Raw genomic sequence first — 55,248 nt, forward strand, 5'->3', positions numbered from 1 at the left:
ACCTTTAAAGGGGATCTTCAAAGTTGAAGATGAAGATTATAAATAAAAAGGAAATCAACTCCCTGCAGACTCAATCAGGGCTGTCAATTCACAAGAGGTTCTTAGTCCTCCTTCATGATACATTTGATATATTTATAGCACAGCGTGGGCATATACTGATACATAGCTACATCATTAAAAGTTGTACGTGCAGGTTTCTATTCGTTTCCCCTTTCGCAGAGGAGTTGCCAGCAGAAGTCAGTTACTTCCCATAAAATTTCTTATTCAGAAGAAAGATCAGAAGATTGACATTCACTTTTGCTCTGTCGAACAACTTCATGACAGCAACACCTTCATACTGCAGCTGCAAAAGATCCTGCCAAAGGGAATATCTTAATGAGTGAGGAATCCTCAAGAGCTTGTAGAGAATACAAAAGACCCTGTAATACTGTAGGATCTTGAGGAGGATCTATCAAAAAGTACATGGCATAAGATAGAAAAACAAGAGATTCATTAAAGATCCCACTCTTAGTGGGTGAAAAATAAAGTCATTCTAAGGCATTTAAGATCTTCATTTTTTTAAGCTGTGTTTGTTAAAAAAAAAAATTATGAAAGACAGTAGAAATAGAAGACCATTCTAAGAAAGCCAAACTTCACATATAGCCATCTCCAGCCTTTTCATTTGCACAGTAGCCATAAAGTTGTTGTAATATTTGGAAAGGGTTTTCCATGTGCCTAGTTGTATCATGTACCCATGAAACATTATGACATTCCACAGCATCACTTTCTAAAAGTTTTAGTCGTCAGACATCTCAGGGAGGTGGCTTAGAGCACTTCAGTCTAGGGCAGCAAAAGAAATGGCATCTCTGTCACTACGTATACAATGCCGATTCAATCTCTCGAGTGTTTATGTAGGCAGTATTTCCAGTCATACTTTGCTTTGTCAGCAATGCACCTGCACTGATTTATCTCAGCAATTAATTTCTTTCAGCAATCCCAATCTTGCAGGGAAACATGGTGGGTAGGATGCGGATATGTGTGTGATGTCAAATCTCTCATTGCTGTCCTCTCGGAACATCTAATTCATCTGCAAAGCAGTGCTACAAAAGCATAGTGGTATAGTAAACCATGTGCCCCAAAGGCGAGTGACCTTAGGTAGGTAGTCCCATGAACCAAGAAGTTCACGACCAGCTCTGACAAATTAGGAACTGGAATGAACCAGGGGAATCCTCAAAGCACACAACAGGTGAGAGGCAGCTCTCTGTCCCAGCAGCCAGTTAGGTGACACGAACTAACTGCAATGCAAGGTGTTTCTGCACACAATCTGTTTCGAGACACCTGAGGCATCCACAATTAATAAACCTAATGACAACCCAGATGGGTAGGGGATGGGTGAAGACAGAAATGCAAGAAGGGGACAAAGACACCAGGCATAACATACTGGCATGAGAGAAAGAATGAGGAACCATTCGGGAAAAGGTCAGTTGGCATACCTGTTCTAGTAGCCTGGCCTAAGTAATGGTTGAGGACACCTAAGAACTGTAAAGTATCTGATATGTGTAGGGTAGCCAGAAAGAATACCAATACACGATGACTGGCTGAAGCCATCACACCCAAGCCCAGCTGACCGCTGCCACAGACTCCCAATCTTTCTGCTGTAGCAGGAAAAAGTTGAAAATGAAAGTGTTTGTTTTGTGTGTGTACATGTAAATGCAACTAAGAATACAGTCTGACATCAGGCTTTCATTAGTGAAAGAAACAAAAAACAGCTTGAGTCCCCCATATGTGCTGCATCTGTTTCACCTGCAACAAATGGGTTATTCTTGGAAGCATCTTTCAGACTGTTCAGATAGAAACATGTCATTGCTATTTTCATGAAGAGTCTGGCAAGGGGAACTTACATGCTAGTATTAAATAGGACAGTTCTTACCTGATAATGTAACATAAAGGTTTCCATTTGTACCCCCATGAATTTTGCTTTTACCTCAAAATCTCCTACTTCTTCTGTTGGGCTTATTTCAAAGATCACATTTTTAAACCTATAAAATTTGAGAAATGAAAAATCACAGGGAGAGACTATATGAGATGAAATCTGAAGATAAATTTCTAACAATTCTACTCTTAACTCTTTATTCTATATTCCCATTTGGAATGAGACTGTAAAAGCCAACCAGACTCAATACAACAATGAATGGAAGCCTAACAGATTCTATGTCTGCTAGATCACAGCTTCACACAAGCGTAGCAGGATTTAGTATTTAGCTTGTGTAGTCTAAACAGTCTACTTTAGTGCTGCATATATCCATGCCTCATTTAGTACACAGAGTACATTATAAAAAAATTGAAAAATTTTTCAATTTGGGTGGAAAAAATTCTAGTAACAGGCAGCTTCTCTATTTTCCATAGAAGGTATACCAACTTCCAAAGGCCAGCAAAACACAGCTGGAGAAACTCAAGCTCGCATTTAAGCTGATTTTTGAACAGTGAAAGCTAGTAGCGATAGTAGCAATTCCCCCAAGAAGGTAACCTTCCATGACCGTGGGGGTGACTGAGAAGGGGTGGGTGGGAAGAGGATGTCATGTTTAAATCCCATTATACTTCTCAATCAACGAACTGCTTTGCTTCAGCCAGAAAAAGAAAACTGAAAAGTGATCATTATGCAAGGTTTCTTGGCCCTAGGGATGCCAGCCTAGATCATCAGAACAATTTCTTCAGCAACAATGCTAAAATTCCAACAACAAAACTGCAAGACAATCTGACACAATCTCAAACAGATCCCCGAATTTCTGTTTCTCAGCTATCGGCACCTACACTAGTTCTAAGAAATAGGTAAGAATTCAACATACCTATTTTCCTCTTCCTCCAAGAAAGGTTATTTAGCTCTAAAGAGTCTTAAAAAGATACTCACTGGTTACCTTGCAGGTCCTCAATCTCTAAAAGCACTCCCTTCTCATGAAGTCTAGCTGCTGTATATTTTAGAGAAATCTTTTTACTGTTTTTGCCTTTCATCTCACGAGGTTTCTTGGAGACTCTGGGGGAAAAAGAAAAAAATAAAACAACCAAATAAGAAGGTCAAACAAGTAAAGAGATTTTGAACAACAAACATCTAATCCTATTTGAAGGAGGAGACAGAATCAGTATAGCTAATGAACTGTGACTAATGCAGATGATAGATGATTATGTATTTATACTAGTGAGTTTATTTACAAAGCACTTGTAGCACAGATCAGACCTTTGATTTTCCACCATTAACCAATAATATGCTACAGGAGACAAAAAATAATATTAAAAAAACCAAAATCCTTCAAAAACATAACCACATGGTAATTCATAAAAAGCAGTACCACCTATCATTAGGCAAAAGGGGATCTAGTGACAACTGACATGGAGAAAGCTGAGATTACTCAACAACTATCTTGCCTCAGTTGTCACTGGCAATTACTCTTTTCACATTCCCGCATTTCACAGCACTTTCCTTTTTTTCCCCCAGAAAATCTGAATTGTCTAGCACTATAACAACTGATTGACTGCATTTGGCATAAAAGAGAGGACAATCTGTAATCAATGGTTTATTTGTATGTAACTACATTATTTTCATTCCCTGTTCCTAAAAACGACAGGCTGGCTGAGCAGCATGTGCATTATCTGGGCAACCTGCTTCATAGCCACTGGACTCTCTACACTCTCTTCTCCCTGACGGACCAAAAAGTCTTTCAAGTTTGTCTTTTTGATGCCATTCATGGCACTGACCTCTCCCTGTATTTTCCTACTGCTGCTGAGACCCTTTCCCTAAAACTATCACTGTGGCAAAAGAGCTTGGCCGACGACCTTTGAGCAGATGGCATTACAATTCTTCTTAGCAACACGTGCTTTCTGAAAGAAGCACTTCTAGGGCCATGGAACCACCCACTATAAATCATCGGGTTCGAGACCATCTAAGGAACCTGAAGGTGCACAAGTCCATGGGCCCTGATGAGATGCACCCTTGAGTCCTGAGGGAACTGGTAGAGGAAGTGGATAAGCCACTGTGCATCATATTTGAGAAAACGTGGCAGTCCAGTGAAGTTCCCACTGGCTGGAAAAGGCAAATAAGGAACACCTAGTGCACTACAGGCCAGTCTGCCTCACCTCTGTGACTGGTAGATTCTCCTGGAAACTATGCTAAGACACATGGAAAACAAGGAGGTGACTGATGACAGCCACTATGCCTTCACTCAGGTGCTTGGCAAATTTGGTGGCCTTCTATGACAGGTTACAGCATTTGTGGATGAGAGAAGAGTGGCTGACACCATCTGTCTGGATTTGTGAAAAGCATTTGACACTGCTGCACGACATCCTTGTCTCTAGATTGGAGAGACCGGATCTGATGGATGGACCGCTTGATGGATAAGGACTCGACTGGATAGTCGCACTCAAAGAATTGCAGTCAACAACTTCCCTGTGAGGGTGGCGAGGCCTTGGCACAGGCTGCCCAGAGAAGCTGTGGCTGCCCCATCCTTGGAAGTGTTCAAGACCAGGTTGGACAGGGCTTGGGGCAACCTGGTCTAGTGGAAGTTGTCCCTGCCCATGGCAGGGGGGTTAGAATGAGGTGGTCTTTAAGATCCCTTCCAACCCAAACCATCCCGTGATTATATGGTTCCCAGATACTTACTTGCCCTTGCTGGCCAGGTTATCCAAGCAGGTTTTTATGTAACTTTTGTAATAATCTACTTGTTCCCCATAAAATGTAGCTTTGGAGTTCAAGGCACTGTATGTCTGCTGCAGCTTCACCAGCTCTGCCTTTCTTCTCTGACGGTATCTACGCTGATTTCTGATATCCTACACCACAGAGAAAGACAGGCAGAGACTTTAACAGTCATTTGAGCTCTCCAGTTGCTCAGGCCCAGAGCACAGAGTATTTGAAACACATCGTTTGATTTTGCTTAGTCTTGCTTCATGCTACAAGCATCATTTTAGGAGTCACAGTTGCTTCTCTGTGATGACTATTTGTGGAACTAACCAACTAGTACAACACAGCAGTACATTTGAACCTTTTGTTGCTTTCTCAAACTTCAATGCTGTCCTAGTTGCAATGACTAGAGTGGGCACCGACAGCACATGATATAAAGGAAAGCAGTATTTTTGTCACCACTGGGTAGGGAAACTATCTTACAAATCATGACTATAACCATAGCAGCACACAGACTTGGTTATTTTCTTTTGTTAGTCAGCCACTAAGCATCAGCTGCCTTAATACCCGAACAAAAAATACCATGTATTTGTCGACTCCTATTTTAATTTTTGATATATATTATCCATAGTATGATTAATTCTAATCAGATCCCGAAAGGCAATTATTTAGTTGGTTTACTTACGTAACATTTCCCAAATAGTTTTCTAGTAAACATGTGATATAAAATACATTGTCACTGTAGCAATGTACAACAGTATTGGATTTTTCCTTAGCTCCCCCCTACTTAGCATTCAGGTATTCCCGAATGGGTACATTTAAATAAAAATAACAGATAGGATGTCTTAAAGTTATGGGCAAAACTTCCTTAGGTGAACAAGTTTGTAAAGGTACTACTTCAAATAGCGAAAAGGAGCAGAGAAAAAGACCATTCATCAGGACTTCCCCTCCAGGCTATTAAGCTTTTCCTTACAGTACCCGAGAACCTGGCAAGACAGTCATTTGAGAGAACAGAAACGTCCTATAAAGGACTTCCCAGATGCCAAAGAGGTGGAAATGCTGCAACAAAAGGTAGGTTTGAACTAGCTACTACAAACTTTACTCCTCCTGAAAACTCAGGCCAGTTTCACAACACTGCAAACTGTGGGGAAATTCCATTATGATTACTAGGAAACCACCAAATGGTATACTACCTTTGCAATGTCATTGATTAGTTCCTGGTATTTATTTTTGGCATTCACTGTCCCCAGTTCTGTCAACTTCTTCAGGCCTGCCTTGATTTTATCTTTTTTTTCTTGAAGATTCAAGTTGCCATCTTCCTTTACAGAGACAGATTTTTTCATCTTATCAGGAGTCTTAGCATCACGAATGGCCCGTTTCTGCATAGCTCTATGATGGTCCGCTTCCTAGAAGAAAAACCCAGAAAATTACAAAGTTCATAAGCAGATCGGCTTTAAAGTAACAAAGAAGCAGAAACAGATTGTCTGACCTCAAGCATAACACAGGACAAAGAGTTTTGCTCTGTGACTCCTGTACTGACTCCAATGAATGCATTTTGATGAACATATTCCACACATGGGAACCAGCAGAAGCCTACCTGCCTTCTAAAACGGTCTTCTAGATAAACACATTCTAGTAACTATCGGAGGAGTAAGATTCACACATACAGTTTACTTCCATTATATACCCTCCTTACTGTTATTACACCCTGCTCCACCATCAGTGGAGACAGCTTCACTGCAACACATAAATGGAGATTCCTATGTATACCCACATATATCTAGATAGATGGCAATTTTCTAGTCTAAAACTAATGCAGATAAACAACTTCATACTTGCTCTGAGGTAGCTGAAGTTTCCAAGATTTCGGTCAGCGTCTCCCCTGGTTGGAAGCGGATTACATCAACAATTAAACGTTTTGTGCTGCAAAGAAATCAAGAATAGGAGAAAAAACTTTAAACTGAAAGACAGTCAATACTGTTCTATTCTGCAACAATACCAATGTTATTGATTTACCTAAAGTCAGATTAACACTGGATGAGCACTCAGGTAGTCTTAGGCTAGATCAGACTTTTTTGACTTCACTTTTTTGACAGTGAATCACTGGAAACCAGTTCCCTGAAAGGTTCCTCTATGTAATACATAAAGTTTGCTCTTAGGTACTCCCTTGAACAGAAAGGACGTTACCCCACATATTCCAAGGTAACCCCAGTACTGCCACGTGGACTGCAGAAGCTGCATCAAGGTGAAAGATAAAGGAGGTAGCAGCCACGGCGAATTTGTGCAACCAGAAAAGGTCTATACTATTATCCGGGCAGAAGTGCACTTCAGTGCTTTATAACAGGTGTCAAAAAACACAAAAGGGTTATTTTCTTATATGCACGGTAACAGAGACAAAGCAGATCCCTGACTCCAATCTGGCGATAGACAGGGTCATTCCTTGATCTCAGCTGGTATATAATCACAGTCAGTGGATACTCTGAGGCACTTCTGTCCTTGAGCCACACAATGAAATCAAATAGCTTCTTCAGTACTTTGCCATCAGGCTGGAATTATTTCTGACATCACACAAAGTGCCTCCCACACACACCTTTCTCATCATCCACAACTTAGATGACTACCAGTGCATCTGGTAAATCTTCACTTTTGAAATCAATGTCACCTTCTTCCAGTGGGTAGGAAAATACTGATGCATCTTTTAAGAAGCCCAGTTAAAGTTATTTTTGGAGACAAAATTTTCTTCTGGGAGATCATTATTCTGTCTAGGTCAAGGGCAAGCTGACCTGAAGAATTTTCAATTAAACTATCTAGCATCTGAGCAGGAATGCATCAGAGTGGGTAAATATGCATCTGAATGTCAGGTCACTGCTCTATACATCTCAGGGATTTGTTTAAAATTTGCCAAGAGTCAATATTAGTACAAAGTTCTCCAGAATAAAGAGTCTGGCAATTATTAAATCCCTGACAGTCCATTGCTCTCTTTCCATTAGACTAGTAACATCTATATTTCTCAAAAAGGCCATTAGTCTTCATCTATTAAGTGGTGCCACAGCATTGAAAAGGATATGGCTACAAGCTCGGTGTATTTGGAGTAACAGTCCCACTTTTGTTTAAATTATGCCTCATTTATCTTCTTTTCACCTGCAGATTAACTGTGAAAGTTCTGGTTCCTCCTTCTTTTGAGAAACATAGTTAACCCTTACTTACTTCAACAGAATTGTCCTTGCATCCACCTCTGCATTCTCATCACCAGGAACATCAAATTTGTTAGTGAGTGTGAGAGAAACCTCAGTCTTTGCTAGCATTTCCCTGCTGGGGTCATTAACATTGCCAGACCCTTCCCCTGTCAAGCACAAAGAGTTTATAGATTAAATCACATTCTTTACGTTCTTGACTGCTAGAGCTTTGTAATTTTTCCCTATATTACAGATTAGAGAAAAACTAGACTGCTTCCTGTACTATCAAAAGGACACTATAAAAGCCAAAACTAACTTTTTAAGACATCATCTTGAACACGTTACAGACTTTTTCTTAACAAATCTGAAAGAAGGTTACTGAGGAGAGTAGCTGAACTGCCAAGAATCCTTTTGAAATAAAAATATGGTGACATGCCTATGTCCACGTTCTCATTAGAATGAATCTTCCAAGCTAAGAGCAAAGCTGTTGTTGGTAACTAAGATTGTAATCTTCTACTAAGCAAAGTAAGCTATCTTGTCAAAAAGAAATTTTCCTGCTCTAACTTGCACCAGAACAGTTATTAGGAAGTTTCCCCCTGTTTCTTAAAAGGCTGCAGAAAGATTAAACTCTGACATATTAACCACAGCGATAGAATACACACAGGAGAAATTAAATGGGGGAGGAGGGCAAGTTCTAGCTAAACCCAAGGTCTAGGTTTGCTCAGATAACACTTTGTTATGTTCTGTTCTTTGCCAGTGCCTGGAAGAAAATGTGCTAGCAATCACTCCTTTAAAAGGTTCCAACCTTTTTCATCAAGTGACTTCAAGGTAAGCGTTTGCTGTCAAAGCATCCTCTCCAAAAACTATGCCTGTTTGCCTCCCTCCTCCCTACTAGATTTCAAACTTCAAATAGCTGCAACGTAGTCATCAAGGTGAGGTGAGGGGGGTGGGGAGAAGAGAAAGAACCCCTGTTTTTTTCAGGGCAATAAATTCTGCCGAGATAATATGCTGCAACAAATCTGCTGTTGATTTTTAGAGCGCGTCCTCCCAAACGACCTGTGATGATTGCTTATACAGTTTCTTTACTGCGCTTTAAGTCATTTAAGGTAATAACATGTATTTCTTAAGCAAAATAAACTAGACCACCTATTAAGGACTCAATTGTAGGAACCTCTCCGAGATCGTCCAGCAGCTCGTGAATCGGATCATTGTGCTCAGGAGCAATTGCATCTTGATGGTCTAAGAGCAACTAAATGAACAGAAAAAACAATTATGTTGTTAACAGTACATCCTTTTCTAGACAGTAAAATTTCATTACTCTAAGTTAATATCTTTTAGAAAAAAAATCTTATTTCACTAAACTCCAAAGCATCAACATTAACATTCAAAGCTGTGCCAATATCACACACTTAAATGATTTCAAAAGAAACTTAGTGAAGCCATAATAAATTACTTGATTCTATAAATCAACAAGCTCTCACCACTACAAATCGAGACAACTTTCAGCCTTGTATTCGGTAACTTTGTGCTTCAGCCAGAAGCAGTATTTTCTTTGTAAGCACTGCTTATAAAGAGCAACTTGTGACTAATGTATACTTACAGTGTGTGTATTGATGATTTCACCAATAGAAATATAAATAACCGGTTTAGTGAGAGTCACCAGGTCAGAATATTCATCAATATTAAACTTATCCTGCAATTCAGGAACCTCACAGGCAGCCTGAAAAAGACGTCTTCAAAACAAAGAAGAGAAGAACAGCATGACACTAAGCGTGATGTGATGTATCAAGAGCATTAACTCCCCATGACCATCTCAAGTATAGTCTCTCCTCTTTAAACTATGGCACATTAGGACACACTACAGTTTGTCACCTTTAGTTTAACACATTAGAACCAACCTAGCAAATTTAATTATTGACACTGGCCATGCTGACATATGCGCATTTTCCGTATTGACAGGGCTGGTCTATAGCTTCAGTCACCTTGTTCACACATCCTCGTGCTCCCACCGCATTATCACCCCTTGCCCCTAGCAAACTCTGGCTACTTTTCTTCCAAAACATGAGACGTATAAGATGACAACTCTTGAACAAAAGATCACTTCAACTCCATGAACAGATAAGTGCACCACTAGATTTCAATGTGGAACTAGGGTTCGCATGGGACATAAGAATGTATGTCCATGCTGGTTGCCCATGTCCAAAGTACCACAATAAGTAAGTGCAAAACCAACCTTTATTCTGGAAGCTCTTAAATCGAAACACTGGACTTTGCAATCCCATTAACATACAATGTATTGCTCATAAATTCCAGGTACATGTTTTATCATTGTCAATGACGCTTATTATGGCAGTGAAATCTCTTACTTTCAACAGACATTTGACAGAGATAGAATCTATTATATTCAAAATTCATAATTTTCCTTTAATACTTCCAATGTTACCCTCTGCCAAACTTCCCAACTTAATTAGCTAAGGTCTAATACCTGAATTTCTGGTATGACTGCAACAGGTATTCATTAATGATGCTTAGATGAGCATTGTCTCCCATGAACATCTTATTGGATGCAGCATGCTGCAACATCTTTGCAATGGAACCAAGGTTTCTACGTTGATCTGTGGTCAGCTGACCTCCAGCTGAAAGGTCAATGATGTCAAATGCATCTGGTGCGACAATGGCTGGATTCATGTAGCGGTAATAGAGTAAGTTGCCAACAATCTGGGAAAAGTTGAGTAGAGAAGAAACGCATCAATAAACAATAGTACAGGACGCAACTGGATTTTAGTGAAACTAATCTGTGCTTTGACAAAATTATTTTCTCATAAGCCAGAAGACCCTTCCCATACAAAGGTTCTGCTGTGCTGCTGTACAGAAACACATACCATCCCAAAGAATCTACAGTGTAAAAAAAAAATATCATTAAGATGCAATAGGACGGTCAACACAAAAAGGAAAGACTGAGCACTGCTAGTCGCAGGACAATACAGCAGCAGATATTCCTACGCATAAAGGTTTAGAACTTAAAACTTATAAAAACGTATGGATAGGAGATATTAAAAGTTACCAATGGACTACTGATAAGAGCATGAGACAGTCTGTCAGGAGAATTAAATGTAATTGAGTTAGTCAAACAGAGGGCAGAACGATCACAGTATAGAGGAATCTGATAATGCAGTTTCAATATGGAGCAAGAGCTAATACTTAGAGGAGCGTGCAGCATTGGCTGCCATCTCTGACAAAGAAAAAAGGCTGAGGAAGAACGGCAGACCAAGAAGTTAAACTGAGGAAATTACTTTCCATTTATTCTCCAAAGCCCTTTTCTCTTTCAGAATAATTCTTCTATAAGCCGCAACATATTCAGGGACAGACCTCCAGTTAGTGAGTAACCGAGAAAACATTTTATCCAGAGATAAGGAACTCAGAAGTACAGAAGATGAATGGCATTTGACACTTCAAAAATCCAATTTACCTAGTCAAATGTGAGCAGCAATAAATTTCAAGGAACTGCAGATAAAGATTATCACATTATCCATATGCTCACAAAGATAATTCTAACCTGTATTTGATATTTAGCCAAAAGTAATTCCAGCAATGAAACAGGAATTAACCCAACATGCTGATTTACAGCGATAGTTCTCACATCACATGCTCATTTGCAGAAGAAGGTCACTGAGTCTTGGCTTCACCTGCTTGCCATGTGACTTAAATGCACAGAAGAGACTGGGGTCTGAACAAACAGCTGAAAACACAGAGAAAAAAAATCCAGCTGTTGCTAAGCAGTCCCAGAAATTAACAACTGCTTTCAGCGAGGTCATGTTTTTCACAACTGTTTCATGCAAGCCTCCGCTGTACTCTCACAGATTATGCCATGGGATGGTAACAGTCAAAGCTGTTTACTACTAGTAATAACAAAATACATCTGTGAAAGAAACTGAATTAATAACTTTCAAACTTGCAGGGCAAAAAGAACAGTATATCACATGGGTATCTTTGGTTGCCAAAAAAAAATCTAAAAGAAGTTATTGCACAAAACTGCAGTTTTGACTTTCATATGGACAGTTACATTGTTTCCACGAGGATTAACAAAAACCGCAGTTTTCCACCTAAATTTACAGATGGAAGAAATTAATTCACCTGCATAGAAAGAATCGATGTCTCAAAATGGGAAAGCACAGAACTAGAAGAGAGAAGAAAACAGCATTCAGATTGGTAATTATTTTGTAATGAAGTAGAGGCAGAGAAGTTTAAAGAGACGTTTCAAGTATTCTAAGAACCAAACTTTGTTTTATTAAAAAGTAAAGCATTCATGTGCACAAAGGCCTTCACAACTACTAAAAGTCATAAAACCAAAGAAATTTCAATGAAAATCCCAAAGCTATACTCATCTGAGAGCACCTTCTATTAGGATCCTTTTAGTTCTCAAAATTAACTGAAATACAAAATACAAAACTGACTAGATATCACGGGAAGTGACTCTCTACATATTGCTGTCGAACTATCCTAGAACGTTACAGAGAGGGGAATTAGGAATATCAGAATTTTGCATATAGACTTTTTGACTTGTCTCATTAAGGAAGGAGCAGCTGGCTATGATCATACTAGTAAAGCCAAGGTTTGCAACAGTAACCCAAGTCAAGAAACCAAAAGGATCAAATGCCCAAGATGTTTAAAGCAAAGCAAAAGCAACAGGATACCGCCTTCTAAACAATGTACTATATCTCGAGTGATGTATATGAAGCTAACACCAATATCCTGATGTGAAATATTTTCTATCTGCAGAGGTAAATAAATGAGCTTTATACAGGTTTACATGCACTCCTCTCCACACATATAGCCAAGAAGAGAAAAGAATGGGATGCGCTTGCCACAGCCAATTTGGATGACAATTATTCACAAGGGTGTTCAGATCCTCACCTTCAGAAGCTCATCCTCGCCAGCATCAGGAAACTTCTCGTGCAGGGAGTCTTTCAGGACCTTAGCGATGAAACGCATTCCATAACTTTGAGAGAAAGAAAAGGTCAAGTCAGACTGCTGCAAGCAGGAACCTGCCAACAACTCAAGGATAATACTGTGGGTACATCAGACTCACGGGATTTTGTCCACTGAACTAACTATGGCAGACAGGAACTTGTCTGTCACTGTCCTCATATTTCTGATTGAGGCATCCAGGCGCGTCTTCACCTCTTCGTGACTTAGTGCTTGTTCAGACGTAACATCGTACGGCAGTTTGCTATTTGAAAAAGTCAAACATATAAAGGTGAATATTACTCAGGCTAGCATGTTTCAAGAATTTATAGCTTGACATAGAAACAAGTTTATATTCACTGACAAGAGCTGTGCATTGCCTTTAATTAACCTCTCAGGCACTGTGAGAAATGAAATTTTTTCCTTTTACTTCCTTTACTTTCCCTTGCAATGGTCACTGCGAGAAAAGACCCAGCTAACTCAAAAGCAAATCTTTCTTACAGCGTGCACATTAGGCAAAAAAAGCACCAACCGTAACACACAGTGGTACTTCAGACTGCAAAGAGGTGAAAAAGAAAGCTACACCTTTGAGTATTAAGATGATAAAAACTTGGACACAAGCAGAACTTAGAACAGCATCCATAAAATCAATATAACATGCGATTGGTGGGAAACTGTACCAAATTAATCGTTACATTTTTTTCAATCAGTTGAAACTACTGCATAGAATTCCAGTGAACACAGATGGACAAAGCTGATAATTCATAAAAGCATATCCTAAATCTCATGTACAGAGAAGAATATGAACACACATCTTCGCCTGCACAAAGTGTACAAAGATATATGACTGCAGATATGCTTCAAGTGGAGAAACTCACTCATCTGTATGGCTTTTACTTTTTTTTTTTTTTAAGAATGCTAAAAAAACCCCAATAACACAATAGAAACCTCCAGTTCTAGCAAATCACAAGCATTGGAAGAAGAAGAAAACAAAATGACACAAAATCATGTAGCGCAATGCAATTGTCATCAATGGCCAATATTAACTAGAAAGATTTCAGGACTAAGAGAATTGCAATGTCATGCTTTTTGCCAGCAAAAGAGGTTTTGTTGGTTTGAAAATAGTACCTGTTTGCAAAGGCTATATATATGACATGAACACAGACTGACGTGAAGAGATTCTCAAATACCTTTTCTTACCATGAATTCTTTTAGGTTAGAGGGCATCTCATAGCTAACTATCAAGTCAACATAGGAGAACACCAAAGAGCATTTCTTCTTCCATCTCCTAATGACATTCCCTTTCAATACTGTCACAGCACCATCACCGCAGTATGATCTTTAGAATCCTTGGATGAAAGCCGTCTTGAGGAGACTAAAAGCCAGTATCAGTTGGATAGATGCATGCAACGGAGCGAAGGATGGTTTTGAATGATTAACCAAGCAATGCAAAGCAGCTAAGCGATATTTAGAAAAATACAGTATTAGCAGGTCCCATACCTGGCCTCTCCAGTTTGAGACTCCATCTGGTTAACCCACGACTTGTAAATATCCACCGGATCAGTTTTGATATTAAGTGATTTGTCATCAATTATTTCCTTCACAACCGGTCCCAGGATCTGCCTCAAGGCATTCTGACCGCGAGCACCACGGTTGAAACTTACCACCATCTTAATAACAGTAGGATTCCCAGTCACAATTTCATGTATCTGGTCTACTTTTGATCTGAAAAAGAAAGAATCTACGTGAAATATGAGGTATGCATAACTCTGTCAGTGCCTACATCTCCCTGGACTACTATTCCAAGTATGAATTTAAGGGCAAAAAAAAAAAATCTTCTTTAGAAGTTGTTACTTGTTTCAGGGTATATACCATCTTCATGCTTTAAAAGCATTCCCAAAAATACTTAAAGAGTAGTTCCTCAAAAATTTCATTGAGCATTCTTCCTCACAGCAAGTTATGCTGCTCTGCATTGTAAAGAACTGAAGTCATATAACACCGAGCTCCTAAGGCCTAACCAATCTAACAAAACATGTCTGAAGAGAGCCTGAGTTTCTAACAATGACAGGAAATAGAAATGACAAATAATAAAGCCTCTTGTTTTCAGACTCCTCATCAGCTTCTGGGAACCCAAAAAGCTTGGATTTAGCTCTCTCCCTAGCTTGTAAAGCCTGAGTTTGCAGTTTGTTGGAGGTGTTTATAATCAGACACCGGAGAATTGAGATTAGACTGAATTTTACTATGACTGCATCAGATCAAAAGTAGCTGCCATGTTGAGCAGCGAAGTCTTGACTGAAGTAAAAAGCCCTCATCCTCAATGGACATACTCGATTCTTCTGATATAGACTACACTAAGAGATATGAAATGGGGAGAGGACAGTGAAGGGACAGATTAGCATTTCTGCATATTAGCACGAGACTTAACATGAAAACTGCCTCAATTTGAGAAATTGCCAAAACTGATTCAACAGCAAGAATGCGCTATATTGCTACCACATACTTGATCTCTTCCTGCAGTGCTGTTTGGAAAAGTCGCAACAACAGGTATTCCTCTCTTTGATTGGATGCATAGTTATACAGTGTGAAGATGACAGAATCCATGAACTTTGTGGATTTGTTTTGAGGCATCTGAAAAATCAGCTTGGCCAAGTAGGTTGGGTTAGTCTACAACAACAAGAAAAATTACTTAGTGTGCATCTCCCCATCAGTGTTGCCGAAAACTAAGGTAGTTCAAAACAGTTGCCAGTTGGACTTCATGACCTTAAAGGTATTTTCCAACCTTAACGGTTCTATGAAAATGACAGCGCATAAGCAAAGACTGTGCTAAGACACATAAGCCTCCATGACAAGAGGTTACTGAGCAGTGTACAAAGTTTCTTACCTGAAGTAGGTAGAACAGATGCTGATAGGCTTCCAGCTTTTCTCTCTTCTCTTTGCTCAATGCTTTCAAACCTCCTCTTTGTTTGTTCAGCATCATCATGTCAGAGAGCTGTTCCTTGTTCTTCTTGGTAAGTTTTTTGCTGTGAGAAACAACATCCTGGAAAGAAAGAATAGGTATAGATTCCACTCTAAGAAGTTTCTAACAGGCAATATTGGAAAACAGTTGCATCTGAGAGTCCACTTCTCTTGGATGTAGAAAGGCAGGGTCAAGGTATGCCTGGGGTTATTAAAGTGAAGCATTATTTGCTAAGACAGCAGTTTCTCTGGGCTTACAACTTAAAACCCCTGTTCCATACTTAGTTGGTTCACTGCCTCTACATACTCAGATGGCAATGGCATTTTTCACTGCAAGCATCAGTCAAGCACTGCAGCTTCCTTCCAAGATAAATTTTGGTACACCAATGGAGATTTTGCATAGGGAGAAGCCTACAGTACCGAAATCCAGGACCACACAAAAAGCTGACCAGAACTTCAGCTTGAAGAAGAGGTAATGTTGTATCAGCAAGAGTCTTTTTTGGTTTTTTGGTGTCAAGTGATAGAGGGGGGTTTTCTTTAACCAACAACCAACCAAATGGCACAAGTATGTCTCCTGCCTCCAAAGTCACCCCCCTTGCTGCAAGCTTGTGGTATGTGACTTGTTTAACCACAAAGGAGCAACAAAACAGAGTTATCAAAGCATTCAAACACAAAATCTGTTGCATTTATTAGATCAAGAAAGTCTGGTGTTTGCCTTTTTTAGCTTCAGGTCTTGTTTCTTCTCCTCCTACAGTTTTTTTCCTAGGGATGCATACTAAATTAGTGGAATGGACTAAGAATGTATTGGGAGTAAAAACTGCAAGTCTGGGGTAATGTTTTCTACTGGGTTTGAGCAACTGACATCTGCAGCCAGAAGCTCTCCATGCTAACTACCACTGGGCTCAATTCAATCTGTAGCTGGTCTCCCATAAGCACATTTCTTACCTGCAGCGTAATTTTGTTTTTCACTAGCAGCCCAATTTTGATGTCCATGAGATTGAGGTCATTTTCCAATTGCTGATTGGATCGGATCAAGGTTACAACTTCCTCACGCAGTTTCATTAGCTCAAGCTCCTCCTGAAAATCTTGGTCACTCTGATCGAGCAAATGGACAAATTTCCGAACCACAGTCATAGGTGGGTTTTCAGCATTAACTAAAAACAGGCAAGAAAAAAGAAACATCAAGGGATGGTAAACAGAAGTAAATATATGCCTTATCTACGTTTAAACAGCACATCAAGGAGCATCCAGAACTAAATTAGTACCAGTAAGTCTAAACAGCTTCTGACATTTTTTCATTTCTTGTTTAAGAAAATCATAAGAGAAGCAAAGAAGAACAAAGTCAGTATCAGCACAGGCTAAGTCCACACTGTCAAAGCTAACTGCAAACCTATACTTCTAGATATCAGCAGAAAAAGCAACAGCTAGAATCAAGTTTTCCTTCAGCCTCAAGAACTACCTACTTTCTGCACTGCCCTACCAAAGGTTCATCCCAATCACTCCTCAAAACTGTCTTGATGTTATAGATCACACAACCAACATCATGTTAGTTGACGAGAAGTTTGACGCGACCCAGCAACGTGCACTTGCAGCCTAGAAAGCCAACTGCATCCTGGGCTGCATCAAAAGCAGCATGGCCAGCAAGTCAAGGCAGGTGATTCTCTCCCTCTACTCCGCTCTCGCGAGACCCCACCTGGAACACTGTGTTCAGCTCTGAGGCCCTCAACGTAAGAAGGATGTGGAGCTGCTGGAGCGAGTCCAGAGGAGGGCTACAAAGATGATCAGAGAGCTAGAGCATCTCTCCTATGGAGACAGGCTGAGAAAGCTGAGGAATCTCTTTTATGATTCTATGATCCTTCGCAAACAGAGATTCGAGGCACATCAGTTTTATCCTCTTGGCAATACTTACTGAGGGTTTTGTAGTCTTCTCGTGCTTTGTTCGCTCGGATGAAGGCCTGGATTTTTACAACATCATTTATCTAGGATTTAAAAAACAAAAAAACACTTGACATCATTCTGGAAAGAGTACAAAAGTCAGGTGCAGAATACATTTAACAAGATAGCCTCTTACATGGTTTCTGAAATACTGCAGACGATCTCTGTAACGTCTTCTGGCTTGATACATCCTGGTCATTGATTGAATCTATTAAAGGGTAACCAAAACACTCAGATAGAAACTTTTCTTACAAAGTTCACTACCCAAAAGGTTTATCAAAAAAGTCAGCAGGGTCCCAGCACTACCTTTACTACTTGGTCCTTTTGTGCTCGCAGGTAATCCAAACGGCTTTGATATGCCTTCCTTTGCTTGTAGCCGCGCCACTGAGACTGAAAACAAAACAGGCACGCTCACTTTACTTTTCTAATTAAGGAGAAGTAGTTACAAATCTGAGTTTCTTTCTGTTCCTCAGCTTCTGACTTCCCTTTTGGTTAAATAAAACATGAGGGAGACATGCTTGTCTTATCAAGACATACATTCTGTGAGGCATTTAACTGTTTTCCCAACTGCAGTCATGAGAGACTTGAGATTACCCCATGAAGATTCTGGGCCTTCTGAAACACAGTTAGGGATCAAGGATATAGCAAAACAGTCAATTTGACAGAAACTGTTCTACAAGAGGATCACGTGTTACATGCTGCTGCCGGTGAGAACAGGGATGTAACATTTTAAGCCTTCAGAGCAGATCACTGCTATCGACACTTGGAAGAGAAGTTAGGCAAAGGGCTGGACTACACTTAAAGGGACAGAGTGTTATTTTAATGAGCTAGGAGTCGGTTTGGAGGTTTTGTTAAACATACAGGTAGAGGATGTGTTACTTAAGCAGAAACAAACATACACTGCTCAAATAATAAAATGGTAATAGGGTGCAAAGCAACTATTTCATTTGCATGCGTTTCAGTTACAACACCACAGAAAGGGTGTTTTTGTTGCTGTCCTGCAAATTTCCAAAACACTGAAACTTGTTAAAAAAATAATAGGTAAAGTTTCCTCAAATAAGTTTTTCTCTCTCCAATCCTGTGTGAGAAGATTTTACTGACTATACATGACACGTAAAAGCAAATAATATACCAAAGCTCACTGGCAAAGGAAATGCCTTTAGATAATTTACAAAATGAGGCAAAGACAATTGTGTGCAGAGAACAAGTTTCAAACATAATTAAAGGATATCATTACCTGAATGCAAGTGATTGCTGGGACTTGTTTCTTCAAAAAATTCATTCTTGAGTTGAATTCCTGGCGAACAAGATACCCTCGACAGCAAGCCTGAAGTTTCATAATCAGGTTCTCATTGGCCAGCCACAACTGCTCTCGGTTGTATGCTGCAGTGACTCCAGATATGGTGCTCTGAATTCATGTTATGATAGGAAGAAGAGTTAGAAAAAGAAAACAGAGATACAAAAAGAAAGATGTTACATGAGCTTTCCACTTTGTGCTTACAAGAAAATTCAAAGCTGTCTTTCAAAAAAAACAGTGACACTGTACTCTTTTAGTGACAGGATAAATTTTTCTGAAATGGGACAAGAAGTTCTGAACACGCAATCTGACGATGCCCAGCAAATCAAATGAGTTACTAAGCTTGTTAACGTGACTATGGTATTGAAACATTCTATCTCAGAGCTGCATTAAGGGTGGGAAAGATAAGAATGTCAACTTTTCAGAGAAAGGGCATTTGTTATCTACCCTACCTGTATTTCCTCCCGTGACAGTTGTATGTCATTTTGCACAAATTCTGCTGGTTCATCCCATCCTCCCTCTTTGGTCCGCAGGTTATGATAATAATGATAGCCTCCTCTCACCCAGTGTTTCACCCATTCACTGCCATTGCCTCCTAAGAGCAGAAACTGCAGTGTCAGTCTCAAAACTAGACAAGTGTCTTACCTCTCACGCATATAAATGTTACCATTAGGAAATCCACATTACAGATGCTTCTTTCTCCAAGCAAAAGAAGTGATGTTTCCAAGTCCCTAATGACCTCATATGAGAGCTACCTAAACACAACACATTCTACAAGTGGAGAACATTATACTGCCTATTCACACACTTGTTTGGAAAAAAAAAAATTAGTTCACAAAGCATCCACAATTGCCACCTATAACACAAGACTTCTTCCCAGGGGCTTTTTTACCTCCAGTTCCAATTCTGCATACAATAATCTTGAATTTATTTCACTAACAGTAGGCTACTGAAGGTGTACCTGCTGCCATTTTTCTTCTCTTGACTTCTGACAGCTCTCGCTGGTACGTCTGAGCACATTCCGGAGTGACTCCATATAGTCCCACATCAGGTGAACGCAAGGTACTCAGGGTCTGGCTAACATCACCATGATCTACTGCTTCATTAATGGCCAGAATTCCTAAGGAAACTTGGATAACACCAGGAAGCAGGTTAGCTTGGCATTCATGGGCTCAGTGACTCACAGCAAACACACACTGGCAGAACAGAGTAAGGCAATGTGAACACACTCTTATAGTTGAGGTGTTTGTGTGCTACACAAATAAGTCTATATAAATACAAAATATAAATAAAAAACAATCAGACAACTTGCAGTATAGAGACCTCTTCAATACAGAGTGTCCAACCATATGTGGTACTGCACTTGAAAGCATGTAATTTGTGTGCCCCAAATCCCAGTATGGTGCTGATTTACCATCAGAATTTCTCAACACACAAAGTAACAATAGTGTGTGATAATACTTACATCTCTCGGACTCCTCTGTGTCCTTGTTAGCCTTATGAATCCCATCCTGAATTTCATCTAGCCAAAGTACAGCTGTTTCATCCTGTGTGTCCTGAAGAGAATAGAACAAGAAAAATATACACAGTGTGGGGAGAGAAGTATCACTATTTTTGCAAAGTAAAATACTCCATGCTCAACAATAGCCAATAGAGTAGTTACCCATATCAGAGGGAATAAGAAGTATTTCAGTCTTCCAATACAAGGATATCATGCACACTTCGTATCGTAGGACTACCAGACTACTATGGCACTACCAAACTCAATACTTGCTCCCAGTCAAAAACTCTTTTCAGGAAATAGAAGGAAGAAGAAATTCTATCAATGGAATCACTCTGATAAGCAGAGAGAACACAAGGTCAGGGACTCGGTACTGGTCAGTCCTAAAGCCATACTAGCTAGGAGGACATGACTTCCCAAGAAGTTAGTCCTTCAACAGAACACGACTACACAGAGCTGCCAATGCGCATCTGTGTGCAGAAACTAAAAACTTTTTGGGTAAGTAATGTCATATCAGGCTGCTCTTGTCCCTGCCCACAAAAGTTCACAAGCTTGTACAAACTAGCAGAGCAAAAAAGCATTGCATGTATCGTAGGTGGGTGGACACACACAGCAGTCAAAGCCATGTTTTAAGTCTTTATTTTAACAGATTGCTTGTCAAGGAGCAGTGATCACACAGTATCCTGTATTTTGGTTGGGAAATCCAATGAGCTCATGTTACATGAAGAAATCTGAGAAGAGGAAAGAGACAAGTGTTTAGCAAGTCTCAAAATATATATAAAGAACAATGACCTAGCAGTTGCCAAGCATAAGCTTTTCTCCACCCACTGGTGTTTCCTGTAGGTAACTACTGAAAGAAATGCTAAGATGCAACTGCCACCCCTCTGATAGCTCTCCTCGTACAACAGAACACAGGAAACGTTTAGTTCTGGTGCGGAATAATAATCACTCTGCACAAAAGAACCACTACTTACAATGTTCAAGAGCTTTAAGGCCGGACTGAAAATGAACATTCCCTTACATGCCCTCCATATTTTTCCCACTGTTCTGGCAAGTTTGAAACTAACTTGTTTAAATGATACTTCATTCAAGAGTTTAACATGACTTTCACAGACAGATTTCATCTGAAAGCCAGATAGTCCCACAAGAGTATCAGCAATAGCAAAAGTCCTGTCCAGGGAGTGGGGGAGAATAATCACTGTAACTGTACTGTACTGTGTACCAGCAGAAGTCAACCCAAACACTACCAAAACCATCCAGTGCTCGTCTACAGTTTTACTGTTGCAGGCTTTCTGCAAGGTACACAGAGTGTAACATACCACAAGGTCTACTGTTTTTTTTCTCTTTCTCCTCATCACAAAAGAAACATGTATCATACAGCTCTCCCCATTCACGTAAACAACTGAACAATGTCTTGAGGTGAAGTACAATCCCTCTCAGCCCCAAGGTATAGAAATCACTAGTTCATAACAGTTGACTTCAGATGATAATTATTTTCCCCACATTGTTACTTTATAACATGATCTTTCTATTTCGGAAATTTCTGCCATGCTGCTGGGACAAGCTCTTTACTTGTTTTATGTCTAAATAAGGTAATTTCATGCCAGCTGAGAAGTTACCAGCACACCCTGGCACAAGTTTAAGCACACACTAAAAAGAGTTCATTATTTTATTCTGACTCAGCGGGAGGAAATGCTTCAGTACAAAATGGGTTCCTGAGAAACATTAACCCTGTCAGGGTCCTTGGGAAAGCTGCTTAATGATTTTCATTAGAAATGCATAGAGTTTTCAGCTATTGCCATCATGTGGGTTTACCTGTAGTCAAAAACAAACAAACAAAAAGTGTTCAGGACAATCCAGATCTTAGTCTCTATACAAAATCGTGCATTGCTACTAGAGCAAAGAGGTCCACAGCAGAAAAAAGAAAACTAAACACTCTCAAGCCACTGAAACCACAGACGTCTGCTACTTCTTTGTAAATAGAGGAGAAAAAAAACTCAGTGTCCTATCCCTACTACTCAAAAATTAGTTGAGTACACACAGGCACACTCCTCATCACCTTTCTTAAATCTGTAAGATGAAACTTGCTCTTCCTCTCTCCATCTTCACCTTTCATTTAGTAAAAGCTGCAACTACGTACAAGCAGGTAGAAGTCCTTGGTTAATGACAAAAACTGCTCAAAAAAATCATAAGCTATTAAAGTGCCACAGGCATCAGCATACATTTTGCTAGTAGTACGTATGTTGCTTCACGTGTTTTTTCTAATTTATCACTTAACAGATTTTTCCACTTTCAGAAACTTTCTTTTTGCCATATATAACTATGCCTATGACATTTAATAAAGAACATTAGAAAAAAATACTTCAGCTTGCCGGAAACTTGCATTCAGAAGTTCAGTACTCCTGCAATGAACATGGTCTCCTTTCAGAAACAGATGATACTATTTTTCTGCAAACAAAACACATATCTCACTGAGGACCCAGGATTAGCTGTAATAAGCCACCACATGCACTTAATATCCTTACACCTATCTCCAGAGTTCATGAAGATTCATACTGTTAGCTGCAAATCTCTTTCTTTAATACAGAAAGATCCAAACTGACCAGGTAAGATCAGCTGAAGGTATGCAGAATGCCCATCTCTCCACTGCCAGTTTTGATTCCTGATTTTCAAGACCAGTAAGAATTTCATTACACATATGTAAAGGTCTTTCAAGAGGTCCATTTAACTACACTCACCTGTGCTTTCTCTCGCTTGGCTCGAAGTAGCGTATCCTGATAATGTTGTGCTACCTTTGGGGCTACACCCTCCAATTTTGCTGCAGGAATCTGTAAGGCTTGAATAGTCTTCTTGCTGTCCCCTTCATCCAGAGCTTCATTGATAAGACCAATTGCCAAAATCCCTAGGGAGGAAGGCATAGGGAGAGAAAGACAAAGTTCCATTTTTGGTCAACAATAATTGCTTCAGAAGAAAAGTGCAGTTAGTCCTTCCTAAACCAAGTATCAGCCAAGAACCGCAATATTTTTAACAGAAGACATTATTTACTAGTAAAGAAAGCAAGACTATTTCTCCACCTTAAAGTAGTCATAATTCCTGGGCATGGTAATTAAAAAAATAAAGTTAAAAAGAAAAAAATCACTCAGGGAGACCACAGGTAGGGACAAAATTTGAGTCCTCAGACACACAGTTCCGAGCCACTAGAAGAGAATTATCAAAGCCCGAATGGCCAGAGTTTACAATATTCCAAGGCTCTGGTTTATCCAGAAAGAAATTTTCACAGAAAGCTAAAGATTTGCATGGAATATAATTTAAAAATACGATAACTTCATATTTTAGAAAACTCTTTTATTAAGGATGTATGTAGTATTAGCTGTATCATCAGAGATGTGGATGCACCTTACAGTTAGCTAAATGCAAACAGTACATCATACATGTCCTATTTACAGCAACAATCTCCTGCAAACCACAAAATAACTCAGGTTGAGATGGATCCTAGATTTATCTAGTTCAATTCCCTGCTTAAAGAAGGATCCAATCATGGTTTGATCTCAGAACAGAGAGATCTTTTAGGAAAAAGAAAGGACTCAGTGTGAGGATTTCCAGCTTCGGTTATTGTATTCAAAGATTTGTGATTCTTCTGTGAAAGAAAGACTCACAAAACAGAAGATTATGCAAAAACTAGAACATCTGAGGAAAGTGGTTACATTTGGACAGAGTAGCAATCAGAGAAAAATACATGTTGAGGACATTGCAAGAACCGTATCGCTAAAATGATAGCATGGTTCCTACCAAAAACCAGATACGATAACTCAGGAAAGGGCATAGAACCTCAGCAGTAAATCTCTTTGATTAGTATGCTAGTGTGGACATGGCATATTCCATGGAAGAGCAATATGTTACAGCTCTTCACTGGAAAGCATTTTTTAATTTGACACTATTTACAAGCATAGTGGAAATGAAAAATATATATGGTCATATATCTTGAGGACCTTCTCAGACTAATTTAACGTATTCATAGAGAGGGGATAAAAAGTATCTTTGCATAAGGGCATATATGAAACAGGCCAAGGAATTAAGAAATTCCCCAGAAGAAAAATTTATCTCATTACAGGATTTTCTGCACTTTCTTTACAGCATAAGGAGTGTTAAAAGGAACAGGATGTTGGGACTGCATAAACTATTAGAACTGCACTGTGATCTCTTACATACTACGAACATAGCACCGGTGTGTGCATTCACAGCGTGGGTCCCTGTTTGTGTGGTTTTAACAAATCTGCTCATGTGACCAAAACAGGAAACCTAGTGTCTATTTGGAGAAGCAGGAAACAAGTTAACCAAGACAGGAGGCTTTTAATTTAAAACTTAACCCTCTCTAGAGTATAACCTTTCCAAGGTGAAACACAAGTCACCAAGCATACAACAAGGAGTGGCAGAAGACACCTGCTTGTCTCAGTGCAAAACATAAACTTTAGCATCACCTCCACACTTGTGACAAATCTCTCCTGCCTTACGATGCAAGGCTTTTGAGCTAAATATTACACAGATGGCTTGAAAACAAGTGATACCCAGGAGGTTTTCAGTACTGGTCATCAACAAAAGTTAAGATCCCTTAATGAAACTGAGAAAAAAAATAGAAAATTAAAACCATCTGAAACAGAACCTCAGAAGGATCTACCTAAGAATTGTTTAATTCTGCTATTTTCAAGGACTCCTTTATCTCTGCTCTGGATTTTAAATCAACTAATACTGCAGTAGAAAAAGAAGAATTACTCATATTTTCTGTTTTGCTGAAATGTTCATAATTACGCTAAGTTCCAGTCTTTTATCACTGCTAAAAGACACTTATTAACATAAATACTACTGAAAAATAGAAATTTAAAAAATGTAGGGCTAGAGGCATAGAAGTTAGGTTAACATTCACAATTTTCAGCTTGCATCAGTAATTTCTTTCCTTCATGAGTACTTAAGTTTTGCTACTTGCACTTGCTGCACAGAACAGACATTAGAGATCATCTAGTTCCAAGCTCTTCTGCCATGGGCAGGGACACGTTCTGCTAGGTTGCTCCAAGCCCCATCCAGCCTGGCACTGTACATGTATGTATACACTACACCTCTTCCTGTTCTCTTCAATATAGGGCTACTGACCAAATGTCTGTGAGTGCAATGCATTAGTGGTGACTCCTGGATCACACCTTTTACATAAATACAAAGAAACAAGTGTCCATGCTCCAGGTCAATAAGCCCTGCAATGGAGTACTGGGCAGTGTGAATTGCAGTGCACGACACACACGGTACATCTGAAAGATTAACTCTGGCATCATGCTCCTGGTGAGAGCTCAAATGCTCCCCACACCCAGAGAGCTAGAGTCCCACCAGTGAGCTGTGTTGGACGCTTGTAACTTCTGAGGGATTTTGCACATCTTCCAGTAGGGGATTTTCTTTTGCACTTTATCAATATTTCATATCAAAAGGCAACAACCGTGCAAGCATACTCTTCTCTTACCAGTCAGAATGTCAGCTAGCAGTCATTTCAGCTTTTATAATACTGGTTTTAACAGCAAGAAGGCATACATAGTGTTAAAACCAGTATTATAACAGCTTCTAATGTTCTGATGGAACTAACAGTAAACAAAGTAACGAACCTATTAGAAGATCAGCATTCCCCATTACAGCCCTAACTTGAGATTTAGGTCCCAGTATCTGAAACTTAGAATTTGAATGGCACCAAACTGATAATATGTTCTTTGAAAAAGCTGTATCAAATGTTTTAAGCAAAAACAATAAGTAGCTGTGGAACTGCTACTGAAAGCATTTCAGAATAAACTCTCTTGGGTATCTGTTGATTTATCACTGAATATAAGTAACTGAAAAAGCTTGTTTATTTGGTGCAGTATTTGTAATACTGATGTTCAAAGAAGCTGTAATTTGGAAGTAGTGTTAATACAGCCAGGAGTTAAAGGACTGAGAATAAGACCTGGAAATAAACTCATCTTTCTGTTGTTCATTCAAGCTCCTCATCCACTATAGAAATGCATCTAGTATCATTACAGACCTGAAAGTCATCGACAAAAGGTGAATAGCTTATCTTGCATATGCAGGTCAAATTACCCACAGATAAAGAGTAGAGGATCTTGGACTGAGGCTGTGGAACTTCCACTAAATACTGCAAAGGTAAAAAGGCCAAAGCACATTCAAAAGAAGGAATAAAAGGAAGAAGAGGAAAATCTGAACAGGGCAAAGTTGCAGTCAAAGAGAGAATAAGACTTCAAGAAAAATATCTTCTACTGAACGCAGCAAATTAGGAAGGAGGATTGAGCACTCCGAGTTGTAGCATGGGCTACAATTAACTGAGAGATTTTGGTAACACTAGCTTTCACTAAATTTGGGGGACTGTAGTGGTTTGGACTTCGTTTTCCCCCAGAGGATAAGAAAAGTGGTAGACCCCAAGGGGTGGAAACCCCTGGAAGTTTTGAATTTCTGTCCAATGAGCGCTCCTGCAAAAAATGTAAACATATCACAACCAGACCGGAAGAGAAGAGTTGTAGTTTGAGGTTAGAAGAAGGTGGCCATGTTGTGAGCCACGAGGAAGGGGCTCTGAGCCCCACAGGGGGGCTTCGGCCCCCAGCCCCAGCTGGGGCCTGTGGGGACCTGGAACAGCATAATGCTGGGCTAGGTGCCTATAGTTATGCTGGGAGATGTTTTCTCCATCGTGGGCAGTGGCCGTGGCAGTGGCCGGAGAAAGCAGCAGCCAGAACTGAACCGAAGAAGCAACAAAGACATGCAGCACCAGAGAAGGGACTCCTGGAAGGAGACCTGAGGGAAGGAGAGTCAGCAGCTGAGTTCTACAGAGTTCTTGGGGGTAAGAACTGATACCAGACCCCCCAAAACTCCTTTGAGACCTCCTGGAAGGAGGAAGTTGATAGACTCTTACTTGAAAGAGCCTTGAAGTGCAACATGCACTGCAGAGAGGAGCTGAGAGGCTCGGACGTCCTGAGAGCTCAGCCAGGACGGTGTGGGAGGTTGGCCTTGAGGGCCCTCCCTTGCTGCAAGCTACAAAGAAGCTCGCAGCCTGAGACAGGGCACAGAGGCCCTGCAAGGAGCTTAAATCTCCTGGAGATACCAGACCGTCACGAAGACCCCCTGTGCTTCGTGATATGACGTGGTGATACGACCTTGTCTGGGGTGACGAAGCCCACGGAAGACCACTCGTTTGGAGAGACGAGTGGCCGAGGGGGATACCCCCCTCGTGTGTGCTGGCAGAGATCCAGCTATCAGCTGCTGCAAGAGACAGAAGAGAGAGAGAACCTGCTGCCTTAGAAGATGCTGCTGCTTAGTGACTGCTACTCTGAAGAAGCTGCTGCCCTGAGAGACTGGAAGGGATCTGTCCTTCTTTCCCTCCTGGACTTTTATTTGGAGGGGAGAAGAGATCTGATCCATTGTAAATACTTATGTCATGGTAGAGATAGTTGTAGTCGTGTGTATAATGTATTGTAGTATTTATTTGTATAGTCATTGTAATATATTCCCTTTCCCCATTCTGAGTCTGGTTGTGTTTTGTCTGGAAAAAAACCCATCTCACATTGGGTTGAGATGTGGGAGGGGGGATGGAGCTAGGGAATTGGAATTTGGGCTATCTCAAACCATGACAGGGACTGAAACAAAATTAGAAGATTCTAGACAAATCCTAGACACTGACATCAGAAAACGCATTTTCAATCCAAAAAAGGGTTGAAATTTACACTGGAAGGATTAATAAACAGTTTTGAGATACTGACTTCAATACCACAAACACTCCTGACTGCCTGCAGTCCTGCAATCAAGACTTTTGTATTACAGACCACTAAGTCTTGTTCAGAAATAAGACCTTTCTAGACATCTAACATACGACACAACTGTAAGTCAATCAATAACTTTTTGTATTGACATGCACCTAATTTCAGCACTCCTTATAAGCTAGGATCGGTCTAGCATGAATTGAGCAGAAAAACTTACTTTCATGTTCTTCATGCACAACTTTGTTCACATGATCAACACATGACTGGATATCATTCCACGTGATAAATTCATTTCCTTTTCCATTTGTTTGAGCCTTCAGCTTCATCAAATCATCGATGTATCTGTCAAAAAACAAAACCCAAACCCAATAAACATCACATCACAACAAGCTGGCCAGGGAACACACAACACAGCATGAGAATTGGTACACAAAGTGGGAGAGGTAACATGAGGGTTGAAACTAGAACAAATACGAAAAGGGGGAGAAAGAGGAAAGGCTGTGTGCAGGATGCTCAGCCCAAATGTGAAGTAGGTTCAAACAAACAAAATTGCCAAATAGAGAAAAGCACTAAAACACTGAATAACAGTCCAGGGCAAAGAAAACAGTGAGTGAGCTGGCGTAAGAATTAGTGACAACCTAACGGTATCACAATGGGGCTTTCATGTGAAATCCATGAGAAAGCATTGAGTGACAGCACAGAACTCAGACCAGTAAGAAACAGTAATTGCAAAAACAAGATGCAGGAGACAAGAGATTAAATCAATACTGTAATAAATAATGTAGAAACAACGTAAAATGTAAGAGAAAAAAAATTCATGAAGTCACAGAATATAAGCAACATCAAGAACAGATATGATTGCTTGAAATATCCACCTCTGTGAGTTCTCATCCTCAATGTTTGTAAGCCCTGTGACAGGACTGCTCAGTTGTTTCCACACTGTATTCACATCCCTTGAATCCAAAGCCCTATTAATCAGGGCCACAGAAGACAGCATCTCAACAGCAACAGACAGTTCTGGATGGGTGAGGTTACCCTGCATACAAAGAGGACAGCAAATTAATTCTCTGTGCCCTATACAAACTATTGCCGCAAACAGAAAACAACAGAGCAGCTGTCAAAACAGACATGTTACAAAGCAAAGGGACAACCTTTATGACAATGAAGCAGAAAGGTGAGTATTGTAAACAAAGCTAGAACACCAAGTAAGAGATTAAAGCAGAACCTTACAGGGTCAAGTAGCTCAAGATTTAGGGATTAAGCCACATCAGAACAGACTGAACACCAAAGCAGTTCCATGAAGACTCAAGACAAGTTTGTTCCAGAGAATGCATTTAACAGAACAGACAAGGTACACCCGGTGACCCATGCCAACTTCCAGAAATAAAGAGAAGGTGATACTTACTTCAGGGCTCTGTTGCTGTAAGGTAGCCAGCTCCCTTTGGTAAAGATCTGCAGCAAATGCATAAACCTCTGGTAACTGGGCCTCTGGATTCATCATTTCTGCCACAGTCTTCTCAGCATCACCCATTCGAATTGCTGAATTAATTCTGGCTACTGCTGCTAGTTCTAGAAGTTCAAAGAGCATACAGAATAAGGCAGGGAGACAGTTCAGACCCCCATAGTAACAGCATTTTCATCCTACTCAGATACTTAACTAGAAAAAGAATAATACCCCTAACTGTGGAGAAAGAGTCAAGCCTTCTGATCCATTAATCCCCGGTTAGTCTTCTGTTACTGAAGACAATTAAAAACACAACGCTCACGTTTAACACTTGTTCACCTTTTCGTCTGGTTATCAAAGGACTGTTTTACCATTTCAGTACTGCGATAGTAAGAAGCCCCATTGCAAATTTTTCAGTGGGTGAATAGTACCAACTTTCTCTTCCTGTTCACATCTACCCTGATCAAGGCAGTAAGAGGCACTCCATCGTGGGTACACCCTGTCTAACTTCAAATGGCACAGTAGGTAAACAAACACAGACCTTCATGCTGAACAAGTAAGGTACTTCAAAGGCAGCCAGCTACTTAATTCAGCATTCACTATTTTCCCCTTGTATTCTAAACCCTCTCTCCTCAAATCTCTAGTAGAGTCCTTTCTACCTATCACAGACTGAATTGCTCCTGCACAGCAAGAGTGCTGCATGGTCCCAGAAGCATCAATCAAAAGTAAGTCAGCCATCATGATCTGCATTTTCTTTGCATCCTGATATTCAGAAACAAGTTGAAGGTTCTGCAGCTCAAATCAAGGAAGATTTATGTGAGTGGTCAGTACATAATCTAGCTTTCACACCTCTTGGAACGATCCAGATTTTCTTCACTGATCCGCAGCACAAAAATTCATGCAAGCATTCTCTAAAAAGCGGTTATTTAAGGTGGAAGCAAAAATTCCATGTTTCTTATATTTCAAATTATATGCTGTTATCTCCAGCCACATTGTAACAGCTGGATAAAAGATACTACAAATATTTAGGGTAACCATCTCTCTAATGTTCTTAGCAGCTGTAAAGTACTTAAAGAACATTTGTATTGACCACTCATAATAGACCCAAATACTGTGCTGTCTCATTCTTTTGATCACACCCATGGTCACTTTGCTGCAATAATTCCTGCTGATCCTCACTTTGCTGGTACTGTTGTGCTGCCCTGTTAGCAGCATCCACTCCCAACTGCAACTCTTCCTTCTGCAGAGGACCTGTAAGGCCAGCCTAAAGAAAAAAGAAATATAAACCATGAGGTTGAAATGATGTCACCTTATTCACTTCAAATACCTCAATAAAAGTACTCTGCTTTAACTTAAAATATTCTAATGCAATATAGCTTCTGCAAACAAAGAATGCCACATATGTAAGGAAGCCAGAAATTACTCTCCAGATTCTCAATTAAGATGCTAAAAGACCATATGTGTACAACCTGACCCCTCTTATATTAGAAGTGCAGTCTCATGAACATAATTAAAAGCAAGACCCAGCTTCCAAAATTACAAAATATTTAAAACAAAGGTCATAATTTTGTGGGAAAAGACTCCCCATACATGAGCTGCATGCTGATGTGAAATTTGTGTAGTTTGCCATGAAGAGACCTGTTAACTAATGTTCCGTTTTACCTCTGAGCAACTAAAGAGTTAACAAGACATCAAAATGGACAACACGCAGCTTTGGCTTATACATACACGCTTCTTGGATTATATGGTACCACACAAGTACAAAAAGAACGTGAGACGGAGTCACCAGGGAGCAAGAGGGCTTGAATAACTTGGGCAGAATCATAAAATCATTTAGGTTGGAAAAGACCCCTAAAATCATTGAGTCCAACTGTACACCTAACACTGCCAAGTCCACCACTAAATCATGTCCCTAAGCGCCACGCCTACAAGTGGTGTATGGTCATATTCTCCACAGTGAAAGTAGCTTATGCTTATCTGATAGGTGTTTACAAAACACAAATATCCACATTATTTGGACACTGACGACAGTAAAATGAGGGAGGACACACCTTAATTATAACAGTTTTATACACACACAAGTTAGTATTTTAAGGTTTGGTCAAAGTATTTTAGTTATATATACACACACATACAAACATTATATTGGCCTTTCACACGCAGACATAAAACCTAAATGGCAGATATGCTTACTGAATGCTTCCATCTCTCAGCACTAATTTTTTCTAACCAACACTACACTGCAATGCAGGTATATAGCAAGTGATTAGTACACAGTGGTACAGTGAAAGGCAGAGGCAGGCAAAAACTTAACGAATCAGGGTAATCTACACTTTTCCATACCTCCTGTTTCTGTTGCCTATCACTCAAAAACTGCTTGAAATACCAGTCACAATTTTCTCGTAGCAATCCTCGGAGTCCCAGGGCTGGTGTTGCCAAAGCTTCATACAGTGCTAATGCATCTCCTCGTTCCAAAGCTAGGTCAACCTTTGATAAGGCTGCATGTGCTAGCAACAGTAAAAGAGTTTTGAGAGAAATGTGAAATAAGGAAGTCCCGTCATTTATGTAACCTACTGCTCAGAAAGAAATACCCTTAGACCTGATAAGATAGTAAGCTAGGTATCAAATGGAAGACTTCTAGAGTCAATTACGAAGCAGTACTTGAAAAACGGTCTGATGGTTGGAAATAGCATGCATTATTCAAGATGAAGAACTGGAGGGGTCAGCAACATGGACAATCCGTTTCCAAAAGGAAGGGTAACAGAAATCAGAGTAAATTAAGCTTACAACTATGTACTAATAATGAGTAAAAACAAACAAAAATAAAAACACCCTCCCCCCCAAAAAAAAAACCAAACCCAAAAACAACCACACAACCAACCAAACAAACAAAAAAAACCTCAAAAACAGGGGAGCTGCCTTTAAATTTGGTCAGCATTACAGAAAAAGAGGAGCACAGATATCGTTTTGAAGTACTATTTTAATTAAGACTATTACTTTAACGTGATACCTACTGTTCACTTTATTGATGTTTCCCTGAATCTCAGCTTGAGTCAGAAGTTCTTCATACACATCTCTCTCTCTATCTGAACTTTCTGAGGCAATCTGAAGATGAAATAAAAACTAATCAGTGCTTCTACAGCTCCCGTTGCCCTCACAAACCTTCTAATTGAAAAAGTCAGGGAGGAAAACTATTTACCTATATAGAGCTTGTGATAGGTCACAGACAGGCTACCTCTATGCTTCCAAAAAAAAGTCCTATATGTAAACACATCTAAAATAACTGTAGTCAAACTCGGATACAAACAGCCCAGAAACACCTTATTTCAATGTTATGCCTCTATATGAACACACAGTAGAGCTCCAGAACATGGAAAGCAGTATACAGAGCTAGGCTTGCATTATACAGTGTTCTAAAACAACACGGTTCATTTCCAAGAGCATCAGTCAATTTTGCTCATTTCTTTGTTAGGAAAACACATCTATACTGTGTGAAAACAGAGGGATGCATCCCCAGTATAAAAAGGATTAAATTAAATCTGTATCTATGCGGTCCATATTTCAGACAGCTAAACAAACTAACACAGCCAACTGCTGCCTGTCTCCTATAATAAGAAGACAGGTTACTGGGGAACATACTAGAATACCACCAGGAGTCAGTCCACCTAACACTATACATACAGGACCGTAACACACACTCTGCGAATTCCCCCCATTTTACACTGCAATACAAAATAGCAATGCATGCAAATAGACGGCTTGAAAGAACTGAGCTACCCTATTTTTAGCATTCTCCATCTTGTCTTGCTTTGCTCTGTAGAGTGTGTCTTGATAAGTGGATTCCAGTTGATCATCAAGATTTATTAGCATGGCATTAGGGTTCTTCATTGCCATAAGAGTGTCAGCTGGAACCTGACGGTCAATTGCTTCATTAATGGCAATGACAGCAGCATGTACTGAAAAACAAGTCAAAGTCTGCCAGTTAGTACCAAACAAATCAGCTTTGTTAAAAATCGAGAACTTATTTGAAAAGAGCAGAAGAATTATCTGGAAACTAACTGGAAAGCAAAAGAATTAACAAAGTACCTCTCATTTCATCATGGCTTTGTGTTCCAGAAAAAAAACAACAGCCTGCTTTCTAGTTATGATACTTTAAGTAGTTGAATCATGTTCCAGAAGGAAGAAAAAAAAATACAGAAGAGAAAGAACAAAAACATCTTCCCAGTCTTCCAAAAGGCCTATCAAAAGGACTGTACTAGACTTAAAACAGGGGGCATTAAAACCAACACTTAATTGATCTGCTGATTTGAATAATCAAACAAAACACTATTTTTCCTTACATGCTGCTTCATCCACAGAAAGCTCATTTGCTAGAATTCCTCCAATCTTGCTGAAGGCAGGCATCTGAATACCATACTTCTCCAGTTCAAGTCTCATATTACTGATTTCCTCCTCTGAAACATACATTAAAACAGTGTTACACAGGCTTAAATACATTAGCACTGCTATACTATTTGTTGTTAAAAAAAAAATTAAGGTAACTACAATAGACTGCAATTACCATTTAAATAATACTTTGAATATCATTCAGTAAGTGAAACAAATAAATGAAAACTAGTAAGACACTTTGCACACTTTCCTTAAATCTACATTTTTTCCCAGAGACTCATATGGGAATATTCTGTAGTCTTTCTCACTAGAAAACAACACAAGACTCTCATGAGGAGCTGGAAACAGACTCCATTCTGAGGTACCTCAACTGTGGTTGCCAGCAGGAAAACGCACAGCCAGTAGTTTAGGATTTTCTTTTTCCCCACAGAGAGACTACACTGAGAAAAGTGAACAGAGGGTACCAAGATACGCTAGGAAATAAAGTTTATATACCTTTTAAATCTGATGCATGCCCTCAGGCAAGAACATCACTAATGCAAGACACAGAATTTGACACTTTTTGCAAAAATTAAGGAAGTGAAACCTTGAAGAGGCATGTGAACATGAGACTTTGTGCTGGCATCTCCTGCAGCCGATCAGCTGGCAAACGCTTCTTCAGCTAATGGCACCTCTAGTTTAAACTGTCACAGGAGGTTAGAACTGCTTACCAAGTTCAAAACTGAAAACTCCCAAGAGGATAGATGCAAGGCTTAAGCATCTTACAACAGTGACATTGTTACAACAAAAAAAGTTATGACATTGTTATTTGCAAAAGTAGTGATTAGTGAACTGATGGCTATAGCTCCCTGGCTCAGAAGCATCCAAATTAAACCTTCTTCCTAAATTATTAGAAGTCCTCATAGCCATTAATGTTTAATTTAATTTGCATTTAGGGTATAAACAGTAACAATCAGTTCAACAACTGATCTAGTAGGGTATGAGATAAAGGCAGCACAGGAGTGTTGGGGGTTTTTTGTTTGTTTTTTTTACCTGTGAAGTCTACCTTGCCATATAAATCCTGAATCTGGGGGGCAAGACCCAGTTTGAAAAGGTACAGGCTAGAAAAAAAAATAAGCAAATAATTAGAACTAGTAATTTTTCTGTGTGGTTCTGACAATGATACAATTTTAGAACAGATTCAAGGACAAGTAAGCCAATGTAACAGTTGATAATCATCAAGTGGGTGAGCTGACTCCCCTCTTCCCCCCTCAGCTGAACATAACTGGTCCACCACTGAAGTCTTCAGGGAATTACAGAATGGTTGAGGCCAGAAAGGCACACTCAAGTTTGTCTTGTTCGAGCTCCCTTTTCAAACCAGGTCACGTTGGATCGAGTTCCCCAGGATCACGTCCAGATGGCTTTTGAGTATTGCCAGCGGTGGAGACCCCCAAACATTCCAGGGCAATTTGTGCCCCTCCTTGGTCACCCTCACAGTAAACAAAGTGTTTCCTGATGTTGAGAGGAACTCTTCTGTGGTTCAGATTGTGCCAGCTGCCTCTTGTCATGTCATGACATCACTGAGAAGAGCCTGGCTTCACATTCTTGCATCCTCCCTTCAGATAGCTGCACACATTGCTGAGATTGCCACGGCCCCATCTGTTATCTGCACTGAATAGCCCCAACTCTCCCAGCCTTTCCTGAAGGCGATCCTTCTTTCAACTCTCTCCAGCATGCTCCTGCCCCTCTTATGCTGGGGAGCCCAGAACTGGACACAGGATTGCAGGTGTGGTCTCATCAATAGCGAGTAGGGGGGAAGTATTCACTAAGCTGATTCGGCTTATTAAAATGGGGTTAATGTATTCACCTAGGCCTCACAAGAAACATAACTGTTACAAAGAAGGGGTGAAACCATACAGTTAAGTAGAGATGGGATTGAGAAAAGTGAAGCAACTCCTCTAGTTTTTGCCTGTCATGCCAGCTCAGCACGATCATAGAATCACAATAAAGGCTTGGGTTGCAAGGGACCTTAGAGATCATCTAATTCCAACCCAGCCCCCTGCCATGGGCAGGGACACCTTCCACTATCTCAGGTTGCTCCAAACTCCATCCAACCTGGCCTTTAACACTTTCAGGGACGAGGCAGCCACAGCTTCTCTGGCAACCTGCACCAGTGCCTCACTGTCTTCTTGGTTAAAGAATGTCTAGCTCTAACTGAGAGGGTGAGAGGGTGAGAACTGGAATGGAAAGGTAGAAGTCACAACATACTCCACTGACTCTTTTTCCTTCGGCATCTCATTTGGCCACTGCCCAAGACAAAATACTGGCTTCATGGATCTTTGCCCTCACCTGGCAACATTGTTCTGTTAGAAAATTTGCCCTCATCTAGCCTTCAGTTCAGCTCTCTCTCCTCTCACCTTTCAGCTTTGCAGAAAGATTTCAGAAGCAATCAGATTTTCTGTCTGGTAAGGTATGCCTTACCTGAGTGCATGAATACAATAGATACAGCGCGGCATGTTCTTGCGATCATAGATATCTGTAGTTTCTGGGTAGAATATCTAAAGACAAAACAAGGTTAGCAGCCTGAATGATATTCACTCTATATAGCCAAATCATATCAGTCCAATTCTTCTGCACTACAGTAATGAAACAGCCCACGAAACAAAACTCTTCAAGCTTCTCTGCCCTGGACCAATGTTTCTCCTACCTGAAGTGCCAATCCCGCCTTTTGTTTCTAACACCCACACCCAAAACAGAGCTCCCCTTTTCCTGCCAAGTTCTACACACGTGAATAGGTAGACCCTTTCTTCTGTGTGTGCACCAAGATACTGGGTCGTGACTTTGGTGAAAGCCAAGAGATGAAAAAAATAATTAGAGCAGAAAAGAGAAAAGAGGATTTTGCTTGGATTAAATGGGATTGAAAAGCAATAGAGAGAAGAGATAGTTTCAAAAGGAAACGCAGACCAGCACTGAGGTGCTCTGCATACTACGTTTTCAGTTACCTGGACCCAAAAGCTTTCAGACGGTCTCAAACACAAACGTCTTCAAAGTTTAACAAAAGGGGTTAATACTGGAAGTCACAATTAATTCAGAAGTACTGAAAAGATACATTATTTTCTAGCTGTTGGAAGGTTCCTCGCTGTTGCCTATGAGCACAAAATAGCATTGCTCTTTCTGTAAAGACGAGCAACTAGAGGACCCTCAATTCCACAGCATCAGTTCCCTGGTTCTTCTGCATGGGAAAATACTTAAAGCAATGGTAATTTTTGTAAATGTACTGGACCCCAGCACAGTTTCTTTGACATCTTCTCACACATTTACATCTGATACTCTTACCTCATACCTGGCACTTAACATCTCTCTAACTCCTCCTCGTTTATTTTCACCTAACCACCCTAACAGCATATTTCAGTATTTCCTAATCCCAAATGCGTTCTGTAAGATCATCATAAATCCCATGAAGGCTCAACCAGTTAATCACAAGTTATTTAAGAAACTCTGCCAAAAATGAAGTGTTTAATTTTCAAGCACATATGCAAAGAAAACATACACCAGATTAAATTGCGCAATGCTGGTTTTGGTGAGACTAAGCATAACATGGCTTACAAAAAACCTTGGCTATAAGCCCAACACTACCACAGTTCCATATATATGTTCAGGCAACTGTGTTTATTAGCTCAGGGAAGTTTATCTAGTCATTTCTCTAGTCAAGCCAACAATTCATATTTGATCAAGCTACACCAGGAACATTTCAACTTGATACGAAAATTTCACAGGGAAATCTGAAAAAAATGAAGAATATAGTATTTTCTGTCGTGTTCCTATTTTTAGCATAGATTTCTAAAAAAAACTTCCACAATCAAACTGTAGCTCAGATACTGTTCAAAAGAATGCAAGGCAAGAACAATACAATGCAGATGTCATGCAAGATTAGTAATAATAAGGATACAGTATAGAAGGATTAATTATTTTACTCCTAATTGTTCTCACACACATAGCAGAATGAAATCTTCCAGCAAGTTTTCGGAGAGAGTTTCTACAGGGACATAAATCTAGAATTAACTAGATTGAGTGTGCTGATTTTTGTACAACAGCAAATGCTTCCACAGAACACAAAGCTCTTCTGAGATTATTTATTTATTTGCATGTACAACATAGAAGTTACCTTGGGGAGACCAATCTCAGACATGGCATTCAGCCACTGGATTACGTTATCTGTGTGTCGGAAGTGGAGACCGGTTGCCTGAAATAAAAACAGGCAGAAACAAGAGGGAGAGCAGTAAGAAACAAAATATCACAGCTGCCAAGAACAGCAGGGAGGTTCATTAAGACTGATGGTGAAAACAGCACTTTTACAGAAGTCAGAAGTCTTCTATACACACTTATATTGACTGTTTATGACAAATTATTTCACCTAAGTGCAAATTTAGAGACAAAGCTAAGAGTCCGCCTAGTCCCTCACTTAATCATTATTCTAGAGTGAAAGCAGAGTTTTTAAGGTAAGACTAATATAAACTAACTTTCTGCTTATTTTCTCATACTACCTCCATGTGTACATATTCCTGTTTTAGATGTCTGTCTAAAGAAGTATCCATGGTCAACAGCACTCACCTTATATCTAGTCTGTTCCCTATCATAGATTTTTTTCACAGAAACCACCTTAGGGGAGAAAAAGTTTCCAAGTTTGGCCAGGTAGACTCCATTTCTCAATCCTTCTTCCAGCTCTGTTGTGGCAGGCAGCTCCTCATTCAAACAGGCCTCCATCCATCTGGAAGTGCAAGAACAACAAAGCTGGTCACACGAGTGTATCTCCAATTTGTGAACACAACCCCATGCTAAACAAGCTTCATGCTGCTACTGCTGTCATACTCAAGCATACTATTCATTTAACAATAAGGGTTGAAAATGGATATAACACTACCACAGAATCTGTGTCATTAAAATGCTAGTCAGTAACACTTCAAACAAAATATTAATGAGAAGTACGGAGTCCATCAGTCAGAGTCTCAAAAGTAATTAAGACACAATCTCATCTTCACGTTTCTCCTCCAGCCCATGATTTAGTTGGTACTGGTCTAGACATAGCAGCCATCCTGTCCTTTTAACTAACTTAAACCTTCCTCATGAGTACAGGCTTATCTCACAAGCATTTCTTTACTCTCATTAAGTATTTCCTAGTTATTTCATGACTTTGTGCCACTTACTCAAGCTCTTTTAACTGATGTCACAGAGAAGCCCTACAGTGTTCACAGAATCAAAGAACGGTTTGAACGGGACAGGACCTTAAAGTTCATCTCATTCCACCCCCTACCACAGGCAGGGACACCTTCCCTTAGACTAGATTACTCAGAGCTCCACCCAGCCTCACCTTGAACACTTCCAGGGAATGGGGCTTCTCTAGGCAACCTGTTCCAGTGCCTAACCCCCCTCACAGTAAAGAATTTTTTTCCTAATATCTAATCTAAACCTACACTCTTTCAGTTTGCTGATGTTGTCATCAAGTGTATTTTTCTATGTATTCTCTCCCACTCTATCATACATTTCAAAAACAGGGGAAAAAATGGAACAGACATTCCTCTCCTCATAACAACTCATTTTCCTTTATCTTCTTGCCTTCCATCTCATTTATGGTGTCACGGATCCTCATGACAAAAATAAAGAATATAGCAAATAATTTGAAAAATCACTGTCCTCAAAACAGAGGCACACATTGATATTTCTTCTGTACAAGCTATTGGAGGCTGTATACTGCAAGCTCAGCTACAGTTTCTTCTAAAAATGACCTGCTCCCTGGCTGCTGTGTTCTGTAAAAAAGGGAGCTGCACAACCACAGGTCACTTTCTAAAGCGTTTTACTTAGATGATGCCTCACTTGCAGCTGAACTCTAAAGCTCTTACAGGGCAGATGAGCCTTGGATCAATTAAGATCACAGAAAAGCGGCTTTCAAGACAATAGTGGCCCAGAACAGCTACAGTCCGTACTATAAAACACAGTTGACAGTGTAACAAATGAAATTAATAATTTGGCTCATGGGGATGATGAGCCCACATCACTGGGACTGATCTGAAGCACAGGCAAGTAAACAATCCTGCTTGAAAACAAAGCACTTTAAATCCCAAAGGAGACATGATTACACTATGGACTGCAGCGTGAGTCCAAGAAAAGCGGCTTGCAACCCAAAGCAGGACCCAAAAAAGCAAGAAGGAGTAGCGTTTATCAGGAAGAAAAATGCAGATAAGCAACGTGATAAGTTGCAGATAAGATAAATGCAGATAAGATACGTGATAGAGAGAAAGTATAACATAAGTTTAAAAATTCCGCACCATTACCCAAAAGACACTGTCACTGGCATATCACAGACCATTATAACCAAAGACTCCTAAGAGGACACAGAGCTACTCAAACCCTGGAAGAGTCTTAATCATATTAACAAATTTCATAGTACCTTCCCAACTACCTTACTGGGAAAACAAAAAAAAAAAACAAACCACCACCCACTTTGTTCAGACTAGAAGACCTCAAATGGAAGTAGAAGTGACATGTGACCAAACCATTAAATTAATGCCTTACAGAGGGACACAGAGACAGTGAGTTCTGTTTAAGCATTTTGATAAGATAAATAGTCCATAATTAGAACATAAGCTGTCTCAATGTACTCATATCTGTTTCAACAGGTTCCTAAATGGGTGTTAATATAAGTACAAAACTAGAGCAATTTACATACAATAATGCTCCCCCTTGGTGTAGCACTGCTTAACCATTTGCCAGCCCAGAGGACAAAGCTATGTTTGCAGAAAACATTATCCAGTACCTTTCATATTTAAAAGCCCACATACTTGTATTAAAATTAACACCTGTCATTGTTAAAAGGCAGAAATAAATGTGGAATTTCCAGGTGAGCAAGAGGAATGTATTTCTCAATGAGGGGGGAACCTGGTTGACGGGCAACAACCTCTACTCCCTTTAGACATTAGGCATTAGAACAATATGCCACCGGTAAGCTTTTCAGAGAAACCCAGAATTCTTTCTGCTACTTCAGCAGTTTCCACTACACTCCCTCCCTCTCACTAGCACAGAAAAGGTAGTGTTTAACCCAGAATGAATTCCTCAATCAAGTTTCATCACATGACTGCATAGGTAACACTGGATTCTACAATTTTACTGAAGCTAGCTCAAATAAAGTATTAATTGCACCTTTCCAATCTGTTAGTCCTACTGCTACAAAATGCCTCTCCTAAAAAAAGATTCTTGAATACCTACATGAAGCTACTACCATCATTATCAATTTAAAGTTAGGCCTTCCTTGAGAAGAGATGACAACAAAAATGTAACATCAGGTATTGTCAGGCAGCTAGTCTCTCAATTCATGCTATTTTCAAACTTCTAAAGGAAACTTGCTCCATTACCAAGGACTGGAAAAAAGTAACATCAGTCATCTCAGCTACCAACGTTTTTATTCTCCCCCAATACAGCATTATTGAGTGTTGTGACAAGTTACACAAACGTGTTCTATGTTTCAACAGTATTACAGGTAAATTTCAACCAGAACTGGAGTTTAGACACAGCAAAAACTTAACATTTGATCACAGGGCACACATTTTCCTCTTACACTTGTGAAACTGTCAACTGTGGCAAACCCTAAGACAATGGAAACGATGTGGAAAAGAAAGAAAACGTCATTCTTTTCCTCTCATACTGATTACAGATAAGCTTGAGGAGGCAGAACTAGCAATCCGTTTCTCTGGAATTTGTTGCAAGAATATCCAGTATAATAAACAAAAATAGTAGAGTAGACAAAAAAAATGGACAAAGCCTCTAAGGAACAGTGCTCATAACATGACAGGACTAGCACGCAGTATGTCCCAGCACAAAAAGAAAACAGCACAGCATAGAAAACACAGAAGGCCTTAACAGTTGGAAAAAAGTGATCTTTACCAACCTACAAAGAAAGCTCACTTCTTGGTCATTACTAAGTAGCAGTAATTTCCAGGAAAAACTAATTATCTGCAGGGCCAGAAATAAAATTTTTAACCTTCCATTATACTAAAATGGCTTTTCCTTTTTCACACAGACCTACCCAGCAACATTTTTCAACTCTAAGATGACACTGCAGCCCAACCATCTGCATCTGCACCCTGTGGTCCCTTTCACGGTGCTGGCCTCAAAGACACGTCCTTTCCGTACTTCTAGCAATTAAGAACTCTAAGAAGATAAAGTATGTAACCCCGACACATCATGCTGAAGGACAGCCAGTACCACTAGTATCAGGGTCTGGTACCAATGTTGTTAGTTGAAGATCAGTTGTCCACAGGACCACATCACATTCTGCTTACTGCACACCTCACCAATTTCATTAGCAGGAAAGCTGCAAACAGAACCTTCGCATAAACTTCTGAGCCCCTAGTTTGAGAGCACTGGCCACAAAGTTCTTGATCATCACACAGGATCGTTTGTCTTCTCTTTGTAAGCATATCAGTGCCACAACACTTCTTGGTTGCTTCTAGCGTCGCCCTATCAACTACATTTCAGAAGGTGGTGATTGTTGTCTGCTTCTTCAAGAAGGGTGAATATGCTGTTTCCTTCTGATTGAGGTCTAGAAGTGGGCAGGAGGAGCATAAAGCTTGATTCTCTTTCCAGGTTCATATGACTTGTTAGCCTCCAGTCTCTGTAACACTGTCTGTATACTGCACCAGTGTATTTTAATTAGAAAAACAAGCCTGCCTAAACCTGTGCTCTACTTACACAGACTGTGTTACATATTTTCTTCTCATAAGCATGAAAGAGGCAGGCTATTTGCCAAAAATCATGTTCTTCAAACAAATCTTCAAGATGTGACTTCCATGTACATACTCACACTGTGGGTACAATTTGAAACACAGTAATCTTTTTGCACTTCCAAAATGCCTGGAGCATCAAGAAAATCAACACTAGATACCTTTATGGTCTAACTCTGTCAAATATCATAATGCTGATGCAAAAGTTTTGTCCATAAGAAAATAAATGGAAAATTTACTCTTCATCTGCCAAAGTCGACACATAAAACTGCAGCAGTAAAGACCCAAAAATATTTACATGCTTCAGTTTTTGGCAGTTAATTAGCTAGTTTCACAATTCCAGGACAACTTCATTTTGAAAAACAAGGACCTATAACATAATGAACCTGTCCCTGTGTTGAAAAGGACTTTTATTTAGGTGGAAAGTAATTGTTTCACAGGATTTCTGACATACAGTAAATGATATAATCTTTCTCAAGTAATAAGTTGTGATAATATCTTCTTCATGTGGCTGCTGCAACTGGAAAATTTGTCAAGAATCTGGCCGATGGCAGAAAACAGGCAAGAAGAGGTCAGAACTCTCCGTCAAATGGAGTTTCAGCAATCACAGAATAACCACCAGTCAGAAGTTGGAAACCAGCCAGTGAGCAATGCTAACCTGCCATTCAATTCATATTACAAAAATGACAAATTATGTCACGTGAAGACTTTCAGAATACCTAGCATTCCACTCAGAACAACAATACGTCCAGAAAGAAAACTGTGTCCCTTTCCCTAACTCCCCACCAGGTTTGTTCACCCTCAGGGTCAGTATTTGCATAATACATCAATGTCTTTACTGCATATTGCTAGTACCCTGCACTGACACACACAGCATTTCAAATATTATCTTTTGCCTGAGAACTCATCCTACAGAAACAAAGCTCACAAAAGGAGACTAAGGGACACCAGCACATTCCAGACAGCAGGTGTCCAATCTAAAGGAAGGCATCAAAAATACTTATTTAGAATTCCACTCTTCCAAGATCATATTCAAATCCTGGGGAGGAGCCGAGGGGGGGGGAGGGAGAGGAGCACAGGAAGGCTTTCACAGTGGTGTAACAATCAACATCCTGGGAAATATGATCACCACCAAGAGATATCATGTTCAAGATCAGTCACTTACAGTCTTCCAAAGCAGATAAACCTGAAATCACACCTGTAAACGCACAGGGCTTTGCTGATATCAGTATAACATATTAAGTGAGGTACCTCCTAAACTATCAAAATTACACCAGTAATTACCATAAAACTGTCAGGACTGTAATTTGAAATATTCTATTGAGCAAGATCTGTTTCCTAAAACACATTCTGACTGTTCACTGGTTTATAATTCTCTAGTTCTCTATGAAAAGCAGCATTCTTAGTTTCAATATCAACTCAAAATTTAAATCTTTGTCACCTTCCCCAGAATAGAAATGCTCTTGCCTTCAACTAGGTCTAAAGCCAGTATCTATTGAACCTGTAATGTGGTAGATAAGCACGAAATGCAGTTACACCCTTGTATCAACAGCACAGCAAAATATGACAGACCATGCAGAAGGGGGGAGCTGATTCTATTTGACATAAAAACTGGAAAAAAAACCCCCAGGTTTCACTCAATCTTATACTCAAAAGCACCAGAAAGCATTTGGTGCCCAAGAAGTCTGTCCTGCAATCGGTCAAGCAGGAAAAAGATGTTCATGCTGTCCATCTAGCAGTGGGCCATTACACCTGGCCCAACAACAAGCATCAGGAGGTCCAGGACCTGTTGCCCTGACATGGAAGGCGAGAGATACCAGTCAGCAAGTTCTCCTCACATCTCCTGGGCACTTCCTCAGTCAGAAACCACATGCAGAACTTGCAGGTTACAGACAGGCCTTTTCATACCCCTTGGTAGCAAACAGTGATGATTATCTCTGCCTCGTACCACGTCCGTGACTTACCAGTATTTGTTCACTGTGCTGAACACAAACAAGTTGGGGTCTGGATGACCAGCTGCTAATCCAGGCATTTTTTAAAGACAGGTCATTCCACCTGTTGCCTGTGATGCCTTCATATCCAGACATTTCTGTTCACATTCATTTAGCCCTTCTACTGCAATTCCCCACACATTTGCCAAGGAAAAGATGCACGGCCATTGCAGCATCATAGCAAAGGGAAAAGTGGCCAGAGGGAAAGGGCAGTACCTTCTTTCCCCCCCCCCCCAACAGGGTCTGCATAAGCCATCAGAAAGAATGTACAAAGCTATGGCTTAAAGGTTTTTTCACCGCTCAGTATTGACAACATCACAGGTATTTTTTAGACAAATCACAGTACTCATTTTATTGAAAGAAGAGGAATCTCATGCTCCAGCAGATCGTTCATATGTAGACGCTACCTCAAACTTCTTTAGTTCAGTTACAATTGCAGACTTAGCAGACATTCTCATAGAGCATGAAAAGAGAAAACTTGGGAGACAGCCTCAGTTCTTCATCCGGTTCACCTGAGCAAGGACGTTAGACACATGCGGAAAAATCCCCAACAAAAACTTCTCTTTAGAATAACTTATTCTATCAACTCTGAACAAATCAAGGAATCACCTCAGAAGATTAAAGATCTCTCAGAGAGGTAATAACAACCAAGTAAAATAAATTTATCCCATCAGGAGTGTTCTCTTCTAGAAAAGTAGGTGGCTATTTAAATGTCTTTCAGTAAGGTTTGTACAGGAAGAGTCACAATCTCTCAAATGGAGAGCTAAGAAAACAAGCACTGCCCACAGCTAAAAGGTCCCAGAACATTCTCATTATGCACACAGTTCAAAGATACTAAAAAGCAAAGAATTAATGAGTAACACAGGCCAGATTTTTTCCAGTGATTGACGTACTCTCCCTGGTAACAATCAGCTGAACCAAAGACCCTATTAATACTCTAGCATTTAAATCTTTACCCTCAGCCCCCCTTCTTAAAAGTAAGTATGAGGTTCCTCTTTCCTCCCTTGCAAACACTGCCAACAACCTGTAAAAACTGCCTTAGCTGCTCTTGCTGATGAGGATACTACAGCATTTGCCATGTTTGCCAAAAAGATTTGTCATTTGTCCTAGAGAGCTTTCAGATGAGTACTAAGCCAACAGTCATGAGGACCTTAATTATCATATACTCAAAACCATCTTTCAAGCTAATTGCCATCATCACTTTCCATTAGAAACTAAATAGGCCTAAATGCCTGGAAGTTACAGAATCAATGAAGTAACTTAATTTCTTGTAAATAAGGGTTATTAAGGAGCACTCCATAGTACCAATACTCAAGAACTGTTAATGACAACTCTTTGCTTTGGTTATTTGGGGCTGCTCTCTTCTTATATTACATACAATATTCCTTCAGAAACCACCCTCCAAACAGAAAATCCCTGGTCTCCAAACTGAATTCCATACAGTTGTTTCTTTCCTCCTTGCCTGCCTTTCATTACTATTTCCAGTGAGTCATTAAAAAAGTATCTAAAGTAAAGCAAAGTGAAGCAAAGATCGTGGTATTCCACCACTGTCCTCTCCCTACCTCTCTCCACCCACTTCTCAGAAAAATACAGTTCTGAATGTGCATTCCAAGACACTTCCAGTCCAGACAGCCACTCCCTGCCAACTGCATGAGGTCATCAATGAAACAGTACAAGATCTGTAGAGAAATATCTCCTCAAGTGCAAACAGGAGCCGATAAAAGCACCAGATAAAGTGGTGAGAGTTAAACAGAAGGTACTTCAACTTATAACTACTGATAATAAAATATTATCTATGAATATTCATGGCTATTCAATCCAATAGGGGACTTGCATTGTATCTGACAAAAGCAGAAAACAAACAAAAAGAAATCCACCGCAAAACCACACACATGCAAAAAAACCAATAACCAACCCAAAAACCATTACCTGACCCAACTTACAAGTGGAAACACGAAGAAATAAAGAAAAAAGTCTTGATTAATCTGGAATAAAAAGAGGAACTCTGTTATGCCAAACAAGAATAAGTTCTGCTATGTCAATTAGTGACCTTCTGACCCACTCACCTGATCTAGAGGGGTAACTTTTGGTGGGAATTATATAAGTCATATTCAGTCAATTGCCAGTTTCTGGAATTCTGTGACTTGGATTATACATGAAGATACCAGGACTCCTCACGCACAAATACATTTACAAATACAAACATTTATGAAGGAGCTCATTTGCCTCTTGACTCTGCAACCGCAGAAATCCAGTCGCACTTCAATACTACAAATGGTTCAAAAATTTTTTAAAAAGTCCTCATTCTAAAGTTAGAAAATAAAAAAAAAATAATTCTGAAAGGAGTCATAAGTTTAAATTAAATATCAGGAAACCAAACAGATATAATTCAGAATACTCAGACTGTCTCCCTTCTAAATGTGAAGACCTCATCAACAAGAGGAACACCTTCTTTGGCTTTACATTACAGGTTACTGACAAAATTACTGCAGATGTTTTCTAAACATAACTAATTCCATCTTTAGATCTTTTTCAGCATGTAATGCTAACCAGCAAATATTAAAGAGAGGATCATTGTGATCTGATAGATTAAATATAGACACAAGCCGTCCTGCAAAAAGCAAAATAGCTTTCACATATCACAACTACAGAATGTCTCATATCTAGTCTGTGAACACCTCAAGATCCACCACATTATCTTTTTCTGTTATTTATAAAATTCTAGTAATTTCCTATGCTTCTGAGGTAATACAATTAATTGTTAATAAATCGCTGAAAGACACAAAACTGCAGCTGGACTGAACACACTCTGGACATTCAAATATGAATGCAAATGGAAATACCTTTAAAAGCTAAAAGAAATCCCATCCCAACGAGTCAGGTTTTCCTAAACTGGGGGCGGCGGGGAAGGAATGGGAAAAAAGAATGAGCTCAGAAATATCCAAAACAATCCCCACCTTTCTTTTTCTTTGAGGGACTCCTGAGTTACATTACAACTCTTGCTGCCTTGAGATTTACAATAAAACAAAGCAGCAATAAAACCACAGCAGTGGTTCACACCACCAGGACGGACTGTGGCACTCTGGGCTATGTGCCACAGATTGCTCTACCACCTCATCCTCAGAATCCTCTGAGAGGTAGTGCCCTACAGCTTCAAGACCCATAGGAAACCTGTCTGTGTTTAATTTGCACAATAATTTAAGCAGGATTTAAATAAGATATTTTGCACATGATATACTTACCTGAGGTACACTGAGAACCATACAAAAGTAAGTGAGAAAGCCTAATCCTGCTTTTCTCAAACTACCTTTCTAATACCTAGTGCTCTATCACAGCCCTGTTCTTAACCAAGGCTCATAAGACACATATTTTAACTGAACTACCTCAGTTTTTCCAAGTTCAGGTTAATAAGAGAAAAGAATCAGTGTAATTTATCCCCTTTTTGAAAAATCTGATTTGTAATGAAGAAGCCTCTTGAGACTAATCCTGTGTAAAAGAGCAACTATCACATTTCCTTCACAAAAAGATTTAAGCTGCACTATTTTAAGCATCTTCAAACAAGAGCTCCCACAGCAACTGATATCTACACCTTTACAGACCCTGATGAACCAGCTTTACAAGATTACTCACAGAATAAGCTTTGCAGAGCACTAACTCTAGATGTGTTTAATCTGTCTAGAAAGAGGTGTCCTCTGTAATTCTTTATCATTCTTCTGGGCACCCTACACCTCTGAAAATAAGAAACCTCTTGAAGCAAATATCGGATGACTATGCCAAATTCTGAGAGACAGTGATATCCAGTCAAACACTTTCAAACTAAATGTGGGAAACCTAAAAAGATGAAGACTAGATTTTTTTTTCTTTAAACATTAGTTTTCTTGTAGGAAATCTAGCTCCCCGGTAAACAATTTAGGTTTATTTTTTGCTTCAAGACGGACAAGTCATCCCAGTCAAAAAAAAAAAAGTGCTCCCTACCTTAAGAGAAAGCATGGATGAGGGTGAAGGGAAAGTAATTTACAGAAAAGCATCAATAGGAAAGGTCCTTCAGACTCTACTACACAAGCACAAAGTATTAATTTCTTTCCATGATTTCATCAGTTTACACTAAGCCATCTTCCAATCTGTCAGAAAAAAGGGGATTACCACAAGAACATAGACAGTACACCTCAATCCTGAACTGATTAGATCCACATTATAGAACAATCATCATCCTTTCCTTACTAAATAGGGTATATTTTCTACAAGAAAACCCCAAAATGAGAAAAAAACCCGTAGGGACAGATTCCATCCTGACGCATTCTAGAAGAAACACACTGCTCAGGCAAGTTAAACAGCTACTGGAAGCAGCACAATCTGGGCACTAAAATGTTTACGCTATACTAGGACGTAATCCAGAATGAAAATATTTCCTACTATCACAGTGGAAACACATGGTACCATCACCCACAAAGTCAGATGAGGAAACAAGAGAGCCAACAATACTCTCCTTGCACTTGGAGAACTAAAATATTCCACTGTGAAAGACAAAGCTTGAAAAAGCCTTTGCCAGATTGCTAAGCGCTAATTTCATCATGAAAACGCCACAATACCCCAACAAGTACCCCACACAGGAAAAGAGGCTATCACACAACACTGATGAAGAATATTATAGTGCACCACCCTGACTTCTTGATAAGAACTACAAAATAAGGTCTCTCGAGTTGCTTCTATTCCAGAAAAATATACCCTTACCCTTCTGCGAGCATGAGCTGCCATGTCACAACAGAACAGAGTATACTCTTAATAGTTTTATCTGCACTGCCACAGCTTTTCTATTGGACTACTGTGATTTGGAGACAAAAAAAAAAAAAGCAAACCAATCCAAACAAACAAATAAACAAAAATAGAACACAAACCATAAAACTTGAAGTATTAAACAACACTTATTAATAAAGCCATTTTATTCAAGAATGAGGCATCTAGTTGACACACAGTACAGGAATCCCTCTATTCACAATCTTCATTTTAGCTCCAAATTTCATTTCAATGTCTTTCACAATCTTGAGCAACTTAATTGCACTCTGCCTCCCTTTCTCCAACTAGCAAGAATAATTCCTGTTTCACAAGACTGTTGCACATTAACTGAAGTCAAAAACTGCTAATTAACAAGAGAACAACAGTGACAGTGAAAAAAAAAAACAAGAAAGCAGGGTGGAATACCACTAAATAAGATCAAGTTATTCCTCTGCTAATGCTTCTGATGTATGCTCCCTAGCCGACAGGTACTCCAAACAACTTCAAGAAATACTCGAAGTTACTGCACATTTGTTGTTACATCAGACAGCTCAGAAATCCAAACTTTTCTAAATTTTTCATTTCAGTATGAAATTAGGTGCTGTTGCTGTGTTAGGTATTTTTGCCTGAATTTTTTTGCAAATCTGGGCAAGGAATTGAACAGAGAATCAGCACCTCCTCGAGCATTTACTCTGAGGCCAAGGACAGGAAGAGTCCACAAGTGAGTGATCTCCTCCTTGAAGAGGCTCCTTCAAGCTTGGACAGTGACCACAGTGCAACTCCTCTCTCCCGGTTTGCCCAGGACTTGCTCCTGATGATTTTGGATTCAAAGGGAAGAAGTTATTTTGAAATAGTCAGATCTTTCTCACTACTTCAAACTTCATCCAAGTCCATACAGATGGAAAATTATTATCTGCTAGTAACTAAGCAGTCTCTCTGAATTTGTACTAGTGACAATTGTTACAAAGCACTTAAAAGACTACAGCGTACACTGAGTGTTCCCTGCCCTTTCAAAAATATACTATACATTCTTGGCAAGGCAACATAAACTATTAAAATCTTGGAATGAGATCCTTCTTTACACTCTGCTAGAAGTGAGCTTGTAAAAACTCAGCACTTCCTCCTCATTAAAATCGCTACAGTTGAACACGTCTGTCTTGCTGAGGAAGAACTACACAGATTTATATGAAATTCACCATCCAGCCAGTCAAAGTTTTCTAGCTCTTAATTCATATCATCTTTTGAAGGACAAAGGCAGACTGAAGTGTTTAGTGAGCCATAACAAAACATACTGTTGGCTATTTCAAACATGCGTTTATGTATGTCTCATTCTATCTCCATGTACAGCACATATGATTTAATGGTAGCAGAAGATTTTTAAAAATACCAACAGTAAGACTTCAAGTACTCATTTTTAATATCAGTTCTTTTTCCTTTAACAGCAGATATACAGCATCTACTGTGTTCTGATCATACTTTTGATTAAGTCTCTGAATAAAGATACACAGCATGCTTATATGCTTATTAAACATGGAGATGACACGAAAGCTACACACATGCTGGAAGACAGGAATAAGATCGAAGTTCTTTCAATATTTTAAACAAACATCAGGAAAGATCCAACTCAGCAGGATCAAGTGAAGGGTAACACACTCAGGAAAACATGATAGAGCATATAAACACAAGATGAGGAACAAATTTCACCAGCATGACTACAACAAAAAGGTGGCAACTCAGCAAAACTGTATTACATCTTAATATCATGAAAACACAAATGCCACGCAACAGTGTACAATACTAGCAAATCTACTGGGGTACACAAAATAATCCCTGCACTCTTTAAAAGTATGCATGCTAAGACCCTGTAGGAAAAGTTTTCTGGTTTGGAAGTGGACTTCCAGAAAGACACAGAGTGCATGGAGAGAAGTCAGAGCAATCCAGGGAAAAGTACTACAGACTTAAAAAAGACACAGAGAAATACACAAGAATTGAGTTGTCAGTCTAAGAGAAGATAAGTGCAAGGGAAATACACAAAGGGAAATGTTACAATTTAGTTTTAAAGAGGTTGCAGTTAAGAGGAAGGGAATAAGTGTTTTTGATGTCCAGTGCTAAGCAAGGAGATGATACTGCACTAAGATACAAGTTAGACAACGGGGAGAACCCATCCAGTGCTAGGAAAACTGGAGCAATAGAGCAACAGAGTTCTTGTCACAAAGTCTTCAGGAACATGTTAGATAAACGCATTAGGGGTTAGGGGTTTTTTGAGGGGGGTAGGAGGGTTCTCTGTTTTGGTCGGTTGGGTTTTTATAGTGAAACTATATAACCAGTAAGAAACAGAGACAAGAGGTAAGATGCATCCAAATTATTCCCTTTACCAAATGTCACAACTTCTTTTAAAGCACCAGCAGTTTCAAAACCACTTATTCTTACCTCTTTGCTTCCTCCAGATGACAGAGGTATTCATAGGCTACATTCTGGCGTCGTCTTTCATCCATTTCCTCTGCTGTTAATCTCTCATTATCCAAGACAGCTGCAAATAGATAAAACATATTTCTCAGGTGGTTGAAGACTGAATATAATTGAACGGGTATATAAAAAAATCAGATCCAACCTCTCCCACAGAAACTCATCCATTTTTTTCCCTAATTCAGAAGAATTAAGAATTTGATGATCTGTTCTTTACTAGCATCAGAAGAAACCCTGTTTCCTTATCCTCCTCACATAAATTTGTCATCTTCCTTCTTTCTGACTTCACAATTTGACTGCTTCCACCTTCCAATTTATTAGAAACGATCCTTCATTCTCTTATTTTCTTCTAGCTTTGCCTTTGTCTTCCTCAAAGGCACATCAGTGACCACATGTCCCATCTGTCCTCTGATTTTGACAGCAAAAGACTAAGGAAGGACAAAAATATACATTCACATTATATAATCCCTTCCGTATCTTCATAGTCCACCTCTAAAAGAAGACGGAAATGCTACTCATAGTCCTCATCTGGAAGGGAATCCTTCAGATCCACTGCCGCTTCGACGCGGTATCGTAGCACCGGTGAGCCCTCATCTCGGACGGCAAGAGCCAGAGCCTCCCTCTCCACAGCAAGCCTATGACAAGGTGGTGGAGGTGTCGGATAGCAGCGGTGTTTCGCCCGGCAACTCGGGTGTGGTCGCCGAAATCGGCGGGAAGGCAGAAGGCAGGGCCGCCCCCTCCCCGCCCGCGGCGGACATCTTGGGCGAGGCTCGGGGCCCGCCCGCGGCAGACGACGGCGGGACAGCCGTAGGACGCCCCTGCGCTGTCCACCCACCGCCTTCTCCCAGAGTTCATCTCTAGCGTCCGGGAGGGCCGTCGAACTTGGACGGGCTCCCGCGCCACAAGGCGCCCACCCCCGGGGCCCGCGAGGAGAGCCGGTGGGGCGCATCGCGCCCGCGGGACAGCCCCGGAGCCCGGGCCCCGCGGCTCCCCCCGTGCCTGCGGCGTCCCAGCCTCCCCTCCCAGCGTGGGACCCTGGAAGGTGCGGGCAACGTGGGCTGGGCGTCGCTTGGCGGCCACGCGGATTCCCGGACCCCGGGCGCCCCGGTACTCACAGCCATAGTGGGGCCGGGACACGGCCAGCCCGTCCACCTCCTCCGCCGCCATGGTGCTGCGCTGGGCCGAGGCTGGCGCGAGCTGGGCGCGGCTGTTCCTCTTCCTGCCGCACCGGGTGTGGCGGGGGAGGAGCTGCCGCTCCGCGCTCTCTCCGTCTTCCCGACCCGGTCGCGCCCTGGCCGCCTCCGTCACCTTCGTCCGCTGCTGGAGCAAAGCGACGATTTGCCTTGCCCTGCCGGTCGGCCCCGACGGACCCCGGCCTGGCCACCCTGTCTCTCCCCGGAGTCTCTCTCACAGGGCCACCGCCCTGGCCCTGAGCCTTCCCGTCAGCCCCATTCGTAACACCCAGCTAAGCTCTGACCTAAACTCCGCGTAACACAGCCCATGTCAACCTAGCCCACGACCCACATCTTACCCTGTCAGCCTTTCCAGCCTCCTTACACACAGCTCGGCCGTGCCAGCCCCACTGCGTGCAGTGCAGCCAGATCAGCTCGGCGTCGACGGTCTGTCTGCCTTCCACACGCTGCTGATACAGGCTTTTCTAGGCGCTCTGCTCCTGCCAGGCTCCCCAGCTGCATCACCCTTCTCGGCAGTAAAATCTGACCTTATCTGCTTTGTAATGCCGACTTGTTGCCCCTGTATCTGTTCTCATGCAGGCTACCTAAAAAGACACTTGGGGAACCAATAAAGTAATTTAAGTCCTGAGCAGTCCACAACACTTAGCTGGAAGCGAGTGGGGATGAGCCAGATTTACAGATTGTAAAGCAAAGATGCAATAAGACATCTATGACCAATTCTGCAATACTGGCCACATACCAAACACCCTGCACCAAATCCCTAATTTTCACCTCAAAGGACTCCTCCAATTATGAAAAAGCAATCAGATTTCTATTTAAATTGTTTTCATGTCAATTGTAATTTTATCCCTAGAATGATTCACTTCCAACAATTCACTACCTTCCACAAAAAATAGCTCCCCCCACATTTGATAAAGGGAAGTTCCTTCTACTCAAATTTTAAACTGTTTATACTCCTGCTGTGTTCTCAAGGAAGACTCTTCAGATTTTCTACTTTTTGTGAACAAATGCTGCTGTAAGCTTAGTTTCTGGCTGCAGAAGATGACTGTATTTACATGCAAGATTTCTCGGATTAAATATGTAGTATGTCAATCTATTTATGCTAATAAAAGCATTACATTAATAGTACCGTACAAAGATACCACTAAATTATGTATTTAGTCTTTACAGACTAAACATTTTTGTCAGTTACTGAGCCATCACCACATATATAATTACCTATAAGCTATCAACAGCCTGCTTAGCATTATAATCTGCTGAAGATAGTATTTAAATTCAGCAATAATCAAAACCACCTGTTAGCACAGAAATCTTGGTAAGCAGCATGGGATTGAACCAAGTCTTTTACGGATAAGGGAAGAACTGGCACTAACTCCAGCACTGCAGGATTGAAGCCAACAGTGCTCAATCTCACATAGTGCATCCTAAAAGCAGGAATGGCACGTAGCTTTTGTAACCCAATTGTATGCTGTGATATTTATGTCAATGATGCACAACCAACTGCCTAGCCAAACTCCTCAGTCTTTATTATGATGATAGAAGTTTTGTTAATAGAAAGAGGGTAGTTTTATTATACTTATACATGATAAACAATACTGTTGCGGCTCCCGTGTTACACAAAAAGTTGTATAGCTGTAGAAAGCACGTGCCCATGTATCAGAGACACTGCACAAAAAAAAATTCTTTCGACAACGAAGCCACGTACTAGGACCTCGTTCATCTCTGTAAAAATGTACCAGAAGTTCTTACTGCATTTCAGACCTTATTTTGGCAAGCTGATCATGAACCAAATACAGATTAAATGGTATTTAACACTAAACACTAATTTCTTCTAAATGAACAAGAGTAAACATGAAGAAAAACAGTACCAAAAAATAAGGGGGGGGGGGGGGGGGGGGGGGATGAAAAACAGGTTGCTAAAAACCAGTTTATTAGATAACTCCACAACTTTGAAAATGGGCAGTTTTGATTAAAAGACTGCCCGGGA

The 55,248-nt window shown here is 40.2% G+C and overlaps 1 protein-coding gene across 1 annotated transcript; it reads right to left on the bottom strand.

Annotated features, from left to right (window-relative positions):
* Nucleotides 1–2: 2 nt before the first annotated feature.
* On the bottom strand, nt 3–53,293 carry IQGAP1 (IQ motif containing GTPase activating protein 1). Its single transcript, XM_032699693.1, has 38 exons — nt 53,184–53,293; nt 52,033–52,132; nt 38,676–38,832; nt 38,230–38,307; nt 36,546–36,622; nt 35,118–35,185; nt 34,037–34,150; nt 33,474–33,652; nt 32,711–32,801; nt 32,040–32,203; nt 30,876–30,960; nt 29,658–29,821; nt 29,128–29,288; nt 28,470–28,594; nt 23,216–23,379; nt 20,442–20,532; nt 19,938–20,105; nt 19,429–19,571; nt 18,917–19,087; nt 17,986–18,069; nt 17,816–17,887; nt 17,654–17,723; nt 16,690–16,898; nt 15,671–15,826; nt 15,290–15,453; nt 14,290–14,514; nt 12,914–13,054; nt 12,739–12,823; nt 10,310–10,542; nt 9,425–9,557; nt 8,971–9,073; nt 7,856–7,991; nt 6,484–6,571; nt 5,842–6,054; nt 4,631–4,797; nt 2,888–3,010; nt 1,910–2,018; nt 3–355 (listed from the first exon to the last, which is right to left on the bottom strand). Exons 1-38 carry the CDS (start codon nt 53,233–53,235, stop codon nt 242–244), a joined length of 4,977 nt encoding a protein of 1,658 aa, XP_032555584.1. The 5' UTR covers nt 53,236–53,293; the 3' UTR covers nt 3–241.
* Nucleotides 53,294–55,248: the final 1,955 nt, after the last annotated feature.

Source organism: Chiroxiphia lanceolata, chromosome 12 (assembly GCF_009829145.1).
Source record: "Chiroxiphia lanceolata isolate bChiLan1 chromosome 12, bChiLan1.pri, whole genome shotgun sequence".
Lineage (NCBI taxonomy): Eukaryota > Metazoa > Chordata > Aves > Passeriformes > Pipridae > Chiroxiphia > Chiroxiphia lanceolata.

Bases quoted from the DNA above. Each gene is read 5' to 3' on its own strand.
- IQGAP1 (XM_032699693.1), bottom strand. From the start codon at position 53,235: ATGGCGGCGGAGGAGGTGGACGGGCTGGCCGTGTCCCGGCCCCACTAT. The intron at 19,088-19,428 runs GTAGGGTAGATA...ACATGAATTCAG, and splicing joins TGTCACGGGAGGAAATACAG to AGCACCATATCTGGAGTCAC. The intron at 17,724-17,815 runs GTAAGAGGCTAT...TTTAAATCCTAG, and splicing joins TGCAGTATTTCAGAAACCAT to ATAAATGATGTTGTAAAAAT.